This window comes from Euprymna scolopes, chromosome 30 (assembly GCF_053919585.1).
Source record: "Euprymna scolopes isolate OS-2025 chromosome 30, ASM5391958v1, whole genome shotgun sequence".
Lineage (NCBI taxonomy): Eukaryota > Metazoa > Mollusca > Cephalopoda > Sepiida > Sepiolidae > Euprymna > Euprymna scolopes.
In genome coordinates, this window is record NC_136511.1 from 19503435 (window position 1) to 19575523 (window position 72089).

A 72089-nucleotide genomic window follows, 5' to 3' on the forward strand; every position below is an offset into this window, starting at 1 on the left:
TGCTGGAAGTGCCGTTCTTTATTCGTAAACATTTCTTGGGAACATGGCATAGCGTATTCATGTAGCAAGTTGAGATAATTTAAAGAGTGTATACATTTTATTGGGACACCCTGCATATATATATATATTATACAGAGATAGAGAAAGATATAGATATAGATTTAGAGCAGCGTATATGAGCACAAAATACACGATATATCATGAAGTAAATTGCAGTGAAGACAGGATGTATGCAAATTACAAAAGGAAAATAAAAAAGATATAAATTATTAGAAGGAACTATTTTACCGGTTCCTTCTTTTTCGAATACTATCTTGCTTTTGAGCTTGGTAGCAGAATATAAAAATCATGCAGAATCATTTTGCCCGGAGAATATATTTTACCAGCCCCCCCCCCACCACATATATGTATCTATCTATTATATCTATAAAAGTGAACGTGTCTGTATGTCTGTGTGTGTGTGTGTCTGTGTACATTTCCCTACGCAATAACTCTGTCAATTTTTAGTCTACAGACTCCAAATTTGATATACAGGGTACTGAGATTTGGGAAAATCGATGTGATCGTTTTTTTGGCAGAAATTTGGCTGTTAAGGGGTCAAAGTTCAACGATTTGACCTTTGAGAAGTCTACTAACTCCTCCTCCGACAATTTTGGGTCTACACACTTAAAATTCTAGATATAAGTTCCTTGGACATGGATCTTACTTAATAACTTGATTTGAGCCTAAAACAATAAATTTTAAGGGGTCATAATAAGGGTAAAAGTTTAAAAATTGACCCTTTTTTTTTTTGCTCGACATGCACATCCAAATACTCGGGCAACGCCGGGCTTAAATGCTAGTATATTTATAAAATTGAAAGTGTCTGTCTGTCCGTCTGTCTGTCTGTCTGTCTGTGTGTCTGTATATCTGTGTGTCTGTGTGTGTACATTTTGCTACGCAATAACTCTGGCAATTTAAAGTCTACAGACTCGAAATTTGATATACAGGGTACTGAGATTTGGGAAAATCTTTGTGATCGGTTTTCGGCCAGAAATTTGGCGATTAAGAGGTATAAGTTCAACGATTTGACTTTTGAGAACTCTTCCAAACTCCTCCGATAATTTTCGGTCTGAACACTTGAAATTTTAGATATAGGTTCCTTGGAAATGTATCTAAATTAATAACTTGATTTGAGCTCAAAACAATAAATTTTAAGGGGTAATAACAGGGGTCAAATTTAAAAAAAATAGACCACTTTTTTTTTGCTCAACATACACTTCCAAATACCCGGGCAACGCTGGGCACTCATGCTAGTATATATATATATGTATATATATATATATATATATATATGTGTGTGTGTGTGTATGTATATATACAAATATATATATATTAATATATATACATACACACACACACTCACACACACACAAATGTATATATATATATATATATATATATATATATATATATATATATATATATATATATATAAACCACATTCACACTTCTTTCAGAAAGGAAACCATACCCGAATATCTTATAAATATAAAACTGCCTCATAAAAATAAACCAGACGTTCAGATTTATATCTATAATATAAAGCTGAATGTGTGTGTGTGTGTGTGTGTGTGTGTGTGTGTGTGTGTGTGGTCACGAATAGGCTCCTATATGGTTGACTATTTAAAAAAAAACTGATTACATATAATGATAGAGGATGTATGTATCGAGACACAGGAATGGGTATGATCTGGCAGAACGGTGGTTCATTAAAATTTTGGGGGTCTGCGTTCGCGCCTGGACCAGAAATTATGGAAATAAAAATTTAAAACTAAAAAAAGAACGTTTACAAATGTTTTTGATATAGATGTACATAAGAATACTTTGATAAGTATGTTTTAACTTAAATAGGGATGGCATAATAAAATTGTGGGGTCTGCATTTGCACTTGACCTCCATAGAATAGAAATAGGCACAAACTTTAATAAAGCCTTATCATATCTATCTGTTTGATAATTATGTTTCAGTTTGAAGAAATATGGTATAATAAAATTATGGGGTGTTCGTTCGCGTCTGACCTCCATAGAATGGAAATATGTCACAAAGTTTAACAAGGTTTGTTAATATAGATCCACAGAATATTGTGATAATGTTTCAGTGTGAACAGGTATGGTATAATAAATTATAAGGTTTATCTATTTTATTTTTACATTCATCATATTTTGCTTTGGTTTTGATACTCCCAAATTCGAAGCTATCTCTTTACAACCCTTCCTTTTCATAGCCTATCATACTTTCATAAATCAGAGTCCATTTTATGTAGGCTGTTTTTGAACCTAGTCAACGACGGGTATTTTGCTAGTTATATATATATATATATATATATATATATATATATATATATATATATATATATATGTATATATATATATATTTATATATATATATATATATTGTATATGTATATATTGCATATATTATATTAAATAATAATAATAATGATAGACACACACATATTTAAATGCCACTTATATACATATATACATGCATATCTACTGAACCGTTAAATATTTGTTTTGTTTATTTACTGTATTTTTATTTATATGTTTTGTTAGTAAATGCCTTATTTATTTTGTTAAAATCATACAAGGAGAAACGGTTGAGGATATATAGAATAGCTACCCAGGATTTACATTCATGTTTTGTCTCTTTGATTATTACATTTTCGATAATGGGGATTAAATTGTAGAATCCGTTTCTCTGCGTGATCGTATTTGAAATGAGTGCTGATTCTAGAAGTCTTCGTTTAACTCTATCTGGAACCAATTTGATAAATTTTTACATGTGCAAAACTGAACAAGTGACCATGTTCAGCACAGTGGGCGAAAAGTGCGTTCAAAGGGTTGCCGTTCCTTATGTTTCTTCTATGTTCGAATCTTATTTCTAACTTACGTTGTGTTTCTCTTATATGTCTGGTGGCAACTATTACAAGGGATAGAGTATTTGCCGGTGTTGCATGTGGAGATTTCGGAGGAGTGCCTAGTGGGGTTTTAATGTTTTATATATATAGTAATCCATATACAGTACTGTTTCGTTGTATCACAATCATCATTGCAGCAAGACTAGCACCTTTCTCTAGTCAGTAGATTGAACCTAAAACCATCGCGTTGATAGTCGGCAGTCCTACCCACCGGCCCATGGGCTCGGGGCTCGTAAATGATGTTAAAAATAAAATAAACATTCGCCCACCGCTTTTACAGTGCTCGAGCTGCCTATTTATTTACAAACAAACAAACAAACAAATAAACAAACGAATAGCGAGCCTCACTTTATAGTCAATGAAGTAGCAGATGAAAATCATTTACGACAGTGCTCTCTTCCCATAAAGGTGAGCTTAAAATATAGTCATTCACATACAGTAGTGTTTCGTTGTATTACAACTGATCAGTGCGGCTAGACTAGCACCTTTGCTTGCCGGGATTGAAACTACAACCAGGTCCAAGTAACGGGCATTTAAAATTTCAAGTGGTTAGATCCAAAATTGGCGAAGGAGTTTGGTACACTTTACAAAAGTCAAATCGTTGAACTTTGACCGCTTGACAGACAAATTTCTGGCCGAAAACCTATTAAGAAGATTTTTCCAAATCTCAATACACCTTATGTCAAATCTTGAGTCGCTAGACCCAAAATTGACAGAGTTATTTAGTAAGGAAATGTATACAGATATTTTCACTTATATATATATATATATATATATATATATATATATATATAAGCATTTCAGCAGTATGTTTAGTAAGGACAAACAAAAAAAAACGGTCAATTTTTTAAAATTTGACCCCTATTATGACCCGTTAACATTAATTGTTTTAGGCTCAAATTAAGTTATTAAGTTAGATCAATGTCCAAGGAACCTATATCTAAAATTTCAAGTGTTTGGACCCAGAATTGTCGGAGGAGTTTGGTAGAGTTCTTAAAGGTCAAATCGTTGAACTTTGACCCCTTAGAGCCAAATTTCTGTCCGAAAACCGATCACATCTATATTTGCAAATCTCCTTACTCTGTATATCAAATTTCGAGTCTGTAGACTGAAAATTGACAAAGTTATTGCGTAGGGAAATGTACACAGACCCACATACAGACACAAAGACACACACACACAGACACGTTCACTTTTATAGATATATAGATAGATTTGTTATTTATCGTCTTATATGTTTTATAACAATGACCCCCTCCACGTTACCCTTTTCCTCAACCGATTTATAGTGTTTCTCGTAAATGATGTGGCGATGAATCCTTTTCCATCATCCTCACGAAACTAACTTACCAAGCGAACTCCCCCGCATTCTCGCAGCATGACTTCCAGGCACCATCCATACCGTGGCCCTTCCATCCCTACGTATTAAAAAAATGTCATTGAATCAGCGCGGATGCATCCCTTTCACCCACCAAAAGACTAAAAAGGGCGGTTGCTGTCTAAAAGGGCGGGGGAGTGAGTTGTGTACCTCGCTCAGAATAATAACCGTGCATCTGACTGACAAAGAACAGAGGTATTCAATTGAAATACTAATAAGATTTCTATGTCGTCTTTATATATTTTATTCACACACACACACACACACACACACACACACACACACACACACACACACACACACACACACACACACACACACACACACACACACACACACCTATCTATCTATCTATCTATCCATCTATCTATCTATCTATCTATCCATCTATCTATCTATCTATCTATCCATCTATCTATCTATCTATCTATCTATCTATCTATCTATCTATCCATCTATCTATCTATCTATCTATCTATCTATCTATCTATCTATCTATCTCTCTCTCTCTATATATATATCAATATATATCAATATATATATCTATCTATCTATATATATATATCTCTTTTTATATCTATATCTATATATATATATATATTATATTTCTGTAAAAATGTATATTCTTATAATATATACCGATCCTTATTTAAGAAGCTCAATATAATTTTTGGCTCAAATCATATTATTCATTTAGATCCATGTCCAAGGAACCTATATCTAAAATTTCAAATGTGTAGACCCAAAATTATCGGAGGAGTTTGATAGAGTTTGTAAAGGTAAAATCATTGAACTTTGACCCCTTAACAGCGAAATCTCAGTACTCTGCATATAAAATTTCGAGCCTGTAGACTAAAAATTGACAGAGTTATTGCGTAGCGAAATGCACACTGACAGACAGATACACAGACACACAGCCAGACACACAGACACGTTCACTTTTATAGAAATACAAGCATTTCAGCCCGGCGTTGCCCGGATGTTCGATGTGTATGTTGAGCAAAAAAAAAAAGTGATAGTAGGAAGGCAGGCTCGAACCCGTACCGCAAAGGAAGAAAAGAACGGAAAAACAAACCTGATGTCTTTGCGGTAACGACTACCACCAAACCTGAAGTGACTTTTGTTTACATTAAGGCTACACAATCGAAAGGAGAGGATATCTTTCAAAAATATCGGCGAAAAAAAACGACTTCCCCTGTAGAAAAGTGCTTTGTTGAATGTGAATATGTCAATGTTTTTAGCCAATTTTTCAATATTTGTCGTCTGAAAGGTCGGACTTCAAAACGATACTGATCTTGATATAATCCGTCGCCTCTCTCGAAAGTTTTAGGCAGACATGTAAACATACATACATACATTTATATATTGGTAACTAAACATTTTCGACCCAAATCGATAAAAAGCTTGCGCTATCTCCGAATATCCTTTATGTGAAATTTCAAATATTTAGACCAGAAATTGTCTGAGTAATTAGGTAGAGACCGCAGAGGTCCAATTAAAATTTTTTTTTACCCCAATTATGTCCCTATAAAATGTATTGTTTTGGGCTCAAATTTAGTTATTACGTTAGATCCATGTTCAAGGAACCTATATCTAGAATTTCAGTGTTTCGACCGAAAATTGTCGGAGGAGTTTGGTAGAGTTCTCAAAGGTCAAATCATTGAACTTTGACCCCTTAATCACCAAATTTCTGGCCAAAAACCGATCACATCTATTTCCCCAAATATCAGTACCCTGTATATCAAATTTCGAGTCTGTAGTCTGTAGACTAAAATTTGACAGAGTTATTGCGTAGGGAAATGTACACAGCTAGGCAGATACACAGACACACAGACAGACACACAGACACAAATACGCGTTCACTTTTATATATATATATATGCATATATATATGTGCATGTATATATATATATGCATATATATATGCATATATATATGCATATCTATCTGTCTATATATATATATGCATATATATAGACATATATATATATATATATATATATATATATATATATATGCATATATATATAGACAGATAGATAAATTAAACAAAAAATATATACATATACATAAATATATATGGAAACAATTTTTTGTTTACTGTAAAGATTTTACGCAAATATTATGCAAGTATAACCTAATAGGGAATTAATTAAAATGAATGTTTAAAAGAATATGCAAATTAGATCTTTTGCAGATGAATTCAATTCCATGTCCATATATAAGAAAATTGTATTTTCTTTTTAAATAAATAGAAAAGAGGATTTTTAATATGAATATCAATGCACACAAAAGAGAAACGAATTCATAGGAGTATACATATATATATATATATATATATATATATATATATATATATATATACAGTATTTTTTCGATGTGTCACAGCTCATCAGTGCGGCTAGATAGCCAATTGCCTTAAGCCATGAACGAAACCCGATCATCCAAATGACTGTACTGTCAAGGCTTCTCACCATTGCGCTATACGGCTGCTACTGTAAGGGTAATGAATTAACGATGTTTTGACATCGTCCAAATGCCGCCGCTCGATTTGTTTACACAAAGAGCGTTGCTTAATACGCTATTGGCAGTTTGTCTATCACTTCCCACTATGCTCAACCCAAGATAGGGAGCATTATAGTAATTCACATCCAGTGCTGTTTCGCTGTTTAACAGTTCACCAGTGTGGCTAGACAGGCAACTGCCGCAAGCCAGGATCGACACCTGACCGCTCAAATGACAGTCAAGGCTTCTGACCATTGCCCTATACAGCTGTTGCTGTGAGGGTAATGAATTAACAATGTTTTGACATAGTCCAATATATATATACATATATATATATGTATATATATGTATAGTCATCCACATACAGTACTGTTTCGCTGTTTCACAACTCATCAGTGCGGCTAGACAAGCAACTACCTCGCCAGAATAGACACCCGAACGACAGTCGGAGTTTCTAACCGTTTCGCTATTCAGCTGCTACTATGCAGGCAGTGAATTAACAATGTTTTGACATTGTCCTAATGCATGAGCTCAATTTATTTACACAAAGATCGTCGCTTAATACGCTAATGGTGATTTGTAATCACTCCCCAATATGCTCAACCCAAGATAGTTTATAGTCATCCACACACAGTACATACAGTACCACACACACACACACACATACACACACACATACACACACACATACACACATATATATAAGCTTTCTTTATGTATGGTCACTTTTATAGATGGTACACACATGGAACTTTAGTCTTTACCATTACAATAACTTCTAGAAGGCCGATTGAAGTCTTCTTGAGTGAGCGTATCAGTAACCTTCGTCACGGACTCTTCTATCTCTCTGAAAACGACAGCTTTGGCTTAGGGAATAATCAAAAGTAACAGGGAGCAAAGTCTTTGTAAACTGCGACAAATTTCTCGAAAATCTTCCACATCTACTGTTCCTCGCGAATAACTGTTTGTACAGTTCTCACACTGACATCAAACTGTGCGCTTATAGACACACGATGGTACTTATCCATGAAATTCTCTATGGACACATGATTGTCCTTATACATGGCATTCTTTATTAGACCAATCAACTCTTATGTTCTGACATCGTTACTCATCCCACACCTCTCATCATCCCTCACAAAATCTCTGCCTTCCTTGAATCTCTTATGCCACATAGAAACTGGTGCTACAATTCATGCAAGATAGTCCGAAACCAGTCTGAACAATTTCATACTTTTCTGTTGCATTTTTTTCTAAATTCAAAACACAATTTTATTGCATATCTTCTATTTTTGAAATTCACCAGCTGTGACAACCAGGCTTTAGTAATGTGTATTCCATTTCTTGCTGCAGCTGTAAATGTGAACCTAGAGTCATTTTATAAGATCTGTAGCAATAACACACTGAATTTTGCAGCGACTTCGACAATTTTAAATGCCAGTATAATAAAGTATGGAGACTTATTGAACACACACATACACAGAGTAGTATTAAGCTACACAGAATATTCCGCGTTTCATCCATGCTAGGATTTATCAGGTTTATGAATCCTAGTGTGGATAAAACGCGTAATATTCTGTGTAGCTTAATCGCTATATATATTTTATAACTTAATACCTGGCTCTACCTACGTATTGAGCACTGTTGAAGTAAATACTTAACGTTTACGCATAAATCTATACATTCGTTTATTATGTGATTAAATGAAGTATATTTTATCATTATCTATTTTACGACTCCATTTTATCACCTCCTATACTTATTTTTAGATACCATCTTTTAAGTTACTGCGCTATTTTTATCCCAATTCAATTATTTCTAATTTAAAAAAAAAAAAAGATTCTTTCGTAATCTCGTGTCATTTTATTTATTTAATCTATCACCGCTATATTTCCAAACACAATTTTTAATCTCTACGATATTTTATCTTTTAGACGTAATCCACTACACTAGTTTACTCTAATTAGTTCTTCTCTCATAAAATGTATATACATGTATATATGACATCTAATTTACATAAGGAAAACACGCTGCTCTCCCCCATCATTATATATAGTCCCAATCCTCCGACTCTCTCGTCAATGACCATCCCTCTTGAAGAAGCCCGCATAAATCGGGCGAAACGTTGAGTATCTAGGTCCTTCCACCTCCATTTTATTTCAGATCGTCGGATTTAATCCAGCTCAACAATCATATATATATATATATATATATATATATATATATATATATATATATATACAGGGTGACCCCCCCCAAAAAAAAACAGAAGACATTCAATTTTTTTTCTGAGCATTTTACAGTCAACGGAAAAAAAGGCCAAAGGCCGTAGTGTTTTGATGTGATTTTTTGAGTATAATAAACTAGTTATGACCAAAGTTTCATTTCATTCAGACAAAATACTAAAAAAACGGGTCCTAATCAGAGTTGGGGCCCGTTTTTATTGGGTCACCCTACACACACACACACACACACACACACACACACACACACATATATATATATATATATATATATATATATATATATATATATATATACAGTAGAACCCCGGGATACGGTGGCCCTGGGATCCAAGTTTTTCATGTTAAGATGTGGAATACGTTGTTTTTCTGGCCCCTCATTACGGTATTTGCCCCGCCTTACAGTTTTATTTATAGTATTATTTTTATTATATATATGTGTATTATATACTGCACAGTACGTTGTTACTAATTTTTAATGCCGCATACCGCAATTCTACTGTAAAGGACGATTTCAAATCTTTTTTTTTTGCTGATTCCAAAACATTTAATGATTTCGATTCTTTATAAATCTCTAATGTAAATAAATGTTTAACAGTGCAGTTGTTATTTATTTACGTTTATCGTAAAAACACATGTAAAATGTGAGGATATTTTGTTTAGCATAAAAAAGTACAATTGTGGAAAATGATTTTAAGATGTAAATATAATTTTATTAAAAAATATAATTTTATTAAAAAATATAATTTTACTAAAAAATATAATTTTATAAAAAATATAATTTTATTAAAAAATATAATTTTACTAAAAAATATAATTTTACTAAAAATTATAATTTTATTAAAAAATATAATTTTATTAAAAAATATAATTTTACTAAAAAATATAATTTTACTAAAAAAATATTTTACTTAAAAAATATAATTTTATTAAAAAATATAATTTTACTAAAAAAATATAATTTTACTAAAAAATATAATTTTACTAAAAAAAGATATAATTTTACTAAAAGATATAATTTTACTAAAAAATATAATTTTACTAAAAAAATATAATTTTATTAAAAAATATAATTTTACTAAAACGTATAATTTTACTAAAAAAATATAATTTTACTAAAAAATAGTTTAAAATCGATGAATAATGCTTTCACCAAATCCAATTAAAAGAAAAGACAGAAGGTGTACCATTCTGATACCTATTCCCATACCCCCCCCCCAAAGTTCCGTTTTTTTCCGATTTCCGATTCCGATTAATCGTTCCAACACTAATACATGTATGTGTTTTGTTAGACGGCACTAACCCTGTTTGCGTTCAACGTTGTTCCTCTGAAGGAGAAAGTTCCATGGGAGTATGAAATTCACAAGCGGTCCCTAGTGGTATGTATATCCTCGTTAGGTTTTTGCAACTCTTGCAGGGAGGTGCCGACGTCCTCTTAATTCTCAAATTGGTCACCGATTTTAGTAATGACCTGCCTCAACATTGCTTAACTTCAGTGATCAGATGTGAACCGGTGTGTCCACGTGATTATGCCGTATAATATATTTGTATAATAGCAAACCGCTAAAATATATTTCAATTTACGCAGATTTCGTATTTATTATGATAGAATCATTTCTCCATTGATTAATATATTGTGCATGATATATATTAATCATTTTTAAACATCAGAAAAATAAATATTACTTAGTTGCTATCAGCTAGAATCGAAAGTAGAACACTAGCTTTGTGCACATATGACCTGAATACAAATGGATATAAAAACTTTAACACTTAACGCAATTTAACCTAAAAATATTTGCGCATGCGTAGTGGATACCCACTAAATTGATTTACGCCAGTTTAGTTTCAATTTTTTTAATTTTTGACTAGATAGCAGCGAATTTTACAGATTCAGTACACACAGAAACACACACGCACACATATGTACATATATATGTATATATATATGTGTATAATCATATATATATATATATATATATATATATATACTTGCAGAAGGGCCTGTCGTTGACTGGGTTCAAAAACAGTCTACAGAAAATGGACTGTGAGTGCTGAAAGTATGATAGACTATAAAAAGGAGGGGGTTGTTAAGAGATAGCTTTTGATACTCAAAAATTTTACCCTAAGCAAACTATGATGAAAGTAAAGATAATCTTCGCGAAAATATATTTTTTATATCAACTTTGTTTCCATTCGTAGCCAAGAATGACCAACAAAATGATGTTTCCTTACAAAGAGAAAGTGTTATATATATAATAATATAAATATACAAGAAATAAATGTTACCACAGTCAATAAAAGTTACTTTTATGGTAGAAAAGTTCATTGGTTTGTATTTTTAAGTAGTTTGTAAAATTTATTTTTTTAATTCACGAACCGGATTAAACAAACACCAAAATGTCAGCGACTTTGAAATGGAGAGCCTCGTTTTCAATTTGGAGGAGGGGCACCGTAGCATTCTGTGTTAACAATTTAAGAGAGTTCTGTCAACGTAAGGAATATATATAAACATATTTTAATGTTTTCCGTTATTTTGTGCTTGAGGAATATTCTATTATGGCATGTGTAGTTCATATAAAAATTCATTTAAATAGTTATCGCCTCAAATTTCGTTTTAATTTCGGTTCGCTGAAATTATTTCAAGTAAAGAGCATTAAAAACTATTTAAAAAAAACATGAACTGAACTTTTATTGACTATGGTAACATTCATTTCTTGTATATTAATTTTTTCGGGTAGTCATTTGTTGGCCTTTCTGCTAAACATTCTTACTAAATAATATCGACGAAATATCGAAAAACAAAGAAACAAAAACAGTTTTGAAAAATAACGAAGCTTAACTTCTTCAGTAAAATAATCCGAAACAGCAAAATAGGATATTAAAAAAGGTCGCGTTCAATGCTGCCAAGACTAAACTAGTTTCATTCAATAATTACAATAAACCCTCTCTACCACCCATAGCAATGGCCAACGACTCTTTATCTGAGAGTCCATCTTTCAAACTCCTTGGCCTAACGTTCACAGAAAACATGAGTTGGAACAATTACATTGAAGGCATTGCCAGGGCTGCTGCAAGAAAGGTAGGCTCTCTCTACCGTGCTAGAAAACTACTAACACCCGAAAGTATCCTGTACCTCTATAAGGCCACCATTCGCCCATGTATGGAGTATTGCTGCCGCATCTGGGCTGGTGCATCTGCTACTAGTCTCTCGCTCCTTGACAAGGTTCAAAAGAGAGTCGCAAACCTGATAGGCCCTGAACTGGCATCTAAGCTTCAGCCTCTGTCCCATCGACGAAATGTTGCATCCCTCTGCCTTTTGTACAAGTATTTTAGTGGTGAATGCTCTGACGAACTGCAATCACTTGTGCCCCCACGACGTGTGCACCCTCGACAAACCCGACAGGCTGCTAAATCCCACCCCCACACTGTAGAGATCCCTAGATGTAAAAGATCTTTTTACTCCAATAGTTTCTTCCCCAGAACCGCTAGACTCTGGAATTCCATTCTAGGTCCCTGCTTCCCCAACAGTACTGACGTGCAGAAGTTCAAGTGTAACGTGAACCGACACCTTGCTGCCCAAATCCCTAGATAGTACCCCAGTAGTTGTTGCTCCTGATAGTAGCCCCCTACACCAAAGTGGCAATTTGCCTTGTTTGGGGTGAAAATGTAATAAAAAAAAAAAGTAAACACGTAATTACTTTAGTTTTTTAAAGCAAAGAATAGATACAAAATGAATAAGAAACAAATTGCGCCCTTTTCAAGCAGAACGGCTTCGTTTCAGTTTTACAGTATTGAACGGTATAGTATTGCGCCGTCAGATTCAGGGTTGTACTATTGTAATGTAAAGAACATGCAGAAAGAGTTGTAATCAACTGAATTCCTTCTAGTACACTGACAAAAAAGCTTAAACAGATATATAAATAAAATAAAAAGGTTATGTAAATGTTTTTAAAAGACACTTAATCACGTGAGCAGAATTTTTTCCTTCTTTTGACACGATAACAAGTAATGTTCTTATGTTTTATTATTTATCTATTTATCTATTTTCGAAAGAGGGCCACGTGCAAGTGGAGAATGAAAAAAAAAGAGTTATGCAACATTTGTGTCGAGAATTGTCTAAAGTTCCGACTTTTTTTTTTGGCTTTCACTTTAATAAGAACGTGAATTTATTAGGTGAATTTATTCGACACCATATGATTCAACTAAAAAAAAACAAAAAAAACTAACGTGAATGAAGATTAAAGTTAAGGTGTTATTGTGGACCCTCACCCTGTTTAAAAAACTTTGTTATATTTTGTGACATATTTACATTCTATGGAGGCCAGGCGCGAACGAACATCCCATAATCTTATTATACCATATTTCTTTAAACTGAAATGCAGTTAGCAAAATGTTCAGCTGCGAATAGACGCTATTTTGCTTTTCAGCACAATTCCGAGAAAACATTTGGACTACAGTAACCAAAACACAATCAACACAACAACAAATAAGGCTGCCCGGTATACTTTTCGAAATATCAATAAGGAGCAGTATGCTTTCGCTATATGGGAATATCACTTTCTCCCATGGGTCTATTTTCTGCCCACCTGGATTTATAACCCCGAACGACATTGGACACCTTCCGATAATGGACTACCCAGGTTGTATCAACTTTTTCCGTATAATTTTCTCCATATAATTATCCACAACATCTCAAAAAACTATTTTCAATAATTGTGCTGAAAAGCAAAATAGCGTCCATTCACAGCTGAACATTTTGCTAACTGCATTTCATTTCCTCTGATGATATGAGCCATTGTTAAAAATCCATGGATTAAGGAAATAAAAATAACCCCTTCTATATATTCCGTTTGTCAAGCAATAAATTCTTAAATCGAATATATGTCTCTATATGTTTTTTTCAGTATTTAAAATTCAACCACGAAACTTATATATTGCTCTATTCTTAAATATTGAGCTTTTCCTTTTTTGCTAGGAACACCTTGAAAGTATTACTTCAATTAATATCTATTAGGATTTTTCATCTGAATTCTATCAGTGTTACACTGGCAATGTTCTTGGTGTTGCTAACTGTTTTATTTCGCTGATATATATATATATATATATATATATATATATATATATATATATTGGCAATGTTCTTGCTGTTGCTGAGGATTCATTGGTAGATAGAACACAATCTCTGGAATAGGAGTTGATTAGTCCCAACTGCTTCATCTTTTCTGGGCGAAGTGTAACTGCCTGATCCTTTTTCTAAGTATACTCGTGGACATTTTCTTCAATATTGAAGCTATGATTGCCTTTCCTATGAGGTTTGCTCCGTTCACATTCACCTTTTTGTCTCCAGTTACTCATCTTGAAATGCTCTGAATCGACGTATCTTCCGTAACGCAAGGAGTTTCCATGTATCACTCACATCTCTGTTCTAGCTGAAGTAGCATTCTGGTGCTGGTCACTAGTGTCATAACTAATGCCTGCTAGTTTTTGCATTGTTAACTTGATTTCAGCGCACGCTGTAAGTGATAGCGTTCATACCAATTGTTGAATTGCATCCATTCCTCTGCTATGAGTAAAACCTCTTCATACTCCTCATCATCACTTGCTCAATAGCCAGATCCGTCAATAAGCCAAGCCAGTAGCCATAAATCCGTCTAATCACATGAAAACCTTCATAAAATTTCTGGTACACTCCAGGATGGCATTTCGGCAGTCCCTCAATTTGCTACTAATACAAGTTGACTTTGCATGTAGGATGTGTTTTGCCACAGTGAATATTGGCAGCATTTTTCTCACAGCATCAAGATGCAATTCCTAGTTCTCGGTGCGCCTGCCTTGATAAACAATTGCAAGGTCTTCACCATATCAACGTATTGAATTCACAATTTTGCTGTTCGCTGGTCAACCATCGTATCCTTTACATGGTTGATTCTCTGGGAAATCCTGGTCACAGACTCTGATGAATAAAGATTATCCAATATCTCCACCCTATCAAGAAGACCTTTTAAAAGCCCATGAGATTACTTCAATTCTTCATTTTGAGGAAATAACTCTTCTGAATCAGTGTTGGGTTGATCATCCTCAGTAACATGTGAAACTGTCAAATCATAGATTTCGCTAAATTCAGAGCAGCATCAACTAAAAAGTGACACGAATGGCTTGTACGATTGCTTTGTCACTTAGCATGTGCTTGATTTTTTTCAGCGTACACAAGCTCAAAAAGTTCTTGCAATTCAGAACCTTTCATCAAATGACCAGATGATCCCCAGCAAGCTCATCTGTGTATGGAGCCCACCAAGTCGCAAGACAAATCATTTCAGGGGATGGAGACTTGACTATCATCGTTGTTTTATACCAAAGTGGCTGATCAAATGTTACAGCTGCCGTAATGTTGTTTTTCCTGGCTAAATCACTAATGTAACATAACGTTGAGTAGATGCAAGTTAGGTTATCAGGGTCCATATCGATCAATGGCAAAAAACTGGTTATCAGGGTCCATATCGATCAATGGCAAAAAAACTGGTTATCAAGGTCCATATCGATCAATGGCAAAAAACAGGTTATCAGGGTCCATATCGATCAATGGCAAAAAACTGGTTATCAGGATTCATATCGATCAATGCCAAAAAACTGGTTATCAGGGTCCATATCGATCAATGGCAAAAAACTGGTTATCAGGGTCCATATCGATCAATGGCAAAACCTGGTTATCAGGGTCCATATCGATCAATGGCAAAAAACTGGTTATCAGAGTCCATATCGATCAATGGCAAAAAACTGGTTATCAGGGTCCATATCGATCAATGACAAAAAACTGGTTGTCAGGGTCCATATCGATCAATGGCAAAAAACTGGTTATCAGGATTCATATCGATCAATGACAAAAAAATGGTTATCAGGGTCCATATCGATCAATGACAAAAAACTGGTTATCAGGTTCCATATCGATCAATGACAAAAAACTGGTTATCAGGGTTCATATCGATCAATGGCAAAAAACTGGTTATCAGGGTCCATATCGATCAATGACAAAAAACTGGTTATCAGGGTCCATATCGATCAATGGCAAAAAACTGGTTATCAGGGTCCATATCGATCAATGACAAAAAAATGGTTATCAGGGTTCATATCGATCAATGGCAAAAAACAGGTTATCAGGGTCCATATCGATCAATGGCAAATAACTGGTTATCAGGGTCCATATCGATCAATGGCAAAAAAACTGGTTATCAGGGTCCATATCGATCAATGGCAAAAAACTGGTTATCAGGGTCCATATCGATCAATGGCAAAAAACTGGTTATCAGGGTCCATATCGATCAATGACAAAAAACTGGTTTTCAGGGTCCATATCGATCAATGGCAAAAAAATGGTTATCAGGGTCCATATCGATCAATGGCAAAAAACTGGCTTATTTCCCAGGATATGATCCTTTGTACACTGACTGCACAAGGACTGATTATGCTGGTCTGGACGGATGTCAACATCAGCAGTGGATTAGACAACTTTCTAATGAAATGGGTTAAGGAATCTTAGGTGGTAGTGTAATAATCTTTAATGGTGTAAATTGGATGGAGTTTTATTATTTATGAGGACGACTCAACAAGTACTTGTTTTCATTTGACTTGAAAGCTACCACATTTTTTCCAACCGGGAAGAAGATCGGAAGTGGCTTACTCCCAAACTTTGTGGAACCTGATAAAACGTTTCTTTTTCTACTAAGAGTGAGATTTTTTCTTTTTCGTTTTTACTATATAAATTGTGTTCTCGCCTCCTGATTTAGTTTTTGGTTGTATAGCCCCATTCAGTTTATTTTACACTGTTTGCTATGCTCTCTGTTTTGTTTTTTTTCAATTGCCATATTGTCTTCTTGTTAAAATTTTGGCGTTTTTTTTCTTTTGACCGCTAAAAGCAGATTACGTCATTGGCTCTTTTTTAAAGGAAATCTGTTACTGCTGGGATTTGTTCAATTGCTTACCCTTTCCTTGTTATATGTCCTCTCTGTCTTAGTTACTCCCCTTTGATTATTATCTGTCTCTTACTGACGTAAGACTTGACGTGTTGTTATCGAGGGCGGAGATACTCTGCGTAAAAATGGCTTTCTCTTCTGCTACTACTGCTGTAGAAAAGGAGATTAGCTAGAGAAAAAATATTGAGGTTTGAATTTTTAGAGTCGCAGAAAGAGGTTTGGGGTATCTAGTTTGGCATTATAAGAAAATAAATTTGATGATTATTTGAAATCTGTGAATCTTTGGAAGAACAAATTCTCAACGTTTATTTAACAGAAGAGATTGATGGGACTACGATCGAATCTTGTAATGAACAATGTAACTTTTATGAAAACCACTCGTCGAGCTAAAACCACTATCAATAATTTCCCACACTCTTTATCTGTGCCTAAACCCAAATGTAAATACCATGAACAAAGCTTCTTTCTTAGAACTGCAAACCTGTGGAACTCTCTCCCGATGGCCTGCTTTCCAACTGACTACAATATGGTCGTCTTCATGTTCAACGTAAACAAGTTCTTGATGAACCGTCCCTCTAAGTAATCCAATTTACAAAATTCCTACTATTTATGTCTACCACGCTATAATCACATTGACTAATGTATATCCATTAACCCTTATTCTCGAGTGGCCTCTGGGCCTTGATTGGTGGTGATTACTGTATAAAAAAAAACAGCAAAAAACTAGTTCCTGATACAAGTGAAAGAAAAAAAATGCTTCACTTACGGTTTAGTTAAGGTTGATAATTCCATTAAACACCGGGAGTCTACTGGGAAAACCAAGGGTCCTAACTTGAGTCCTAAGATTGACTGCTTTAAGTTCAATGATAAGAATCTGAAAACTGATGAATTGTCCTTTCTAAATTTCAATAGGGAATTTCGAAATTGCGTAGCGGATCTTAACTGCGATGCTTTAAAGCTAGTCGTTTTGAAAAACCGCATAACTTTTTTTTCTTACATTTTCACCCCAAACAAGGCACATTGCTACTCTGATGTAAGGGACTACTATCATGAACATAAGCTACATGAGTACTTTCTAGGGAGTTAGGCAGCAAGATGTCTGTGCACATTAAACTTGCACTTCTGCATGTCAGTACAGTTAGAGAAGCAGATTCCGGAAGAGGGTTCCAAAGTCCAGCTGTTCTGGGGAAGAAACTACTGGAGTAGAAAGCTCTCTTACATCTAGGGATCTCCACTGTGTATGAGTGAGATTTAGCTGATTGTCGGCTTTGTCGGGAGTATTTACGTCGAGGGGGTACAAGTGCCTGCAGTTCATCAGAACATTCACCATTGAAATACTTGTAGAACTATCAGTGGGATGCAACGTTTCGTCAATGGGATGAAGGCTGACGCTTAGATGACAGTTAAGGACCTATCAATTTGGCGACTATCTTTTGAACCTTGTCTAGGAGCGAGAGGCTAGTAGCAGATGCACCAGCCCAAATATGACAACAATATTCCATACATGGGCGAATGGTGGCCTTATAAAGGTACAGGATACTTTCAGGCGTTAGTAGCTTTCTAGCACGGTAGAGAGAGCCTACCTTTTTCGCAGCGGTCCTGGCAATGCTCTCAATGTAATTGTTCTAACTCATGTTCCCTGTGAACGTTAGGCTGAGGAGTTTAAAATAAGTATTTTCAGGTAAGGATTTTTTTCCATTGCTATTGGTGGTAGAGAAGGTTTCTTGTAATTATTGAAGGAAACAAGTTTAGACTTGGCAGCATTAAATGTAACCATCCATTTTTGTCCCCATTCCACTACAGATTGGAGGTTTCCCTCTAGTGTTGCTGCCATTTCCTTAAATATGTGTTCATTTGTTTTCCTGTCGCGCCTCTGATAGAGCGTGGTATCATCAGCAAAAATACCCATCTCAGAGACAATTTTATCAGGGAGGTCATTTATGAATATGAGAAAAATGTTTTTTAGTCATGATGAGAAAAAATGTTTCTAGTCATGATGTGAAAAAATGTTTTTAGCTATGATGAGAAAAATGTTTTTTAGCTATGATGAGAAAAAATATTTTTTTAGTGATGATGAGAAAAAATGTTTTTTTAATCATGATGAGAAAAAAATGTTTTTTAGTCATGATGAGAAAAAATGTTTTTTAGTCATGATGAGACAAATGTTTTTTAGTCATGATGAGAAAAATGTTTTTAGCTATGATGAGAAAAAAATGTTTTTAGTCATGAGAAAAAATGATTTTAGTCATGATGTGAAAAAATGTTTTTAGTCATGATGAGAAAAATGTTTTTAGCTATGATGAGAAAAAATGTTTTTTAGTCATGAGAAAAAATGAGTTTAGTCATGATGTGAAAAAATTTTTTTAGTCATGACGAGAAAAATGTTTTTTAGTCATGATGAGAAAAAATGTTTTTTTTAGTCATGATGAGAAAAAAATGTTTTTTTAGTCATGATGAGAAAAAAATGTTTTTAGTCATGATGAGAAAAAAATGTTTTTTTTAGTCATGATGAGAAAAAATGTTTTTAGTCATGATGAGAAAAATGTTTTTTTAGTCATGATGAGAAAAAAATGTTTTTTTTAGTCATGATGAGAAAAAATGTTTTTAGTCATGATGAGAAAAAATGTTTTTTTTAGTCATGATGAGAAAAAATGTTTTTAGTCATGATGAGAAAAATGTTTTTTTAGTCATGATGAGAAAAATGTTTTTTTTAGTCATGATGAGAAAAATGTTTTTTTTAGTCATGATGAGAAAAAAATGTTTTTTTTAGTCATGATGAGAAAAAAATGTTTTTAGTCATGATGAGAAAAAAATGTTTTTTTTAGTCATGATGAGAAAAAATGTTTTTAGTCATGATGAGAAAAATGTTTTTTTTAGTCATGATGAGAAAAAATGTGTTTTTTAGTCATGATGAGAAAAAATGTTTTTAGTCATGATGAGAAAAATGTTTTTTTAGTCATGATGAGAAAAATGTTTTTTAGTCATGATGAGAAAAAAATGTTTTTTTTAGTCATGATGTGAAAAAAATTTTTTAGTCATGACGAGAAAAACGTTTTTAGTCATGATGAGAAAAAATGTTTTTTTTAGTCATGATGAGAAAAAAATGTTTTTTTTAGTCATGATGAGAAAAAAAATTTTTTAGTCATGACGAGAAAAACGTTTTTAGTCATGATGAGAAAAATGTTTTTTTAGTTATGATGAGAAAAAAATGTTTTTTTTAGTCATGATGAGAAAAAAATGTTTTTTTTAGTCATGATGAGAAAAAATGTTTTTAGTCATGATGAGAAAAATGTTTTTTTAGTCATGATGAGAAAAAATGTTTTTTTTAGTCATGATGAGAAAAAATGTTTTTAGTCATGATGAGAAAAATGTTTTTAGTCATGATGAGAAAAATGTTTTTTTTAGTCATGATGAGAAAAAAATGTTTTTTTAGTCATAATGAGAAAAAATGTTTTTTTTAGTCATGATGAGAAAAAAATGTTTTTTTTAGTCATGATGAGAAAAAATGTTTTTAGTCATGATGAGAGAAAAATGTTTTTAGTCATGATGAGAAAAATGTTTTTTTAGTCATGATGAGAAAAAAATGTTTTTTTTAGTCATGATGAGAAAAAATGATTTTAGTCATGATGTGAAAAAATATTTTTAGTCATGACGAGAAAAACGTTTTTAGTCATGATGAGAAAAAATGTTTTTTTAGTCATGATGAGAAAAAAATGTTTTTTTAGTCATGATGAGAAAAAAATGTTTTTTTTAGTCATGATGAGAAAAAATGTTTTTTAGTCATGATGAGAAAAATGTTTTTTTTAGTCATGATGAGAAAAAAATGTTTTTTTTAGTCATGATGAGAAAAAAATGTTTTTAGTCATGATGAGAAAAATGTTTTTTTTAGTCATGATGAGAAAAAAATGTTTTTTTTAGTCATGATGAGAAAAAATGTTTTTAGTCATGATGAGAAAAATGTTTTTAGTCATGATGAGAAAAATGTTTTTTTTAGTCATGATGAGAAAAAATTTTTTTTTTTAGTCTTGATGAGAAAAAATGTTTTTTTTAGTCATGATGAGAAAAAAATGTTTTTTTTTAGTCATGATGAGAAAAATGTTTTTTTTAGTCATGATGAGAAAAATGTTTTTTTTAGTCATGATGAGAAAAAATGTTTTTTTTAGTCATGATGAGAAAAAATGTTTTTTTTAGTCATGATGAGAAAAAAATGTTTTTTTTAGTCATGATGAGAAAAAATGTTTTTTTTAGTCATGATGAGAAAAAATGTTTTTAGTCATGATGAGAAAAATGTTTTTAGCTATGATGAGAAAAAATGTTTTTAGTCATGAGAAAAAATGATTTTAGTCATGATGAGAAAAATGTTTTTAGTCATGATATGAAAAAATGTTTTTAGCCATGATGAGAAAAATGTTTTTTAGTCATGATGAGAAAAATGTTTTTTAGTCATGATGAGAAACATGTTTTTTTTCACAAGAATGAATTTGTTACTTGTTGGATTTTCAATAGCGAGGGACATTGTAGAATTTTCTGCCCTAGTTCAGTTTGTTCTTCTACAACGGATAATTGTTCTTATTGCATCAGCCATAACCGGGCTGAAGTGCTACTGTTGTGTTATGCTTAGTTAATATCGCTTATACGAGAAGTGTTCTTAATGTAATGCCTTCTATTTTTATTCCGCCCAAATGGATCGAAGGGGTATTGCAAATTGACTTATGATGGCTGAACTCGTGTATTAATGAGCTGAAAGTTTTATCTCTGTTTCAGATATTGACGGTGTGGGACTCTAAAAAAGCAAGTCCTTGGATATACGTGCACCGTAAGCAGAAATGCGTTATTGAATTCCTGGCAAATTGTATTTCCAATGGTGGTGACTATGTAGAAAAAAGTTTGGAACACAAAAGGTCGTTGGTTTTAATGCAACCAACTCTGTCTTCGTAAAATCTTCGTTTACATCTCTATCGATATAGTGTGTTACAAACAAGTATCCTTCAATTGTTTTCTGGATACAGGTAGTGAGAGACTTCCGTTATCTCTTAACCTGTTGGATAAGTTTCTGGTTTGATTGTTCCTTTAAAAATCGTAAATTCTTGATTAAAATTTCTGGTTTGTATTACTGTACACATAGATTCGAAAAAGTTGTCAAAAAACAAATATATGACAAATAAATGTTATCAAAGGCAAGATAAGTTACTTTTCTACTTAACTGGATATATTTTTTGTGTTTTTATTCGGTGTAACATGTTTATTCAGCTCGAAAAACATGCAGTGTTTACTGATGCATTGGAAAATTCAAAATGGCAGCCGACTCTCTCTCGGAGAGGGTACGTTTGGGAAAAGGTATTATAAATAATAAACTAGACAAAATACTGTTAGAAATTCGCTCAATATATGTTACCGTGACATAAGTTGACATGTATTCGGTTGTTTTCTAACAGTATTTTGTCTAGTTTATTATTTATAATACCTTTTCCCAAACGTACCCTCTCCGAGAGAGAGTCGGCTGCCATTTTGAATTTTCCAATACATCGGTAAACACTGCATGTTTTTCGAGCTGAATAAACATGTTACACTGAATAAAAACACAAAAAATATATCCAGCTAGGTAGAAAAGTAACTTATCTTGCCTTTGATAACATTTATTTGTTCTATATTTGTTTTTTGACAACTTTTTCGAATCTATGTGTACAGTAATACAAACCCAAAATTTCTTGGGGAAAGAGCTAATTTTTTTCAAAAGAAATCGATCTTAACGTTAAGTTCCCTAATAGAATCAATTCTGTGTCTTTTTTGATTGATGAGAATTCAAATCTTACTTTACGTATTAATGGATTGACTTCTGTAATTGAAGATCTTATGAAACAAAATTGAGCTAGCTACTGATTATTCTGAGTTTAACGACGACACGTTTCCCGTCCATGGCCTATTGGGAGTTGATGTGATTAAATCACTAGGACTTATGAACTTAAGCAGATTTAGAGGGGATTCGTTTGGGAGTTCCCCCAGGGCAAGGTTTTGATCGGAAGTTTATCTGACATTGGGTCCCCTCAAACAGATAAATTAGTTTTTAATTATTCTCAGACTCTCGACAAATACTCTTACTATTATAAACTCCTATTTACTTTGTGTTGGACTCTAAATCGGAATACGTTGAAACTTGTAATGGTTACGAAAAGTTATCTATTGATAAAATCGTTGATTGCTTCTATAGTTTAGAAACGATTGGTTGTATAGTTTAAAGACGATGAGTATCGTAGAAAATGAGTTCAGTGACTAGGATAAGAAGAAAAGTCAAGCCTTTCGTTATTCTACTAGCTCTGTCGATAACTATTATCCTGTAATGTCTACTCTGAGACGAGGATAAACTAAGTACTGTACCCTCTAACTACCAGGTAGCTATGTCAGTGTTAGATTGTGTTTCTTGTAAATTATCTTAAAGTGATTTGTATCTTGAATATTGTCAGGTGTTTTGGAACAAGAGAAGGAAGGTATATTCGAGAGAATAAATGTCTAACTTAAGTAAGTATACTGGGATTCCGCATCGTCCGGTATTTAAACAAGACGTACATAACACAACAAAGAACCGTCATGTTTTGAATTGTCCTTTGAGAAGCGACGCGATGTCTCCTCTTAATGACTGTGCTTATACCAGAGTAAATTTGTACTCGGATATGCTCAAATTGATAATCAAGTACAGGACTAATCGGTTCGTCCTTTTGGCAGACATCCGAAAAGACTTTTTGATGATTAAGCTAAAAAAATGAATCCTATAAAAACTGTTCCTGTTTTTTATAGCGTGAAAATAGACTAGTATTGTTTGGGTATACGGCTCATATTTGGGTTTATATTAAGCCCAGTTATTTTAAATTACATTGTGAAGTACTATGGAGTAGCAATACTCTATGCATGGGCGAATGGTGATTTTGAAGAGATAAGAATTCTTCCAACTGTGAATAATTTTCTAGCATGATAAAGGGAGCCCACCTCTTCAAAAACTTTGCCAATATTGTTAATATATTTGTTCCAATTCATGTTGCCTGAGAATTATGAGAGTTATGAACGAAGAGATTTCAGTTTGTTGTTTTATTATTCATTACATTCAATGGTTGTAAACGATTCCTGTAATTATTTAAAAAGAAGAAGCTTAATCTTGACAATATTAATGTCTCCGTTATACTACAGACTGGAGGTCTTCATTTAAAGCTTTAGCAATTGCATTATGCATTATTAATCATTCGTTTTTCTGTTGTTCCTACCATAAAGCATTGTGTCATCAACAAATATACTCATCTCGAAGACAATTTTATCAGTTAGGTTATCTATGAATATCAGAAATAATAACGGCTCACATTATTGATGATTAATCGTGAAAGTTAAGAGTCAAATAAAACATACCTTGTTTGTTTTAAATAGAATTCGAACTGTAGAAGGCAATCGACGCCAAGAAAAAAAAATCCACCTGTGTTTTCGTTCAATATGCAGACATAAATTTTATTTACAGTATGATACGAAGTGAAAGATAATACACGTAATTACAACTTTGCATAGTAACGAGAAAAACAAATGGAAGTAACGTTACTGAAAAAGTAGTATAAATCTAGAGCCACCGTAAGGGAGACAATTCATACAACTTTTACATTAAAACATGATCTAAGCTAAAACCTATATTTATATTGATAATTCCAACATTTGTATCTTGTTGCTTTGACGCCCATTAAGGACAACCTGGATGATGGGAGAAATTGAAATCAGAGAAATAGCTGGAAATATACAGCGAATCACAATAATGAAAACAACTGAAATATTAAGGAAAACCTTTGAATGCGAAGGCTAATACACATCTGCTGCAAAGGCTCAAGACGAAGGGTTTCATGGAAACAAGGACAATGAAGCTGCATATCTAAATGTCCGCTATCCAATCCCCTATAGCCACATCATCGCCCGCCTCCCCCAAAGAACAGTGCTAAATAGCCAAGAAGGGTCAAGGGGAATGGAAAAACCAAGAAGAGAGTGCTGACTAGACTTCTGCTGGACAAGTACGAAAAGAATTGGGAACTTGAAGAGGCTTATTGCCAGTCAAATACCAGTGACGGCCAATGGTCGCTGCCAGCGAGAAATCAATGGAAATCTGCTGCTGCGATAATGCAAATTTATTTGTAAATGTTATAAGAAAAGGTGGAGAGTACTTGAATTGTTTTTTTTTACATGAAGGTCACCACTTATCAAGGCCCGGTAGCCACTCGCGGATAAGGGTTATTGCGTGTACAGTAATCAAGTATCAGAAAGATATGATTGTTTTAAGCATTCGTCCAGTAATACCATATTATTTCATTTAATTGAGAAGACCTTTGTGGCAAACCTTGACAAACGCCTTAGATAAATCTAGGACTATTGCTCTAGTAGCCTTATCGTCTAAGGCGAGAATAGAATCGCCAACCTCGACAACATTATTAGTTAAAGCTGATTGTAACTCAGCACTTTTATCCGTTTCACCATGTGTCCATGCGAATAATGATTATATATACGGTTCAGTTCGAAATACCGAGTTCTACGCGAAAATTACAGCGTTCAATGCTTAGATTCCCGAATTCGACCAAATGCATTGTGAGAAAGAAACACGCAAGACGAGATAAAATGTCTTAATCGTTACTATCATATAAAATCGTATATGTGTGTCTGTCTGTTTGTCTGTGAGTTTGTTCCCTATGGACTCCAAAACGGTTGGGCGGATTTTTTTATGAAATTTCACAGGAAGGTACTTTATGTGCCTAGTAGCGTTCATTTATAAGCTTTGCATCGGAATGTCTTCGATAATTATCGATATTCGATAATCGAATAAATCCGATGAAAGAAGAAACAGGTGATTTTGACCAAAGTTAACAGCACAGGTACATTTGAGACATCTTTAATCAAACAAGCTGATATAAAATCGACAGTGGGGTTTCTGATAAAACAGGGGTGCGATCGAAGTGAAGGTTACTGTTTAAAACACAACTGAACAATAATACTTGACATGTTCATTTTAAACTTAAATTCAAGTCAATATATATAAAAAATAATTTTATAAAATCAAAAGTAGGTTCTCTACAGTGCAATGTATGCTACAATGTATTGTAGACTAAGTCATTCTGGGGAGGCGGGTGAAGCTTCATCCCGGTTCATATCAATAGGTTCCCAACTAGACCAACCAATCAATGAATTTGATTGAAAAATCAATGATTTTATGAAACCGTGAAACATTCTGTTATGGCGTTACATGGTAACAAAACGAAAGAACACAGGATATTTAGGAACGAACATGTATTCACATATATTACAGGCAAAATCAGGTTAAGCAATACCATTCCTCAAACTGTAGGGCGTTTGCACACAACCTCCTTGGCCGCGTGCCAATCTCTGACTGCGGACACCGGTACTCGTTACCGGAAGTGACGTCACCAGAGAAAGTGACGTCATGATAATCCATTAGTCCCATGGAGGGGCGTCTCCAACACATTCGTTGACGATCATTCAATTCTGGACGCAGTTGGGTCTCCTTTCTAGTAATGCATATAGTTAAAATAATCCAACTTTATATTGTCATACGATCTATCAATCGATCTACTAAAAACATGTTCACATTCTCTCCCCCAAAATATGATATCATGGGATCGCTAATAAAATTCATATTCCTTTTGCCAACCCGACCGTATTTGCTACAAAGAAACTTTACCTAAATTTCACTCAAGGATATCTAACAGTTTTTATTTAATCGACGATCAGTAATATGGGAGTAATTTGGTAATCGTCTCATCAGTAGTAAAGGCTGTTACATAACTAGGGTGGTGTTTGAATGGAAAAAGGTTTTAGTGACATCTAAGGAGCCAGAAGTTATACCAGACAGCATGTAACAGAGTCGCTAATACTGTTAGCAACAGCAGAGTATGACAGCTAACATATGTAAATGACCAAGCCGGCTGTGTGATGTGACGTTACAGCAGAGACAAAAAGAAAACTTGTAAAGCACCCCTTATTGTACATACATACTTACTGTGACATAAATCTGTTTTAATATTTAGTTTTGTGCTTGTATTACGTTTGTTTATTGCCCGTTTATTCACACTTTACAGATGTCTGCGCTACGACGATGCTTCTGTTCAGTCTCGAAAGACAAAGGATACTCCTTGTAAGGGCAGTTGCGCATATAATTGTGTGGCAGAGATTGCGCAATTCACATACACACCTCTCCTGAATTAACACTGATTGAGTCCAGTGGCAAGGACACGTTCAGAACGACTGAAAACAATGCCGATATACCAGAGAGCACATACAGCACCTGGAAGTCCCAAAATGGTCACTCATTTAGTACTGACCAGGTTCAACGTTGCTTAACTTCGGTGATCCAGCGGGAACCGGTGTGTCAACGTGATTATGCCGAGATCTGCAGAAAGGGCTCACCGTCGATGAATCATGAAACTAGCTTAGTTTGTTTGAAAAATGGAAAAATAAAAAGCGATGATCAACGCTGTGCAAGGGAACGTGTTACAGAATTGTGGCGCTGGGGATCCATTGGGTGATGGGAGAAAGATTAGAAAGTGAGATGGTAATTTAAAGTTTCAGCACTGATATTTGATTTTTCTCCACGTTAAAAAACGATCCTGGTGTCTAAGTCTGTCCCGTGGAGAGGCATTGTAAATAGGTTCTTATATAAATACAAAGTTGAGTTTTTTTGCCGCACTGACATTTATATAAAAAGGTCTACATTTTCTACTTAAAAGTTATGTAAACGATCTTTATAATATACTCAGTCATGGATATGCGAGCGCCTAAATAAATTTCAGCTAATAACACCTGAGTTATTTTTTTTTTTACTTTTGAAACATTACAATGCATTAGGTACAATATAATAACAAGAAGAATATTTGTTCTATAAGAATAAATACGAAATCTGCATGAATTTAAATATCATGTATTTGCGTATTTTACGATATACGTGTGTGTAACTGACCAGCTGGCACTTGTATCAGCAGAAGTAGCTAACATATACTAATGATCAAGCCGGCTGCACGATGTGACGTCACAGCAGAGATAAAAGGTCACACTTGGATGGAGAAGCGGTGTTTAGAGATGCACGTGTTCGAGATGTGATCAAAGAAGCAGAGGTATTTAATGCATTTTCAGAGAAAGAAAGGTCACCGAGAGAGTGTTCGGAGAAGCACATGTGATAGACGTGTCGAAGAAGCAGTGTTCGAGACGAAAAGTCACACGTAGCCGGAGAAGGAGAAATGAACTGCTTAAATATATATAAAAAAATGTGTTGTTGGAAATATCAGATATAAAGGTTTTTTTTTATTAAAAACAAAGTTAGTCGAGTTTCTCCCGTTCCTCTCTTTCTTTTTATAACGACTTTTTTATACACGATGGTCACCACTTATCAAGGCCCGGAAGCCACTCAGGGGTAAGGGTTATTGCAAGTACAGTACGTTAGTGTGGAGAGTTGATGAAGTGTTTACTTAAGGGGGCGGTTCATTAGGAATTTGTTAACGTTGGACTTGAAGACATCCAAGTTGTAGTCAGGTGGGAAACAGGCAGACGGACTACGCTATGTGTGTGCGGACATGGGAACAACAAATTATTATGTTTTTTTTTTCGTGAGCATAAAAAACGTCACCTGTAAAAATAACACGAGTGGATGAATACGAATAATGGCATAATTTAAAATATAGATAAATATATCAAACCTGTTTATCAAAATGTACATAAAACGAAAAGTTTAAGAAAATAATAATTTCTACTTTTTTAGGTGATTACGCTGGTATCAGCAGAAATAGCTAACGTATGCATATGACCAAGCCGGTTGAACAGCTATGCAATATAACGTCACCCGTGGACAGAGAAAAACATTCGGAGATGCACGTGTTCCACACGTGGTTGTAAAGGACAAGAAAGCACGTGTTCGAACCATGGCGGGAAATAACAATGAACGATACGTGGTGAGGAGGGCGTTTTAAAAAACGTAACCGACTAGATAAAAGAAATGAACTGTTTAGAACCAGATGGAATACTTTGTTGAAAATACCAAGAATTAAAGTCTCGGACCAAGTAAAAATAGGGACCCTGTAGCAGAAAGCAACGACGAGTGCACATTTCAAGTGACACCGGTTGTTTGACTTTGACATTAGCACAACCACATGACGTTGGTTGTTTGTAAAGACGTCAAATATCAGACGTGGTCGAATGTTCGCGAGCAAGATTTTTAGAAATTATATTTACAAAACGTTTTAAGATTAAAAAGAAAAATATATATTTTCAAAACATTTTTTAAATCTATAATATGAATCTCACCTGACTGTTTAAATGCATGTATGTGTATATGTATGCCTAAAACTTTCGGCAAAAGCGACGGATTTTCACAAATCGATATCATTTCGAAGCTCGAATCTTTCGGACGAAAAATATCGAAAAATTGGCTAAAATCATTAATTCCTTCACCCTCAACTGGGCACTTTTCTACTGGGAGGGGGTGTTTTTTTTTTCGCCAATATTTCCAAAAGTCATTCCCTCTTTTCGATTGACTAGCCCTAATTTAAACATCGTCAGTTCCGGTTTGGCGATGGACTCAACAGCAAAGACGTCACTTTTTTTTCACGTTCTTTTCTCCTTCGCGGTAAGGGCTCGAGCCTGTCTGCCTAATAATTTTTTTCTTTTTTGCTCAACACACACCTCCAAGCACCCGGGCAACGCCGGGCAACGCCGGGCACCCAGGCTAGTATTAAATATTGACAAAACTTTTAAGGATTAAAAACAAAACTTTTTTTCTGTTTACACAGAACTTTTTAATGTAAATAACAAAACGATGGAAGGTGGGCTCTCTCTAGAATGTTACTCACACCTGAAAGTATCCTGTATCTCTACAAAACAAGAATTCGCCCATGTATGGACTATTTTTGTCGCATTGACAATGCTTATTTGAAGAAGATCGGAGATTACATCGGTCAAAATTTTCTGATAATAACAGCTGACGTAAGGAAGCGATTTGGCCTTTGGGATTGAAAAAAATTCCCGAGTACGACATTAAAGATTTTCAGGTTCCACAAGATGCGCTTGAAGAATTTAGGTTGGGTTGTTTTGATTTACGGCATATCAACCCTTTTCGGGTATTTAATACCGGATCCAGCTATTTTGGAAATAGTATTTATGTTGCATTTATTTTGTTGACGGTTTTTATTCTTCAAGCTTTTTGCATCTCTAATCGCTTGTTCGTAGTGTTTGGTTTGGTTGTTTTCTTGTGGATTTTATTGTTTTTGTTCCTTGCCCTGAAGAACATTATTGACTTATGTAATAGGAGAAGCAAAACGGGTTACAGTATTAATGTTTGATACATTTTAAGTTAGGAAACCAGTCAGGAAGTGAGGGAGATAGGAAGAGAAAGGTTAAATAGGAAGAAGGAAGAGGGGGGAAAAGTGGTTTGTTTTTGGTTTTGCAGAACATAATTAAGTTTTGCAAAAGGAAGTAGAAAAATTAAAATAAAAAGCATCAATGTTAGGTGTATTTCGTTTCAGGAACCGAATATCTTCAGACACCCTTATTTGGTAGCATCGAGAAGAATTTAGGAGGGTACATCGGCCGAAACGCTGCTAGAGTAATATCTAGTAGTCTAAGACTTAAAATAATACAATTATTTTATATTTCTTAAAGATACATTAAAGAAACGCGACCCATAAATCCGTCCATTTTTCTCTGCTTAACAATGCCCCAATTCCGCCCCCATAACTATGTTTATAACAACGAGTCGCCACCCCAACAACGATATTCCCAACGATAACTACAATCTATTGACTTATTTGCCAGTTAGGCGGACAATTAAAAAAAAGGCTATAGAAATTCACACCTTCCAATAGCGTTGACATACCCACTATTCTGCGCCTTTGTGATCAGAGATGTCCTTGCGTCAAAGCTTGTATCCGGTGCCTTGGTCATTGTCCGTTGTCCAGTGATAGAGGCGCCGGCACTGGTCAAGGCAGGTGTCAGATTCGCCGATAAGATCGGCGCCTGTAAAGCTGCGCCGGCCCATACGAAGAGTCGATCGTTATCTATCGTAACAGAAAGGAAAAATCGTATATATATATATATATATATATATATATATATATATATATATATATATATATAAAGATAGATAGATATGAAAAAAAACGAATATACAGATATACACACATATATATGTATACATATTTTATGTATACATATACATATATATATATATATATATATATATATATATATATATACATACACATATATATGCGTGTGTGTTGGTGTGTGTGTGTGTGTGTGTGTGTGTGTGTGTGTGTGTAAGGATAAACGGAAAATTGTTTATATATTCATCAAAACGTCGTCTTCATTTCCAAACTTTCTGAAGAGGACTGAGGAAGTTATGATATTTATTTATCGATTTAAGGCGACGGGGCTGAACATGTGAGTAGAGTTAGGTAGTCATTTTGATTTATGAAAATCGTACCAGACAAGGCATAAAGCCACTTGACGTAAGGAGCTGTAAATACTACTTCAAGGTCAAAAATAAGTGTTAGATGGAACATATAATTATTTCTGTCTTTGTCAGAAAAATCGTTCCTGGAACGAGAGAACTAAAAAAATAACTTTTATGTATCTATTTTTTCTAAGTTAACCAGCGATGAAAGATGACATGCTGTTTTCCTCTCATTTTTATTTCCCGATCCCACCGTTGTGTAGCAAGGAGACTCATGTTGGGTGCATTTACAATGGATATATGTAATACAGGGATTACGATAGTGATGACAATTCTGATAGAAAGACATTTATATATTACATCATGATGACGACCGTGACAATTCCTGAAGCTTTCATATTAATGCGGACTGGGATATATATATGCAAAAACAGTTCTTATACACATATAGAGAGGAGGAGTAGATGCTTCACTTATGATGGAGGTGGGGACGCATAATACTTGGAAGGGATTATACAAGAGTTACAAGATGATGGTAAACACATTTACCTTTTCTAGTTGTGATGAATGGCGACACGAGACAAACAGTTAAAAATTATTAATGGTGATTGATTTATTAATCTGATCGGCCAATTGATGACGGTAGGAATTCAAACTTGGATCTGAATAGCCTAATCTTATACCCTTCGCCTCTAAGGGGCTCATACGCCAACTGACTATCTCTCATCAACTCTCGACTGATCTACTGACAACTAACTTGTAACTTCAAACCCTTATATTGAGAAAACTCCTTTGTTTATGACGTCAGAAGTGTGTTTTTCAAACGTGACTAATTTTCACGTGGCTTTACATATGTTTGTCCAAACACACTTCTGACAAACAAAATAATCCTCAATAATAATTCTAACCTAGTTTTATACAATATAATTTAACTAGCATTGTGCATTCATTTAACTGACATTTTTAATCCCTAGATTTCTAAAAAATGGACAATTTACTCTATTTTCGATATAAACAATATTTAATTATTTCTAAAAGAATTACAATAGATTTTTTTAACATTTCATCTGTCCATTACCTTTAACACTTGCCTACAGGGTTCGATTCTAGCCTTATCCTAATATCATTTTCACTTATCTAGTCTGTCTTCTTACTTACATGATAGGGGACAGCCCTTGATGTAACACCACTTGACTGGAGATCAACCTTTCTTTGGACTACTGCACTGTCCGATAAAATAATTTTCATTATTTCAGCTGCTTTGAAAACTTTCCAACCGGGCTATCAACATTACCTTGGATTTGATTTTGATTTCATTTTCTCTAAAGAATTATTTTCGCCTGTCGGATTACCTTGAGAGAATCTTCATACATACTGAAATAATATGCGCGGTTTGTTTTTAGTTTTTTCTTACATATCCAACATTTACCACTTGTTTTTCTATGCAATTTATGATTATAATCAATTGCGGTTTCACTTAATGCCATAACCAGAAAATTCTAGCATTGCTACAAATATAATTTGCTGATTTCTTTCTGTCCTCTGATGAGAAGAATAGCAAGAATAGCAAGAATAGCATTATTTGAAACTCCATGGAATAAGGACTTTGTAATTTGTTTTAGAGTTATCAGTCGAACAATAATATTTGATTGTAAATTTCAACATACAGTTTTAATTTTCTTTCTTTTATAATAAGCTCTACTACCTTTTGGGTATTGAGCTTTTTTATTCGGTTGGGATTAAATTATCTATATATAAATACTGGTATTATTGAAGTTTACCATTGCGTATATCAGGTAAACACTATATTCTTTTGATTTCATTACTTATATATATATACTGTGAAAGCAAAATCAAGACTTCAAAAAAGGGTGTTGATGGCAACAAAAAGTGTATTTCATTTTATGTTACAATTGTTTCCATGTCCAGTCGAACAATTTCAAACATTGTATCGTTTGAAAATTTTCTAAAGCCAGCATTTCTTCAGACTTTATGAATAAACACACTTTTGACTATAGAGCATTTTTTGAAGAGAAAAAAAAAAGAAAAATTCCTTTAACGGAAAGAGCATGTGAGAAACATTTACCTTTGTTATAGATATGGATATATATATATATATATATATATACTATTTCCATATATATTTATGTATGCATATATATATATATTTGTTTAAAAGATTTTGCCTACCAAACTCCTCCTACTGGCATGTCTACATGCATGAAAATTTACATATAAGGTATTTGACCCACACGCGAAACTTTGTATCGGAGAAAACCGGTACAAAACTATGAAAATTTTTTAAAATGAAATTTGTCAGGTGAAGTTCGAACGACGGCATTACGAATATGTATACGTAACGTAATAGCTATTAATTAATGATTTAATTTTAGCTTTGCTTGATTTTAATTTTTAGCTTTGCAGCCAATATGTTTTTATAGCTCAGTCATTAATGGCACGTGACAACATAAATCGTAAGCTAAATGTTTCGGTTCCGATGCTCAATGGTGGCATTGGATTCATTCTTAAAAACAAACTTTAAAAAAATCATTACTTTATATATATATATATATCCAATAAAATCTATAATATAAATCTCATCTGTCTATTTAAATGTATATATGTATCTATGTTTGCATGTCTCGTAAACACTTTTGACAGGGGCAACGGACTTTCACAAGATCAGTATCGTTTTGAAGATCGACCCTCCGGACGATAAATATATAAAATTGGTCAAAAACATTAATTCCTTTACTCTCACTTTCTACAGAGCGGGGTCGGTTTTTTTTGGCCGATATTTTCGAAAGTAATCCCCTCTTTTCGATTATCTAGCCGTAATTTAAACCTATGTCAACTCCGGTTTGGGGATGGTCGCAACAGCTAACGCGTCACGTTTTCTTTTTCACTCTCTTTTCCTCCTTCGCGCCTGCCTGCCTACTACCACGTTTTTTTGCTCCCAATTTTCTATTTCTTTTTTGTTATTTGCTCAACCAACACCTACATCTCCACTTTTTTTCCGCCTTCGCGTCACGCGTTCAAACTTGCCTGCTTCCTACAACTTTTTTTCTCAACACAAACCTCCAAACACCCGGGCAACGCTTGATAGCCCAGGCTAGTCTCTAATATAAATCTCACCTGTCTAAATATACGTATGAATGTATGTAAGTATGTATGTTTGCATGTCTCGCAAAAATTTTGAACAGTGGCAATGGTCTTGCACGAGATCGGTATTATTTTGAAGCTAGCACCTTCGGACTACAAATATCGAAAAATAGGCTAAAAACAATAATTTCTTCACCTATAACTGGGCACTGTTCTGCGGGGCGGTATCGCTTTCTTCGCCGATATTTTCGAAATTCATCGGTTCTTTGCGATTGTCAACCCATATTTGAACCTACATCACTTCCGGTTTACTGGTGGGTGCAGCAGATAACGCATCACGTTTTTTTTTTACTTTCTTTTCCTTCTTCGCGGAACGGTTTCGAGCCTGCCTGCCCACTAGAAAGATTTTACTCAATATAAACGATCCTTGGTGTATGATGAATATTGTCTTTTATGTTCAGTGTTATGTGACAAGTAGTTTAAGTATTTATCGGTTAAACAGATGCATGTACTGTTTTATTTTTATAGGCTTGGAAATTGAAGATTATATACACTCGTGAGCAAAAAAACAAAAACAAAAAAACAACAAAAAAACAACAAAAAAAACAAAAAAAAATGGATCAAACAAATTTTATGCATTTTATTGCATTAAAAGCTATATTGAACACAGAATAATTGAACAAGGAAACTTAAACGAGACTAATAACACAGAACAAGACATTTACTTTAATAAATGCTTAGGATGGAATTGCATTCTCTTTTGATTTCTTTAAAAAATCAATCCTTTTAGAATTGGAACACCGCGAAAAGGAGATGCTATTTCATTCGCTTTGCACAGCTTCCCACAGTTTGTCATTGTTCGAAAAAGTTCTTCTGGCCAATGCATGAAATATTATGGACCAAATATTCTTGATTCGTTTTAAATAGGGGCTTTGACCTGGCAAAAATATCACATCAGTTGAGTTATCTGAAAACCAGTTTCTCGTCACTTTAGCAGTGTGTGCAGGGGCATTATCATGTTGAAAAATAGTGTTCTGGGATATTCCCAGCTTCTGGATACTTAGTAACAGTCCTGTTTCTAATCTTCGAATGTATTCCTTTGCATTGATTGACTTCTCACATCTAATAAGTTCCCCAACTCCTGCTGCAGTAAAAGTTCCCCATACCATTATCTCTCCATTCCCGTGTTTAACTGTCATTTTTATGCAACTTGGCGAAAATCTTTCTCCAGTTCTTCGATTGCATCATTCGGTTGCATCGGGAGCATGACTAACAAGACAAAATCTTGATACATCTAACCAGAAAACATTCCGGAACCAGTCTTTATCCTTCTTGCCATATCAGAAAAATCTCTTTCTATCATTGATGTGCGTCTTAAATAAAAATGGCTTCTTTGCACACCTTTTAGAGGAAAATCCCATTTCTTTCATTCATCTAGATATTGTATATCAAGAAAGAGAATTTCCAGCCCTCGTTTGGAATTTTTTTTGCTATCGTCAACATAAGTTTTCTTTCGATCCGCGAAAGCAGTTAATTTCAGCATGTGGTCGTCCTTCAAAGTTGATGCTTTAGGGCGACCAAATTTAGATTTTCCTTTTACCAAGCATTCGATTTCGAACCTTTGACCAATTCGTTTTACTACAGAAAATGATGGTTTCACATGTTCTTTCCTGCGATTCGGTTTGTTATATTCTCGCCATGATGCGGTCTTACAACTATTAGAATAAATTGCTCCACTTATCATTATATGCTATAATAATAATGATCTGCAAAATAGAAATTTTCAGTTTAAATTAACAAAAATCCATAGAAAAATGAGAAAAAAACGATTTTTCTCTTCTTTCTTGGTCAATTTTTTTTTTGCTCAGGAGTATATATATATATATATATATATATATATATATATATATATATATACATATATATATATATATATATACATATATATATATATATATATATATATATACATACAGACATATATATATGCATACAGACATATATATATATATATATATATATATATATATATATATATACAGACAGACCTGTATATATATAAATACATACAGATATATATATATATATAAATATATATATAAATACATATAGATATATGTATATATATAAACAAATTTACAGAGTCGACCTTGTAAATTTGTTTTTTTGTGTTGAGTGTATATATATATATATATATATATATATATATATATATATATATGTATATATGTGATGATTGATGATTGCAACGTCTTGTCAGACGAGTGCCACTCCCTCAGACATTTAAAATCCATGAGCCCAAATGCCTGAGGGAGTATCTATACAAAGATGATGATACAGAGTCTTAGCTTTGTACGACAGCTAAGTCTCTCTCTCGGTTCAAAATGTTGAGATCCAGCAACAAGCAAGAGCAATATAGCCAGCAACAAATTAAACTGCAGACCGATTACTAGTCTCCCGCTTCATGGTTTTTTAAATCAGCGATTTGCTTCTCCTAGAAAGGTTGCCTTCACCACGGCTTACGGGAGCCCTCTCCACCCCAATACACATACACACACACACACACACACACACACACACACACACACACACACACACACACACACACACACACACAAATATACACGGTGCTAGTTGGCCGTTGACCCAGAAAAAGAGTTCATTCGCCCTTTGGAAGGTCTTGTTTTTAATCCTCCAGGGAGACTAGCCGCCCTCCTCACCAAACATGTCTGGTGGGGAACCAGTTTAGTCGCCGGTGACCCGACCATATGGCAGGTAGTACTGGGTTACATGGTACCAGTAGCATATAACATGACCTGACACATATGTATATATATACGAGGAACCAGTTAATAAAAAATGTTAAAAAACACTTTGAAATGAGTTAAAAACATATTTAATCTGAAAAGGAAACACGAGATAAGTGGATAGTCCTTAATCAGCGGAGTTTCGAAGAAACACTTTCCTTGTATCTATATATCTATAAAAGTGAACGTGTCTGTCTGTCTGTGTGTGTGTGTCTGTGTGTCTGTCTGTCTGTCTGTGTACATTTCCCTACGCAATAACTCTGTCAATTTTTAGTCTATAGACTCGAAATTTGAAATACCGGGTACTGAGATTTGGGAAAATCGATGTGACGGGTGTCAGCCAGAAATTTGGCTGTTAAGGGCTCAAATTTCAACGATTTGACCTTTAAGAACTCTACCAAACTCCTCCGACAATTTTGTGTCTAGACACTTGAAATTTTAGATAAAGGTTCCTTGAACCTGGATCTAACTTAATAAAGTGATTTGAGCCCGAAACAATAAATTTTAAGGGGTCATAATAGGGGTCAAATTTTAAAAATTGACCTTTTTTCTGCTCAATATACACCTCCAAATACCCGGGCAACGTCGGGATTAAATGCTAGTATATTTATAAAATTGAAAGTGTCTGTCTGTCTGTGTGTCTGTGTATCTATGTGTCTGTGTGTGTGTACCTTTCGCTACGCAATAACTCTGGCAATTTAAAGTCTACAGACTCGAAATTTGATATACATGGTACTGTTTTTTTTTTTTTGCTTTTTTTGCACAGCATACACCTCCAAACACCCGAGCAACGCCGGGCACCCCTGCTAGTATATATATATATATATATATATATATATATATAATATTAGACATTAAGAGGAGATCATAAATATATAAATACCCGTTCACATACACCTTTTTACGATAAAGCTAGAACCCAGAATTAGATAGAATCGAGCAATTGCATCGACAACGGACAACGCCAAATCCAAAGTTGGTTTCGATGTACTGCATCTCATCAGTGACGTGCTCCGACATAGGCGCGAACCCAGGTCGTCGCACTCATGAAGTTTGCAATACTAACGACCTAACCATATGGGTCACGGCGCAATCTATTGGCTGTGCCTCGATTTTTAAATTCTTATATTTTTATCCAGTTCTACATTCTACGATGTGACAAGCAACGCGTCATCTACAACTAAGATAGTCACTGCTGGTATGCAGGTGGTAGATATCACATCTACAAACATTAACTATAACTATCTATTAACAGTACTGCATCACTACTTGGCTCGCAAAGGCGTGCTAAGTGTTTCTTTTTCACCATATAATTGATATATAATAAAGTGGGGTCTGCGTTCGCGCCTGGTTTCCATAGAATGGAAATAGGCACAAACTTCAATAAAGACCTTTCATATATATCTGCGTAAGTATACTTTGATAATTATGTTTCAGTTTGAAGAAATATGGTATAATAAAATTACGGGGTGTTCGTTCGTGCCTGACCTCCATAGAATGGAAATATGTCACAAAGTTTAACAAGGTTTTCTAATATAGATCCACAGAATATTGTGATAATTGTTTCAGTGTGAACAGGTATGGTATAATAAATTATGGGGTCTATCTATCTTATTTTTACTTTCATCATATTTTGCTTTGGGTTTGATACCATCAAATTCGAAGCTATATCTTTACAACCCTTCCTTTTCATAACCTATCATACTTTAATAAATCAGAGCCCATTTTCTGTAGGATGTTTTTGAACCCAGTCAACGACGGGTACTTTTGCTAGTATATATATATATATATATATATATATATATATATATATATATATATATGTTGTCTTGTTTTGGTTTTAGCGATATGTTTTGAATGAATTCAATTATTTACGAAAGTGCATTTTTACCTAAATGCGAGTTGGGAATAATTTTCCCTTTTTAACCAATTTGGTACGCCCACATGGAGAGCGATATATATATATATATATATATATATATATATATATATATGTATATATTATTTTTAAAATGTAATTATCCACTGACGCGTGTTTCGCCGTCTACGACTCATCAGAGTGGCTGTATCTAGCGAGATTCGAAATCGGGACCCAACGGTAATGAGCCTAAACCCTTACCGCTGGACCATCTAGCCAACTCGTCCTCTCTGATGAGTCGTAGACGACGAAACACGTGTCAGTGGATAATTACATTTTAAAAATAATAATAATAATAATAATAATAATAATAATAATATATATATATATATATATATATATTTTTTCAAAATACCTGAATCATTACTTGGCTCGCAAAGGCGTGCTAGGTGTTTCTTTTTAAGCATATAATTGATACACCATTTCAACACTGAAAAATTTCTTCTCGTTTTTCTGTGCTTTCTTTCTTATTTGTCGTTTTTGTGGGTAGAATATCTCACTATCTATCAAATGTCCACCAAGCGAACAATATACGCTGAGATGTAACCAAATGACGATAGTCCGTGTTACTTTTCCTGCCATTTCTTTTTTTTTTTCATGCTAAATCATCACAACTTATTTCATTACACAACCGTGCGAGAATTTAACCTTTTCACCCGGCAAAATATTCTTTTGAAAATATCTAAGGCACTTTAGAATTTTTCAAAATCATTCATGCAAATCGTTTGACTTTCGCAAGAAGAAATACCTTTATTGATCTAAGGGTTACAGAAACCTTCTCTATTTCGTGTACCTTCCACTTGATTCCCACTTCCATTAGAGATTAACTTGCGAATCTTCAACAATTTGAAGACATATTTAAATTTGTTACAATATGCTTGTAAATCGTTTTAATTTCGAAAGAACAAACTCGTTCCTTGGATTTTAGACTAAGGGAACAATCTCTATTTAATTTACTCTTATATTTACTCCTATCTGTATTTAATTTACTCCTATATTTACTCCTATCTTTATTTAATTTACTCCTATATTTACTCCTATCTTTATTTAATTTACTCCTATCTTTATTTAATTTACTCCTATCTTTATTTTATTTACTCCTACATTTACTCCTATATTTACTCCTATCTTTATTTAATTTACTCCTATATTTACTCCTATCTGTATTTAATTTACTCCTATATTTACTCCTATCTTTATTTAATTTACTCCTATCTTAATTTAATTTACTCCTACATTTACTGCTATCTTTATTTAATTAACTCCTATATTTACTCCTATGTTTATTTAATTTACTCCTATATTAACTCCTATCTTTATTTAATTTACTCCTATATTTACTCCTATCTGTATTTAATTTACTCCTATATTTACTCCTATCTGTATTTAATTTACTCCTATATTTACTCCTATCTCTATTTAATTTGCTCCTATATTTACTCCTATCTCTATTTAATTTACTTATATTTACTCCTATCTCTATTAAATTTACTCCTATATTTACTCCTATATTTACTCCTATATTTACTCCTATCTGTATTTAATTTACTCCTATATTTACTCCTATCTCTATTTAATTTGCTCCTATATTTACTCCTATCTCTATTTAATTTACTCCTATATTTACTCCTATCTGTATTTAATTTACTCCTATATTTACTCCTATCTCTATTTTATTTACTCCTATATTTACTCCTATATTTACTCCTATATTTACTCCTATCTCTATTAAATTTACTCCTATATTTACTCCTATATTTACTCCTATCTGTATTTAATTTACTCCTATATTTACTCCTATCTCTATTTAATTTACTCCTATATTTACTCCTATCTGTATTTAATTTACTCCTATATTTACTCCTATCTCTATTTGATTTACTCCTATATTTACTCCTATATTTACTCCTATCTATATTTAATTTACTCCTATATTTACTCCTATCTGTATTTAACTTACTCCTATATTTACTCCTATATTTACTCCTATATTTATGTAATTTACTCCTATATTTTCTGCTATCTTTATTTAATTTACTCCTATATTTACTCCTACATTTACTCCTATATTTATGTAATTTACTCCTATATTTAATCTTATCTTTATTTAATTTACTCCTATCTTTATTTAATTTACTCCTATCTTTACTCCTATATTTACTCCTATATTTACTCCTATATTTACTCCTATCTGTATTTAATTTTCTCCTATATTTACTCCTATCTCTATTTGATTTACTCCTATATTTACTCCTATCTATATTTAATTTACTCCTATATTTACTCCTAACTATATTTAATTTACTCCTATATTTACTCCTATCTTTATTTAATTTACTCCTATATTTACTCCTATCTATATTTAATTTACTCCTATATCTACTCCTATCTATATTTAATTTACTCCTATCTTTACTCCTATCTGTATTTAATTTACTCCTATATTTACTCCTATCTTTATTTAATTTACTCCTATATTTACTCCTATATTTACTCCTATATTTACTCCTTTCTGTATTTAATATACTCTTATATTTACTCCTGTCTTTATTTAATTTACTCCTATATTTACTCCTATCTTTATTTAATTTACTCCTAAATAATTCCCACTATCACGTGGTGTTTGTTTGTCCTAAACGATCAGAAGATACTTTTAATTCATTAAGTGAAAAGTACTCACGCAAATGTTTTTACTTGAACAAGCATGATTTTTTTCTTAGATATGAGACAATATGTACTACCTATGTTCCATTTGCTTCCACTTACTTTCCTCTTCCATTTAGAGATCAAGTTGCTGGTTTCTGGTCCTAAAAACACCAAAAGTACTCTTAAATTTGTGAAAAGTGGTCATAAAAAGTATTTTATTTCCACAGGCATGAAGTGTTTCCTTTGATTTCAGTCCGTGTTGACTTCATCTATTTCACTGACTCCACTTCCACGTAGAGATAAACTTGCTGATTTATGGTCCGAACAAAGCTAGAGGCACTTTTAAATTTGTGAAAAGCACTCAAATTTTTTTCTTTAGAAAATTTGATTCATTGCTTAAAGTATGGGCTATAGAGACTCAGTTACTCCTACTTTTCTTCCACTTCCATTAAGAGATTGACTTGGTAGTTTTCGATCATAAACGATCCGAAGACATGTTTCAATTTGTAAAAGAAAAACTCATGCAGGACGTTTTACTTTTAAAAGGAAGTTGGAATTATTTGATTAGGTTTCGGGTTATGGAGTCTATCATTTTCTCAAGTGCACTTCCTAATTTTGTATGGAGTTCACCTTGCTACTTTTTCTGGCATAAACAATCTGAAGATAGTTTTAACTTTATAAAACCACGGATTTTTATTACCTGTTAATTTTTCAGTCCACTTTGTAATGATGCTTGTTTTCTTGATTGTTATATACAACGTACGGTCCACTTCGCTTGAACAATCCTTACCAAACATTGACAGAAGATATGTAGATTCAGCCACTCTGATGAGTCGTGGGCGACGAAACACGTGTCCGTGGATAATTATATTTTAAAAATAATATATATGCCGCTCCCCATTAAAAGGAGGTACCAGATTGGTCAATGGGAAAATTATTCCCAACAAGCATTTAAGTTAAAATGCACTTTCGTATAAATACTTGAATTCATTCAAGAAAGTATCGCTAACAAAACAAATAAAAACATATATATATATATACTTGATGTAATGGAATATCTTAACATCCATTCATAAATGAAATGAACTATGGATATATTGGCCCTCTCACGTGACTGAGGCAGAAGGAAAAAAGACAAGAAGAAAACAAGAAATATGTCGAGTAACTCTTATGTCACATGTATTCCCTTGTAAATAAACCCATTTGTCTTTCACCCATAAGCCCGCGTGTCTTGCTGTATTCTTATTTAAGATAAGGATATAACAATATTGACGATTGATGGTAACCGTGTAGTTCAGAGCCTTGCTAATGAAGCCAGACATGACTTCTATTGTCTGGGTTCGTATTTCTCGACACCCTGCACTGATGATTCCCGAAAGGGTGAAACACTAGTGTCTATAGTTATTTAATAATTATTATAGTAAATGATAATGTCAGCCCCTTTTTTTTAACGTTGAGCACTTTCAGTCGTAATAAAATTGATCAACTTAGCTCTTATACTTGCAGATCGTCATATAATAATTAGATCACTCTGACTGACGTTAAAAGCATTTAATAAGAATAAATGTTTAAATTTCAACTTTATCTCTCGAGGTTGACGGTAGCAGGGGGTTCACGTCCTTGCTAATGAAGCCAGACATGCCTTCTGTTGCCAGGGTTTGAATCTTTCGACTGGCGTTAATCTTGACACTCTGAACTGATGATTCCTGAAAGGACGAAACACTAGTATCTGTAGGTATTTAATAATTATTATAGTAAATAATGATGATATATATATTACTATAAATAATTACTTTATAGGCTTACACGCAGTAGTGTTTCATTCTTACACACTCATCCGTGTAAGAGATTACGGTCAACATTACTAGAATTATTTGAACCTTGCAACGAAGCAACCTCAGCCCAATCATTCATCGCTAGGTAATTAAAGGAATTTTTTAACCATTAATCAAGCTGAACGCTCAATACAGACGCTGTAGAAGTAATCAAGAAACAGGAATTTACGATCTTGCACACAGGCATAGATTACCCACTTTTTCAGTTTCCCAGACAGTTTTCAATTTTAAGAATGTATTTACTTCTTCAAGGGACGACAATAATCCATGACTGGATAGAGGTCCTAATTAATTCGAAATTGTATTTTTCGGTCGCCCACACACAGGATTGAACCTTCAACCTTCAGAATAATATCACATTTTTACAATTGATTTTTCCAAGTACGCTAACCACTGCGCCACGGATCCTCCGTGTGGTCGACTGAAAAATACAATTGCGAAATACTTAGGACCTCTATCCAGTCATGCCTGACGGAACAAGAACACACTACCTCCGTGAAGTAAATAAAGGGTTCCGCTCGTAATACCGTCCAAATTCCCGAGTTCGACAGAAACATTCCCGAGTTTGACAATATACTCCTGAAGAAGGTCGGAGGTTACATCGACCGAACGGTTGTGAAAATCACACTCAAGATGAGAACTATCTCGATGAATCCAAATAATACGAATATATATATATATATATATATATATATGTGTGTGTGTGTGTGTGTGTGTGTGTGTGTGTGATGTATATAGTAAGTCGATCCTGTTTGCATTCCATTAGTCCGTGTGGAAGGCATATTGTCAGTCTAGTCTTTCCATCACTCTATATCAAGTATCTGTTCGAGGTCAACAAAAACTGTGTGCGAGTGAAACTAGAATGGTCATAGTTTCGTGCTACATCATCGCAAATGAGCTCAGTAGAGACCTTAACTGGAATAGTGCCATCATCGTATTTCATTACAATGGTCTCGCAACAACCGTCCCATTCGAGTAGGATTACCAGTGGCTGCTAAACGAATATTTGCATGTGAAAACTGGAGATTTGAATCCCGACAGTAAAAAAATATTGTCAACATATTTATAAAAGTAAAATTGTTTGTGTGTGTATATTTTTTCCTACCAAACTACTCTGTCAATTTTCAGTCTACAGACTCGAGATTTAACAGAAGGAGTATTGAGATTTGGGAAAGTTTTTTTTAATCGATTTTCGGCCAGAACTCGGGAATTTGGACGGAATTTCGAGCGGAACCCTTTACTTATTCACGGGCGTAGCGTGCTCTTGTTCCGTTAGCCATGACTGGATAGAGGTTCTAAAGGGGTCAATCTTCAACGATTTGACCGTTGAAAACCATAACCCAAACTCCTCCGGCAATTTAGGTCTATACCCTTGCAATTTTAGATGTAGATTACTTGGACATGGATCAAACTTTTTAATTTGATTTTAAATCAAAACAATAAATGTTAAGAGGTCAAAAATTAGGGTTAAAGTTAAAAAAAATATTTGACTTCTGCGGCCTCTACCAAATTCTTCAGCCAATTTTTGTTTTAAACATTTGAAATTTTACGTGTATTCAGACATAGCACAAGCTTTTTAATCGGTTTTTGGCCGAAATTTTGGTTGCCAAGGTGTCAAAGTTCAAAAGTCTTGAGGTCTTTCCGGTCTTTAGCAAACTATACAGCCATTTTTAGGTCTAAACTTTTGAAATTTTATATAAAGGGTATTCAGACATTAGCAAGTATTTTAATCAGTTTTGGGTAGAAAGATTTGCTGTCAAGAGGTCAAAGTGGAAAGAGTTAACCTTTGCTGACTCTACCAAACTCCTCCTGCTAATTTGTCTAAACGGTTGAAATTTTAAATGTAGGTTTCCATGGACATGAGTCAAACTTTTTAATATATATATATATATATATATATATATATATATATATATATATATATAAATGTTAAGTGTATTTCATCTCGGGAAGCAAATATCTTCAGACAACCTGATCTGAGCACCGCGTATCTTTGGGATCACTTTGTAGATAGAATAGAGCAAAAAGGTAGAACGGGGATAGTCTCCAAGAGAGAAAGAGAGTAAATATAGACACGATAAGAAAAATGATTACGGGTGCAGGATGAAAAAAAATAAGATTAATTTGTAAAAAAAATATAATCAAAACACTTAAACAACAACAAAAAAAGAGTGGTGTTTTGATTACAAACAACTATGTCGGGTAAATGTGGTATTGTGGTTTAACGACACGAATTGAAGACCTGGGTGTCACAAGTTCGAATCCAGTTCATTCCATAGCAATGACATTCACTTAGGATGTTGGCAAACTTCACGCGGTCCCTCCCGTAATTCTTGATGTCTTTCTAGAAATAATGCTAACTAGAAAAAATATCGAGGAAAACTAATGCAACAATAGAATCTTCGAATTAATACAATATGATGACAAACGACTATATAACTATTACCATACTATTATATGGGTAATGACGTTAACATTGCTCAGTGCTTTTATTGTTTTGCATTATTTTCTTTTATATATACAGTGATGATCATATTTATTGGCACGGTAAAATAAAAGTTAAATTTTGTCTAATAAATTCTAAAAAAGGGATTAAATTAAAGAAAATAACAAAGTATATTATGTATTTTTAACTGGCCTTTCCGATGCACCAATCGGATTTTAGAAAAAATAAATAACAAAGGAACAACAAACATAATTGCAAAAAACCCTTGTTCAAAATTATTGGCACGATTTATTTAATAATCAATTGTATAGCCTTTGGCCTTGATTACCTTCCTCAGTCGCTTTTCATAGTTTACAACCAAGTTGTTGCACTCTTCAGTAGTAATTTTAGCCCACTCTTCCTGACAATAATCCTCCAATTGAATAAGATTCTTAGGCTTCCTTTGCATTACCCTCAATTTTAATGTTCTCCATAAATTTTTAATTGGATTAAGGTCTGGGCTTTGTGATGGCCACTCCAAAACATTAATATGATTGTCCTCAAGCCATTTCTTAGTCAGTTTAGCCGAATGCTTTGGGTCATTATCTTGCATGAACCACCAACGACGACCAAGTGAGAGCTCTTTAGCAGAGTCTTTCAGGTTTTCATCCAATAGTTTAGCATAATCTTCCTTTTTTATGCTACCTGTGACATTAACAAGTCGCCCTGGTCCAGAGGCAGCAAAGGATCCCCAAAACATCAAACTGCCTCCACCGTGCTTCACTGTGGGTATGGTGTTCTTAGGCAGGAAAGCTTCGCCAGATTTTCTGTAAATATAAGACACTTTATTATGGCCAAATAACTCTATTTTCGTTTCGTCAGTCCATAGAACACGTTCCCAGAATGCAACATCTTTATCAATATGACGTTTTGCAAAGGCTAGCCTTGCTTTCAGGTGCATAGGCTTCAATAAGGGAGTCTTTCTCGGACGACATGCTTTTAAACCAGCTCTCTTCAAAACTCTACCAACTGTATGTCGAGATACATTCACTCCAGAGGTGCTCTGTTCATCAACAATCTCCCCAACAGAGATCCTTGGGTTTTGTTTTACTTGTCGAACAATTTTCCGTTCATCTCTTGGGGAAAGAATCCTTTTTCTCCCTCTACCCTCTAAACTCATAACGTGGCCTTGCGATTTGAACTTGTTTATTATGGCTCTAACAGTGGATTTGGGAAGGTTTAGCTTCTTTGAAATCTTATCATAGCCTTCCCCATTGGTATGGCATGCTACAACAAGCTTCCTGACGTCTTCGCTGTGTTCCTTAGTTTTAACCATGGCGATTGAAAATTGTAATTTAGTCACTTATAATAGTTTAAATAAATCGCTATCTAAAAATTATCTGAAAAAAATTATTCACTGAATTAGCGTTAAACAAGCATAATATGGCTATAAAAAAGTTCAGAAAGCACGTAAACCGGAAATTGATTGATATTATACTGATACTAAAAGAAAAACAAAGCCGTGCCAATAATTTTGAACAAGGGTTTTTTGCAATTATGTTTGTTGTTCCTTTGTTATTTATTTTTTCTAAAATCCGATTGGTGCATCGGAAAGGCCAGTTAAAAATACATAATATACTTTGTTATTTTCTTTAATTTAATCCCTTTTTTAGAATTTATTAGACAAAATTTAACTTTTATTTTACCGTGCCAATAAATATGATCATCACTGTATGTATATATATAGTAAGTTATGAAAATATCTATGGCAATTAAGCTACTATTAAAAATATATACGGCAATTAAGCTTATGCCTGGAGAATTCTCACAAGAATGAAACGCGGAATATTCTGTGTAACTTACTACCTAGATCTACGTATGTATTGAGCACTGTTGAAGTAAATACTGAAAACTTTACGCATAAAACTATATCTTCGTATATTAATTTATGTGATTAAATGAAGTAATCATATATATATATATATATATATATATATATATATATATATATATATATATATAGCATGGGTTCCCGGCGTTGCCCGGGTATTTGGAGGTGTATGTTGAGCAAAAAAAAAAGTAATTTTTTTAACTTTGACTCCTATTATGACCCCATAAAATTTATTGCTTTGGGCTAACTTCAAGTTATTAAGTTAGATCCATGTCGAAGGAACCTATATCTAAGATTTCAAGTGTTTAGACCCCAAATTGTCGGAGAAGTTTGGTAGAGTTCTCAAAGGTCAAATCGTTGAACTTTGACCCCTTAATCGCAAAATTTCTGGCCGAAAACCGATCACATCGATTTTCCCAAATCTCAGTACCCTGTATATCAAATTTTGAGTCTGTAGACTAAAAATTAAGAGTTATTGCGTAGGGAAATGTACAAAGACAAACAGACACTTTCACTTATATATATATATATATATATATATATATATGTGTGTGTGTGTGTGTGTGTGTGTGTGTGTGTGTGTGTGCGTGTGGATATAGGCTTTTATCCAATCTTTTTAGTTTTTCAATCTACGCGCTAAATCGCAAAATTTATGACTAATTATAAATTTTATTTTGCTAAAATATTTCCTCTGATGAAATGAGCTATTTGTTAAAAATCCATGGATTAAGGAAAACACTTTAAAATTTTGTAATTCTTATCAAATAATAAATTTGTCAAAAATTCTTTTATTTACTGAATTTAACTCAAAATTTTTATTTATAATATTGCTCTACCTCGTATATTGAGCTTTTCATCTGATTGGGATTACCTTATAAATATTAGTACTAATATTTATATGGACTTTATTTTACAGAATTATACAATCTGTAATCAGAAAGCCTTTCAAACTTTCAGCTAATTTTGTATATATATACACACACACATATATATATATATATATATATATATATATATATATATATATATATATATACTAGCAAAAGTACGCGTCGTTGACTGGGTTCAAAAACAGCCTACAGAAAATGGACTCTGATTTATTAAAGTATGATAGGTTATGAAAAGGAAGAGTTGTAAATTTGGGTTGAGTTTGGGGGTATCAAACCCAAAGCAAAATATGATGAAAGTAAGAATAAGATAGATAAACCCCATAATTTATTATACCATACCTGTTCACACTGAAACACTTAACACAATATTCTATGGATCTATATTAAAAACATTGTTAAACTTTGTGACATATTTCCATTCTATGGAGGTGCGAACGAACACCCCATAATTTTATTATACCATATTTCTTCAAACTGAAACATAATTATCAAAGTATACTTACGCAGATAGTTATGAAAAGTCTTTATTAAAGTTTGTGCCTATTTCCATTCTATGGAGGCCAGGTGCGAACGCAGACCTCACAATTTTATTGTACCATCCCTATTTAAGTTAAAACACACTTATCAAAGTATTATTATGTATTTATTCTCATTTATATACAAAAACACTTGTACACGTTTCTTTTTGATTTTTAAATTTTTTGTTTCGATACTGTGTGTACCAGGCGCGAACGCAGAGCCAACAATTTTAATGAACCACCGTTCTTCCAGATCAAATATACCCATTCCTGTGTCTCGATACATCTTCTATCATTATATGTAATCAGTTTTTTAAAATAGTCAACCATATAGGAGCCTATTCGTGACCAGATACACACACACACACATTCAGCTTTATATTATAGATATATGTTAGTGTACCTATTTACAATGCCTCCCCACGCGACAGTGTTAGATACCAGGGTCGTTTTTTAACGTGGAGAAAAGGTACAAAAATAAAAACATTGTCTCAGTCGTGAAGGACTGAACCTCCAACGAAAGAGAACAAGAAATTGAAGTGCAGCATCTGAAGAACAGATGGTATTTATTTGCTCCCCCACCGAGCAAATTAGGCACAAGGCCGATTTTTAATGTGAGGAGTGAAGGAGAAATGGGGACCAACTCCCTGGGGAGTAGGGGAGTTGGATAGTGACAATTGGTATGAAGGGTTGCCCCTACATTGACCAAGGTCTTATATGTGGGGTTTCCCCCACATATGGTCTTTGTTTGCAGTATCTGCCGGAACAGATGTTATTTATTTGCTCTCCCACCGAGCAAATTAGGCACAAGGCCGATTTTTAATGTGAGGAGTGAAGGGGAAATGGGGACCAACTCCCCGGGGAGTAGGGGAGCTGGATAGTGACAATTGGTATGAAGGGTTTCCCCTACATTGACCAAGGTCTGATATGTGGGGTTACCCCCACATATGGTCTTTGCTTGCAGTATCTGCCGAAACAGATGGTATTTATTTGCTCCCCCACCGAGCAAATTAGGCACAAGGCCAATTTTTAATGTGAGGAGTGAAGGGAGGGGGAAGGGGAAAAGGGGACCAGCTCCCGAGAGGTGCGAAATGGGAGCTGGTTAAAGGTCAGGCATGTGGGGTTGCCGCCACATCTGTCTTTGCTAGTCATAGCTGCAGTATCTGCCGGAACAGATGGTATTTATTTGCTCCCCCACCGAGCAAATTAGGCACAAGGCCAATTTTTTAATGTGAGGAGTGAAGGGAGGGGGAAGAGAAAAAGGGGTCCAGCTCCCGAGAGGTGGGAAGTGGGAGCTGGTTAAAGGTCAGGCATGTGGGGTTGCCCCCACATCTGGTCTTTGCTAGTCATAGCTAGTCCTAGCTAGTCATAGCTTGTAGTATCTGCCGGAACAGATGGTATTTATTTGCTCCCCCACTGAGCAAATTAGGCACAAGGCCGTTTTTAATGTGAGGTAAAAACCAGCTCCTCTAAAAGTAGGCAAAAAGGGGGCACTCTGGTTACCAAAAATAATAATTGTCCCAGTATAGAGGGTTTCCCCTCCATTGACTGGTACAAATTATCTTAAGTGCAGCATCTGCCGGAACAGATGGTATTTATTTGCTCCCCCACCGAGCAAATTAGGCACAAGGCCAATTTTTAATGTGAGCAGTGAAGGGAGGGGGAAGGGAAAAAGGGGACCAGCTCCCGAGAGGTGGGAAATGGGAGCTGGTTAATGGTCAGGCATGTGGGGTTGCCCCCACATCTGGTCTTTGCTAGTCATAGCCAGTCATAGCTTGCAGTATCTGCCGGAACAGATGGTGTTTATTTGCTCCCCCACCGAGCAAATTAGGCACAAGGCCGATTTTTAATGTGAGGAGTGAAGGGAGGGGGAAGGGAAAAAGGGGACCAGCTCCCGAGAGGTGGGAAATGGGAGCTGGTTAATGGTCAGGCATGTGGGGTTGCCCCCACATCTAATCTTTGCTAGTCATAGCTAGTCATAGCTTGCAGTATCTGCCGGAACAGATGGTATTTATTTGCTCCCCCACTGAGCAAATTAGGCACAAGGCCGTTTTTAATGTGAGGTAAAAACCAGCTCCCCTAAAAGGGGTCACTCTGGTTACCAAAAATAATAATTGTCCCAGTATAGAGGGTTTCCCCTCCATTGACTGGTACAAATTATCTTAAGTGCAGTATCTGCCGGAACAGATGGTATTTATTTGCTCCCCCACCGAGCAAATTAGGCACAAGGCCGATTTTTAATGTGAGGAGTGAAGGGGAAATGGGGACCAACTCCCCGGGAAGTAGGGGAGCTGGATAGTGACAATTGGTATGAAGGGTTGCCCCTACATTGACCAAGGTCTTATATGTGGGGTTGCCCCCACATATGGTCTTTGCTTGCAGTATCTGCCGGAACAGATGGTATTTATTTGCTCCCCCACCGAGCAAATTAGGCACAAGGCCAATTTTTAATGTGAGGAGTGAAGGGAGGGGGAAGGGAAAAAGGGGACCAGCTCCCGAGAGGTGGGAAATGGGAGCTGGTTAAAGGTCAGGCATGTGGGGTTGCCCCCACATCTAGTCTTTGCTAGTCATAGCTAGTCATAGCTAGTCATAGCTTGCACTATCTGCCGGAACAGATGGTATTTATTTGCTCCCCCACTGAGCAAATTAGGCACAAGGCCGTTTTTAATGTGAGGTAAAAACCAGCTCCCCTAAAAGGGGTCACTCTGGTTACCAAAAATAATAATTGTCCCAGTATAGAGGGTTTCCCCTCCATTGACTGGTACAAATTATCTTAAGTGCAGTATCTGCCGGAACAGATGGTATTTATTTGCTCCCCCACTGAGCAAATTAGGCACAAGGCCAATTTTTTATGTGAGGAGTGAAGGGAGGGGGAAGGGAAAAAGGGGACCAGCTCCCGAGAGGTGGGAAATGGGAGCTGGTTAATGGTCAGGCATGTGTGGTTGCCCCCACATCTGGTCTTTGCTAGTCATAGCTAGTCCTAGCTAGTCATAGATTGCAGTATCTGCCGGAACAGATGGTATTTATTTGCTCCCCCACTGAGCAAATTAGGCACAAGGCCGTTTTTAATGTGAGGTAAAAACCAGCTCCCCTAAAAGGGGTCACTCTGGTTACCAAAAATAATAATTGTCCCAGTATAGAGGGTTTCCCCTCCATTGACTGGTACAAATTATCTTAAGTGCAGCATCTGCCGGAACAGATGGTATTTATTTGCTCCCCCACCGAGCAAATTAGGCACAAGGCCGATTTTTAATGTGAGGAGTGAAGGGAGGGGGAAGGGAAAAAGGGGACCAGCTCCCGAGAGGTGGGAAATGGGAGCTGGTTAATGGTCAGGCATGTGGGGTTGCCCCCACATCCGGTCTTTGCTAGTCATAGCCAGTCATAGCCTGCAGCATCTGCCGGAACAGATACTACACTTTGATCTTGACATGTTAGTGTAAGCCTACGTCAAAAATAACAGAAACGATTATGTGTTGTTAGTGCTTACCGTCACTATTCTTGGTTGCTGAAAATTTCAAACTACAATATTATTGGCGACCGACGGATAACGCTGTATAGTTATGCGTGGTCGCATCATAAATTAAAAAAAAAAAACGATTTACGGGTTTTTACCTCCATGAAGTAAAAAAAGTAGATCTGCTATATCACACGCAGCCACGTGCGATTTTTAGATCACGGACCTAAATGATGTTTCAAATATTATTAGGTTCTTTCAGCTATCGCACGTGACATTGACGTAAACAGACGTTGGTGTTTAGGGGTCTGACGCGTTCGCTCCTCCGGCCACAAGTCGTGGTCAGACGGAAAGGAATTTAGCATAGAAGGCGAGCAAAAAACAAACCAAAAATGATGAAGAAAGCAAGTTTAGATGGCGCCGGTCTTTTAAGCGTTGGGTGATCGATTTCACTTGACGAATTTTTTTTTTTTTTTTTTTTTTTTTGATGGATTCCTTTTTTGACCTTTCTATAAGATTGGCGGGGGTACAATGTGTTACCCAGTGCAAAATTGTAATATATTTCTACTAAAATATTTATCTCTATATTTTTCTTCTTCCTTTTCCCACGTTTTACCAATTTATATCGCAAACTCCCTCTTTCTTTTCAGCCCAGATCATCCCTGTCTAGCTGGGTATACACACACACACACACACACACACACACACACACACACACACACACACACACACACACACACACACACACACACACACACACACGCACGCACGCACGCGCGCGCGGTAACTTGATTTCATATTGGGAAATTGTTCATTATTTTCTTTTCAATAACTCTACTATTATGTAAAAAAAAAAATTGTGTGCGTGAGTTCTTTTTCTATTGATTCAGAAACGACGTCCGATTTTTTAAAAATTTCACATGGAGGTATTTTCTTGATCTGGGAATGTTCTTGCGTAGGTTTTGCATCGGAATGCTTCCGATGATTCGAAAATCCTTAATCGAAACTATCCGGTTAATGAAAATTCGATTTTGACTAATACTATTACTTGCTTGATCTGGGAATGTTCTTACGTAGGTTTTGTATCGTAATGCTTCCGATGATTCGGAAATCAATAATCGAAACAATCCGGTTAATGAAATTTCGATTTTGACTAATATTATAACTTTATACAACCTAATATTACAAGTGCATTTGAAAAGTTTTATCACATGACAAGCAGATATGCCGAGCCTATAAAACAACCGTAGATTCTTTTGTATGACATGGGCGCGTTCAAAATGAGTGTTTCATTTTAAAGCACAACTGAGCCATGATACTTGACTTTTGTACGTTTAACTTTAATAAAAATTAATTATGTAAAAAGTAATTTCGTAAAATCAACAATAAGCTCTTTGATATGATAGGGGCGCGTTCAAATGAACCATGATACTTGAATTTGGATTTTAAACTTTAAATTTAGCCATTAATTACAGATATTTTTAAAAATCAACAGAAGATTCTCTACTGTGTAATGTAGACCACAAGTCACTCAGGGAGGCATTGAAAGCTTCATCTCAGTACACCGCGATGCGGGGGTTTCCAACTAGAGCAAGTAATCTATCGATTTGAATGAAAAAAATGGGCGATTTCACTGATTTCGATGGCAATAACAATTAGGAACGAAATAACATCACTAATATTGCCCACACATATAAAACCTACCATGACAGATACCTTATGCACCTACCTGCAGTATATAATAAAAGCTATACTCCTCCTATATCACAGAGATCAATTTAATTCCCCCAAACAGCCTCACTATTTTATTTCGCTCCTAATGTAAACATCGCTAGACGTCACAACCATATTATGTTAAGCATATTCTCTACTCTTCTGATGAGAAGCATTAGGCTTCGAAATATCATGGTATAAAGTGTTTTTGCTTATCCTATAGCACTAATTGATGCATACCTACACATATATTGACTACAATATGGTTGTCTTCAAGTCTAACGTAAACAAGTTTTTGATGAGCCATTCCATATAAGTTAACAAATTTACCGAATCTCCATTACTAACGATTACTATATTGTCCAATTTCTACTGTACACTCTTTAACCCTTATCCTCAAATGGCCTCTTGGCCTTGATAACTGGTGATTCCTATGTAAAAAAACCTTTATTGAATAAATGAATAATCTCTCTCTCTCTCTGTCTCTGTCTGTCTGTCTGTCTGTCTGTCTCTCCCTCTCTCTCATATATATATATATATATATATATATATATATATATATATATATATATATATATATATATATATATATATATTAGTATATAGTTTTATATGGTCATTTTTTTCTTTATTGATTTCTATTACCAATGGATTTCGGATTTTTCCTGTTTTGGATTTTACCGTCTTTCTCATTTGATTTTTAGCATATCTTTTTTCTCCATTTTTCTTGCTTTCTATATCTCGTTGAATCCCTATAAACTGTCACTGTTAAATAACGTTTTGGATGCAAATATGATTAATTTCATATTGTTTTTTTTTCTTTTACTGCATTAACCTGCAAAATGTATTTGTATATTTTGCAAACTTCTCCCGCTGAAACTCCATGGAATAAGGTTTTTATTGTTTATTTGCACTTCTTTTAGAATAATTAAAATTTGGTATACCTTCCTTAGGTCTTGGATATGATCTTAAACTATATCCGATAGTGAGCCTCCAGCTTGCGGGCTTTAGGGAGTACGGAGCCACCATTTAATTGTCATTGCTCCCAGGTCCACTCTGACCCGGAGTGGTAGTACCTGTTAGGGTCCCAACTATTGGTTAAATAAATACCTACTTGGGGAAAAAATATTCTATTAAAAATATTTTCTTCAAAATCACTGGTTTCGGCATTAAATGACCTGAAAAGGGTTGATATGCCGTAAAACAATAAAAACACTACATTTTTTGTTTGCTCAAAACACACATCCAAACACCCGGGCAACGCCTGGCTAAAATGCTAGTATATCTATAAAAGTGAAAGTCTCTGTCTGTGTGTCTGTCTATGTACATTTCCCTACACAATAACTCTGTCAATTTTCAGTCTACAGACTCGGAGTTTGATATACAGGGTACTGAGATTTGGAAAAATCTTTATAATCTGTTTTCGCACAGAAATTTGGCTGTTAAGGGGTCAAAGTTCAACGATTTGACCTTTGAGAAATTTACCGAACTCCTCCGTCAATTTTGGGTCTAAACCCTTGAAATTTTAGATATATGTTCCTTGGACATGGATCTGACTTAATAACTTGATTTGAGCCCAAAACAAATGTTTAGGAGTCATAATAGGAGTCAAAGTTTTTAAAAAATATTGACCTCTGCGGTCTCTACCAAATTACTCAGACAATTTCTGGTCTAAACATTTGAAATTTTACATAAAGAGTATTCAGAGATAGGACAAGCTTTTTAATCGGTTTAGGTCGAAAATTTGAGCTACCAATATATAAATGTATGTATGTATGGCAAAAACTTTCGACAGAGGCGACGGATTTTCACAAGATCGTTTTGAACCTTCAGACGACAAATATCGAAAAATTGGCTAAAAACATTAATTTCTTCACCCTAAACTGGGCACTTTTCTACAAGAAGGGGTCGCTTTTTTCACCGATATTTTCAAAAGTCATCCCCTCTTTTGGACTGTCTAGACTTAATTTAAACCTACTTTACTTTCGGTTTGGCGGTGGTCGTAATAGCAAAGACGTAAGTTTTTTTCCGTTCTTTTCCTCCTTCGCGGTACGGGTTCGAGCCTGCCTTCCTACTACTACATTTTTTTTTGTTTTGCTCAGGGCACACCTCCAAACACCTGGGCAACGCCGGGCACCCATGCTAGTATAAAATAAAAATCTTGTTATTTAAAATTTATCCAAATTTTCAAAAACAAAAAAAAAAAACGTGTACGCATTATAGGATCATGTGTTTTTATTAATTCGGTTAAGTTTTATCTAATTAAGTTTGTAAGTAAAACCCAACGGATACACACAAGCCTTCCGATAGACTTACAAACTTAATATATTTAATAAAAGCACGTGATCCTATAAGGTACCAGTGCATATTGTAGGTAAATAGCAAGATAATAATGGCCCACCTGATTATCATTTTTTTTTCGCGCATGTAAATGCATGAGAAGTGACGTCACCGGAAGGGGGGATAAAGGACTATGAAAAAGTGAAAGACAATGGTCACGTGGTAGAGGAGATAAAATCCGAGATCTCGCGAAAGACGTGGAGAACGTTCTAGATTACGTGGGTTATGTCGCAGCTGTAACGATCAGGAAATAAATATCGTTACAGAAGAAGCGAGTTGGAGTTATTTCCTATTCTTTGTCTTGGTCTCCTTTGCGATTGAAACGGTACACAACGTGTTTTGATCCGCGATAAACATTACAATATAACCCTCCCCCATTACATACCGAGTGTTTCCTCAACTAATGAACTACTTAATTAAATTATTTTAATTATATATCGATTTCTCAGACTGCAGCCTGGTTGCTGTGGGTCCTGCCTTCGCTGACGGGTCGGTCGGTTTCCATAAATTAATCCCCCTCGCACACATAGTGGATTTCTACACGTTCTTTCGTTTGGGTGGTCGCAGTAATTATTACTGATTTTTATCTAATAAAAGAAAAAACTAACATCCTCGTTTATCTCTACGTTTTTTTATAAACATTGATAAACACAACGTGCGACCCTGTGATATCGTTTTCTCACACCCGTGTTGTATGTTTTCTTTCGTGGAAAACAGCTAACAAAATAGCTATTTGCTTGAGTCAGTAAGAGACTTACCCATTTAAAGTCGTGTTCGTTCTGTAGACTTATCTTCACACCGATAAGTAAAGAAAGGCAACGTCAAGTAAAAGTAAATAAGACCGTGCTTTATACTTCGATGATATTTTGAAGATCCAATGTACTCATTCTATATTAGCTATCTATATATAAAAGTGAAATCCGATTTAAATCAGGAAAATTTTACATCAAGAGTATTCAGACACGCAGCAAGCTTTTAAATCAGTAAAATATACATGCAGTACGCTTTTAAATAAAAAAATATACATGTAGCATGGTCCAACATCTGAAACATATGTAACCAAATAGATAAAACCGTAATAATAAAAAAAAATAAAACATATATATATATACATATGTTTTATTTTTTATTACGGTTTTATGTTCAGTGCATGGTGTCACGATTAATACCAGTCGAACGATTCGAACCCCGCATCACGAGACATCTTTGGCTAATAGATAAAACCGTAATAAAAAAATAAAACATATATATATATATATATATATATATATATATATATATGTCTTATTTTTTTATTACGGTTTTATCTAAATAATAAGTAATAAAAAAATAAAACATATATATATATATATATATATATATATATATGTTATATGTTTTATCTTTTTTATTACGGTTTTATCTATAAGCCAAAGATGTCTCGTGATGCGGGGTTCGAATCGTCCGACTGGTATTAATCGTGACACCCTGCACTGAAGATTCCCGAAAGGATGAAACACTAGTGTCTGTAGGTATTTAATAATTATTATAGTAAAAAAATAATTATGACAGCCCCTTTAAGAAATTCGTTTCTTATCGTTGAGCACTTTCAGTTGAATTAAAAGTCGGTCAACTTAGCTCTTATGCATAGATCATCGTATAACGATTAGATCACTCTCTGACTGACGTAAATGAACATTTAAAATTAAAATGTTTAAATTCGACGTTATTTCACGCGGTTAATGGTAGCCGAATGGATTAGGTCTTCGCTAAACCGAGCCAGAGATGTCTCGTGATGCGGGGTTCGAATCGTTCGACTGGTATTAATCGTGACACCCTGCACTGAAGATTCCCGAAAGGATGAAACACTAGTGTCTGGAGATATTTGATAATTATTATAGTAAAAAAATAATTATATATATATATATATTGAAACCGACGGTAACAATGACTTGTCCTATCTAAAAGAGAACGTCTTTCTAAGGATATTTTTACAGTTCTTGTACCACCAAACAATGAGACAAAATAAATATATAATTCTTAATTCTCAAGGGATAATTACTTTCAATTGTATTCTTTGTTTAAATAATTAATTTTTTTTGTTTTTAAAAATTATATTTTTCTGTATGAAATTTTAATATAAATCTATAATTTAACAAGTGAAATCTCGCTGGAAAGTTTACAGAAGCACAAAAATTAGGATCCCGTGGTTTCTGGAAAATCTACAACAGTGTAGTAAATAATGGGAAATCAACAGTTCCCCCAACTATCCAACAATCACGAGTTTTTTTGTTTTTTTTTTGCACAAAAACAGAAGGCTAAGACTGGCTAGTCAGTTTGCCTCAAACTCCACATTGGACTAAGCAAACCACCCTCTTCCTGATTTTTCTTTACAAACAGACGCCACACTAGATGATCTGAAATGTATCCTTTCTCACGTGCAAGATATCATAAAAAGCCTAGGCATCTCAAAAGCATGTGGATCGGACCTCATCCGTTGAGGTTGCTCATGTCCTATCCAACTTTGAAACAAATGCCTTCACAAATCTTGCTTCCTGACTGCTAGAAAACTGCTTCAGTGGTAGCAGTTTACAAGAATTCTGGTGAAAGAACTGACCTAATAAATTATCGCCCCATTAGCCTTTTCCCGCTTTTCGCCAAAATATTTGACTCCATAATTAATCAATCGGCTGCTAAACTTCTGATAGACCAACAATATGGATTTAGGCAAGCCCGTTCTATAGCATATATCCTAACTGTAATCTCTGAACGTATATACCATACACTGAACAAAACAGAGGCGGGGAGAGCGATAGCCCCAAATACATTTAAGGCGTTGACGGAGTATGCCACGATGGTCTTCTCAGGAAAATCAGATCAGACGGTATCACTGGACTAATATTTAACATCATTAAATCATTCTTCTTAAACAAGAGAAGAATCCAGGTTGGTCTTGACGGCCGTATATCAAAACAATATGACATAAATGCGGGTGTACCTCAGGGATCTATCCATGGGCGAATATTTATAAATAATCTCCCTGATAAAATTGTCTCTGAGATGGGTATATTTGCTTTTTTTTGTCATTTATTTGTATATGCTCTGTAGTTATATTTATCATACATTAAGCTTCATAAATAAATTTGAATAAGCTTATTTTCTCCATATATATATATATATATATATATATATATATATATACATACATACATCTGCATATATATGTATATATATATACATATCCGTATATATATATATATATATATATAACATATATGTATATATATATACATATCCATATATATAATTATATATATATATATATATATATATATATGTATAACATATATATAATGTTTATATATATATATATATATATATATATATATTTAATCCAGCTCAACAATCATATATATATATATATATATATATATATATATATATATATATATATATATATACATGAGAGCAAGAAAGAGATGGAGAGATACTGAGATAAGGTATCCATATAAAAGTGATTTTATTCCCAATTGTCATGTGTCCACACGTGATTGGCTTAGATTTATACCAGTTTAGAAGCGCAGATTTCAAATAATCATAAAAAAAGAAATCATCGGCAGATCTTGGCGCGTGTGTGCGAAAGTGAGTATAATTGGTATTCGCGTTTGAAATCCGAGCAATGTGATTAACGGAGCAGAGCTACGCCGCCATATGCAATGGCGTCAGGCCGGGAGATTCGGGGATAGGGGACCTAGCCTTTTTATTTTTGTCTTTATTCTGATACAATAAAACATAACTGCTTACTATGTGTGTGTCTATATATATATATATATATATATATATATATATATATATATTGAGCAAAATAATCTTGCCCGTTTATTCGGCAAAGTTAACCGTCTGATAACCTCAGCGATTGGGGACAAATGACATACTATTTAATCTGTATATTTCCGATCGTCAGTAAGAGATATATAGCATCATACGCGGATAGATAAAACACACACCTATCAACCATCACAGGCACACACGCATCTAATAACTCTCACAGACATACATATACACGTATCAACCATCACATACACACACACACACACACACACACACACACACACACACGTAAAACTAGTATTAGGAAGATTACTCGAATTGGAATGGGGAATCGAAAAAATCTGGAGATTTTGTGGTATCAGAATCGGTCGTAGAATCGGAAAAAAAATTGTGCCTAAAAATAGCAAGTATATAAAAAAATATAGTCGTCCACATACAGCACTGTGCAGTTCGGCTAGACAAGCGACTACCTCAAGCCAGGATCGAAGCCGAACCGCCCATATGCCTGTCCGATCTTCTAACCGTTGCGCTATTCGACTGCTGCTATGCGGGCAGTGAATTAACAATGTTTTGACATCGTCCAAATACCTAAGCTCGACTTGTTTACACAAAGAGCATCGCTTCATATGCTAATGGTTATTTGTATATCACTTCCAAATATTTTTTTTATACATGGTAATCACCACTTATCAAGGTCCGGAAGCCGTTCGGGGATAAGGGTTATTGTGTGTACAGTAATCAATGGGATAGTATCGTAGTAATCGTTAGTAATAGAGATTTGATAAAGTGTCCTACTTAAGGGGGCGGTTTATCAGGAATTTGTTTATGTTGGACTTGAAGGCATCCAAGTTCTAGTCAGATGAGAAATATGCAAACAGAAAGTTCCACAGGCGTGCACTTCTAAGAAAGAAACGTTGTTCATGGAATCTGCGTTTTGATTTAGGCACAGATAAAGTGTGGGGAAATTTATTGAAAGTGGTTTCAGCTAGACAGGTGTTTATCGTGAAAGATTGGCGAAGAGGACCAGAGATTGAAGCTCAGACGAGCACTTGCTATGGAAATAACGATAAAACAAAAACAGGCCCGCAACGTCTCTTCTGTGGAAGAGAGGTTGATGGGAAGAGAAAAGGGCATCCCCACTATGCTCAACCCAAGAGAGGGAGCATTATAGTCATCTACATACAGTACTGATTCGCTGTTTCACAGCTCATCAGTGCGGCTATAATATATATATATATATATATATATATATATATATATATATATATATATATCTCAAATTTTAGTGATTCAATAATTTAAAATTTATGACGTGAAATGGTTAAATTTCAAATCAAGAAAATTTTTTATTATTATATATAAGACAAGGAATACATTTCAATCAGTATATCTCCTTAACCTATAGATTTTCAATGTCTACCATCCCTTCTGAGGAGAAAATCTTAGCAAATATTATAATGGTTTACACATAATTTGCTAAAAAAACAATTAACATAGAAAATTATAATTAAAAGTCCTTAAAGTTTTTAAATATTATAGAGTAATGGAAATTAAGGAAAATGATATTGTGTCTTATATCCAAGTAGCATGGTAAAATCCGAAGTGAAAATCCTTGGTAGAAGTGATCTGTATTTTGATAACTATCCGAAGTGGGCATAATTCCCTGGTTTCTCCTTTGTTTAGTTGATGAGTCCGGTAAATAAATTATTATGTAAGTCCGTTGAAGCTCTTGATATATTTAATATTTTTATATAATTATAATATATGAGTTTCAAAGTTCACTCCAAATAATTTCAATTTGTGAATGAAATAAAACGGTTTCTGTAGACAGGCAAAGCAAATAATAATGCAAAGAAACGAAATCAACTAAATAAATAAATAAATAAATAAATAAATGAAAGAAAAGAAAAGAATTTTGCGTTTTCATTTTTTTTATTTTTCATTTTTTATAGTTAATTTTTCAACAGTTTATTTATTTATTCTTTTATTTATTTAGTTAATTTTTCAATTTTCATTTTTCATTTCATTTCTTTTCTTTGCATTTTGCTTTGCTTTGCCTGTCTTAACGCCGAAGGGAAAAGTAAATCGTAAGCTAAACGTTTTGGTTTCAATTATTTTTAAAACACTTCTTAAATCATTTCTATGTATTAGGTTCAACATAATCTTTATCTATCTATATCCCTATAAATTCGTTTTTCTTTTGTGTGTATTGATATTCATATTAAAAACCCTCTTTTCTATTTATTTAAAAAGAAAATACAATTTTCTTATATGGGTTGTGGAATTGCATTCACAAGCAAAAGATCTAGCTAATTTGCATATTCTTTTAAACATTAATTTAAATTAATTCCCTATTAGTTTTTTTCGGTTTTCTAATGGGATGATCATCTTTAGTTAACTATTACGTGTAATTCATGCAGATATTCTACATGATTTATACTTGCATAATATTTGCGTAAAAGTTTACAGTAAACACAAAATTATTTCCATATATATTTATGTATACGTATATATTTTTGTTTAACAAACTTTGCCTACAAAAATCCTAGAGTTTTTTGTCTACAGACATGAAACTTCATATATAAGGTATTTGAAGCCATGCGAAACTTTATATTTGGGGGTTAGCCCGAAAAAATCGGTTCAAAGGTGTGAAAATTAAAGAAAAAATAACAATTGCCAGGTGAAGGTCGAACGCCGGCATTACGAATGCATAACGTAGTAGGTATTAGTTCATGTTTCAATTTTTAGCCTTGCAGTAAACGTGTTTTCAAAGCTCAGCCATTAACGCCAGAGTCAAATAAATCATGAACTGAACGTTTTCGTTTCGATTCTCGGTGGTGGTGCATGAGTCTTTTTTTTAAATACTTTTTAGATCATTACTATATATTGCATCCAATCTATCTATCGATCTATCTATTTATGTATATATAAAAGTGAAAATGTTTGCCTGTCTGTTCTCTATGGTAGTTAAGGAAGACTATTATACAGAAAGGCATTGCTTTACATATTTACACTTTTTAATATATACATGTGCACATAACCCTATGAACAGCACATAGGGCCCGAGCAAAGCCGGGCAAAACTGCTAGTATATGTGAAAGTGTGTGTGTGTGTGTGTGTCTTTGTACATTTCCCTACGCAGTAACTCTGTCAATTTTCAGTCTACTGACTCGAAATTTGATATACTGGGTACGGAGATTTGGGAAAATCTTTGTCATCCGTCTGCAGCAAGACATTTGGCTGTTGAGGCGTAAAAATCAACGGTTTGACCTTTGAGAACTCTACCGAACTCCTCCGCCAATTTTGGGTATAAACAATTGAAATATTAGGTATAGGTTCCTTTGATATGGATCTAACTTCATAACTTGATTTGAGCCCAAGACCATAAATGTTACGGGTTCATAATAGGGGTCACAGTAATAAAAAAAAAAAAAAAAAAAAAATGACCCCTGCGATCTCTACCAACTTACTCAGACAATTTCTGGTCTAAACATTTGTAAATTTTACAGAAAGGATATTCAGATGTAGGGCAAGCTTTTTAATCGGTTTGGCTCGAAAATTTGAGCTACCAATATATAAATGTATGTATGTCTGTTTGCATGTCTGCCTAAAACTTTCGACAGAGGCGACGGATTTTCACAAGATCAGTATCGTTTTGAAGTTCGCCATTTCAGACGACACATATCGAAAAATTGGCTAAAAACATTAATTTCTTCACCTTCAACTAGGCACTTTTCTACAGGAAGGGGTCGCTTTTTTCGCCGATATTTTCGAAATTCATCGCCTCTTATCGATTGTCTAGTCTTAATTCAAACCTGCGTCACTTCCGGTTTGGCTGTGGTCGTAACAGCAAAGACGTAAGTTTTTTTCCCGTTCTTTTCCTTCTGCGCGGTATGGATTCGAGCCTACTACCACCTTTTTTTTTTGCTGAACATACACCTTCAAACAACCGGGCAACGCCGGGCTGCAATGCTAGTATAATAATTAATACGAACTCTTCATTAATCAAAATATCATTTTTAAGCGAATTTTACGACAGGACAATGCCGTGTGACCTGCTAGTATACTAAAAATAGTGGAGTCAAATCGAAGTAATGCTAAAGATAATAAAATTGTGGTGGATATTTATCTCCTTCCAGCAGACGGTCGAAGGGTTAAAGCTAACATACAACTACTGAAGTAGACGCAAAGCAAGAAATGTTACGGCAATAGCAGAAATAGATGACAAACACAGACGATCGGTTAAAGAAGAGGAATATCGTGTTTTATTTTCACCAAGCAACTAAAAGGTAAATATCAGGATCAGCCGAAACGAGAACGGACATCTTGCTTGTTGAGATTCTTGTGTCACTGAGGTTAAGATGTATCTCAGATTCATCCATATCGTATTACAGGTTTGTAGGCGTTAGCAGTGAAAAGAGTTGCTTCGGTACTGCTGCGAAAGCTGCTAATTCTCTCGGCGACTGGAAATACCGACTAGACGAGGTGAAGTCAGGATGGGGGTGGTCGTAACTCCCAAATCAAGGATGAAAATTTGCAGTGAAATCACTAACTTCATGGATCGTCGTGACAGAGACAAGCGATGGTCCCGAAAAACAAACAAATGGCTGCAATTAATTTTTGGCGGTGTTACCTACAGGCAAAAATGTCTTGGGTGTTTATTTTCCGTATATATTTTATTCTCCTTTCAAAAAATATAAAGTCTATTGTTTTTTGTTTTTTTTTTGTAGCGAAAATTGATTTTTATTGTAATTTATTTGGTTGTCGAAGAAAAAGTTGTTGCTATTTTTAGCACTCGTTTCATGTTCGGTTTTTGCTGATGGGGATTCGAGTTTGTTCATGTAATGAGGCCGGTGATTTGAAACCGCGACACCTGAAAAAAATCTGGGTAAAATAGCCCCTTTCTCATAGGAAGAGGGAAAAGACTTGGAGGGTAGACATGTTAGACACAAGGCCATACCTCAGTCAGCAGGGAATAAGCCATCTGAACAGTAGCACAGACTCTGATGACTTTGGGACCGAGTAGAAACCGTTTTTTTACAAAGGAGTCATTACTTATCAATGGCCCGGACGCCACTCGAGGATAAGGTTTAATGATTATACTGTCTACATTGGGATAATAACGTAGTGATGGTTAGTGGTGGAAATTTTGTAAATTGGATTACTTAAAGGGACGACTTATCAAGAACTTGTTCACATTGGACTTGAAGATGACCATATTGTAGTCAGCTAGAAAGCAGGAAAACGGAAGACAATTCCACAGGCGTGCAGTTCCAAAAAAGAAGCTTTGTTTATGGAATCTACGTTTAGGTTTAGGCACAGATAAATAGTGGGGGAAATATTTGATAGTGGTTTCCGCTAGACAAACTAAGGCAAAAGAATCCCAACCTTACTAAATTAAACCACAAAATAAAATAAACCAAAAGCTGTAAAATTAAAAACAAAAATCATAACAAGCCAATACCAAAACGTAATCAAACATTATAACGAATAACAATTGAATCCAAGTTAAGTCAGATCAAATAAAATCAGACCAGGCCAAACTGCTACGAATACAAACCAGACAACTGAAATATAAGAATGATATTGTAGTTTAGTTGATGTCCTAGTGTGAAAGGAGTTGTATATATATATAAATGCAGTTCGACTGATACAAGTTTGTATATAAAAGAATAATGACAATATTAAAAAGAATTTTCAATAATTTTCAATTTTATTACGTTTAGTTACCAACACAATGTACTAGACTGTAAGTGTTGAAAGTCTTGCATACGTTTGTTTTTCCTTTCTGCCCTGAAGAAGAGATTCTAATCTCGAAAATTAGAGATATCAAAACCTATCATGTACAGCACATTATGTTGGTAAATAAACTAAATATAATAGCTTGCGAGCCTGTCTGTTTTATCGTTATTTCCATGGCATGTGCTCGTCTGAGATCCAATCTCTGGTCCCCCCTCGCCAGTCTTTCACGAAAAACACCCGTCTAGCTGAAACTACTGTCATTAATTTTCCCCACTCTTTATCTGTACCTAAATCAAAACGTAGATTCCATGAGCAGAGCTTCTTTCTCAGAAGTGCACGACTGTGGAACTTTCTTCCGTTTGCCTGTTTCCCACCTGACTCCAACTTGGATGTCTTCAAGTCCAACATAAACAAATTCCTGACAAACCGCACCCTTAAGTAAGACACTCTATCAAATCTCCAATACTAATGATTACTACGATACAATCCCATTGATTACTGTACACGCAATAACCCGTATCCCCGAGTGGTTTCCGGGCCTTGATAAGTGCTGACCTTTATGTAAAAAAACCCAACTATTTTTCAATTTTGATTCCCTAGCAGTCCTTTTTTCCGGATGAAAACGGATTAGAAAGTTTGGATTATCCTATATTCCACATTTCACTCCGTATATCAAAGATACGTTGAGTATATAGGTTTAGAAGTTTTTTCACACACCCATTCTCATTTATATATATATACTAGCAGTTCAGCCCGGCTTCGCTCGGGCCCTGTGTACTGTTCATAACTTTCCCTACGTGTGAAGACAATTTATGTAAAATTTCAAAGTTTAGACCAAAATGTGTCTGAGTAATTTCGTAGGACCGCTGAGGTAACTTTTTTTTTATTATTTGGCTCCAATTTTTACCGCAGAAAATTTACTTTGTGGGGATCAACTCGACTTATAATGTTAGAGCTATGTCCAAGTAACCTATATTTAAAATTTCAAGTGTTTAAACACAAAATTAGAAGAGGAGTTTGGTAGAGTTTTCAAATGTCAAATCATTGGACTTTGACCCCTTGACAGCCAAATTTCTGGCCGAAAACCGATTAAAAATATTTGTCCAAATCCCAATACCCCTTATGTTAAATCTCGAGTCTCTAGACCAAAAATTGACAGAGTTATTTGGTAGGGAAATGTAGACAGACAGACATACGTTTTCACTCTTATAGATATATAGATAGATAGAGGATATATGATACAGAATTAAAATTACACCGACGTAACTAAATGTAACTTTAAATCACTGTTTTCTTTACAAATACATATTGTATTTTGTCGACTAATCCGACTAAAAGCAAACTATAACCTCTTTCCTTTAGGTTAATCCCGATGCCGGAAATTCTCTATTTTCAATGCCTCCCCACGGGACAGAGTTAGACACCAGGGTCGTTTTTTAATGTGGAGAAAAGGGACAAAAATAAAAATTGTCTCAGTTGTGAAGGATTTCTCCTCCACCGACAGAGAACAAGAAATTGAAGTGCGGCATCTGAAGAACAGATACTACCCTTTGATCTTGTCCCGGATTTCTCTCACATCACTTAACTTTGGATTTCCTTCCTTGTTTACCTACATTAAGATGAATAACTGAAATGTTAACAGAAATCTCGCAGCTCAAATCCCTACATAAGCAGAGTCTCTAATTCAGAGTAAGTTCATATGTCTCCGTGTCAATCTTCCCTTGTTGTAGGTGAATCTGATTTACAAAAAAAAGAAGGAAAATGCAAACTGCGTGGTTGTTGAAATTGGGTTCGAATAACGCACGTTACTTTCAGGTTGGGTGCAAACCGTCCGAAGGGAACGAGTAAATCTTCGCCGGCAATTACCTGTCCGCCTCCGGCCCCGCTCGTAAGCGATACGACGACCACTCGTTGCTGTCACCGTCCGTGGGATATCGCGTCGTGAGTTCACCACACAAATCTGGACCGATTAAATGTCACATTATCGTCTCCATCTTGCCGTAAAAACGGGCGAAAGGCTGATTCCAAGGTGGCCGATTGATTGCAAGACACAAAAGAGACCCTTAGCTGATTCACGAATCGCTAAGCAGATAATATCAACCATCTATACATACAAACACATAAATACAATTATACATGCATATACACATATATATATATATATATATATATATATATATATATATATATATATATATATATATATAGATTAAACTAACTATATGTATATATATACATATACATATATATATATATATGTATATATATATATATATATATATATATATATATATATATATATATAGGGTAAGGTAGGCATTATATTTTATTGCATGTGTACATAACTTTTTATTTCAACCCTGTCATAATCCATTATTATTGACTCTTGACATACAACTATCACAGGTATATCGAATTTTACAGGTAATTACTAAGCATTTACAAATATTAGATTATAAATCCATCCGCGTACACACACAAACTAACACACACACACACACACACACACACACATATATATATATATATATATATATATATATATATATATAAACGTAAACGTAGTTTTGGACATTTAGACTAAGATAAAAAAAATACTGTTATTTGGAAGTCTGACAAGATTAAAACAGAATTGATCTATGAAAAACGTCTATTTTATTTAAGGCAATATATATATACATATATATATATATATATATATATATGTATATACATATATATATATATTGCCTTAAATAAAATAGACGTTTTTCATAGATCAATTCTGTTTTTCATCTTGTCAGACTTCCAAATAACAGTATTTTTTTTACCTTAGTCTAAATGTCCAAAACTACTTTTCACACATACACATATACACACACACGTATATATATATATATATATATATATATATATATATATATATATATATATATATATATATATATATATATATACAGTCCTGAAGGTTTCGAATGAAGCAGATTTTCCATTATATTTTCCCTTTTGGCAATGGTTTCAACCATTTGTTTGATTAAAAATTCGATAATATGCCTAAACGCTTACTTTCTGAAGTGGTCTTATGATTTTGTCCAGTACTGTATCAAATACTTTTGTATGCAAAATCCGATCCCGCATTTTGCTAATTTCTACCCTCTGATGAGAAGGAAAGTATTTCCTTGAAACTCCGCGGATTAAGGACTATCCACTTATCAAGTGTCTCCTTTTCAGATTAAATATATTAATATATTTTTAACTCTTTTTAAAAGTGTTTTTAACATGTTTTATTAACTGTTTGCTCGTACATATATATATATATATAAATATATATATATATATATATATATATATATATATATATATATATATATATATATATTTATTCATATTCCAGGTAGAAAGATATCTAAAATTTAGAATAAATCGAAAATAAGAATAAACTGAATTTCAACAAAGGTCGTTGATAGACAAAGAGGGGAAATTACTGATTGGGAATTTTTGATTGATTGCTAAGAGAACAAATTATATTTTATTATTCTTTATGTAAATACAGTCATATTTTGCTACGATGTGCAGACCGTTTCAATCATAATAGATCTTACCAGGCAAGAAAATAAAAAAAAACTTAAATCTGCTTGCCTAATGTGGTCAATTATGATTGAAACGGTCTGCATATCGTAGCAAGGTATGACTGTATTTACATGACTAATAATAATAACAATAATATGAAGAAGATATACATTTTTTATTGCATTTTCACCCCCAAAAAAGCACATCGCCACTTTGGTGTAGGGGGCTACTATCACGGACATAAGCTACTGGGGTGCTATGTAGGGAGTTGGGCAGCAAGATGTCGGTTCACGTTGCACATGAACTTTTGCATGTCAGTACAGTTGGGAAGCAGGGTCCCGGAAGGGAATTCCAAAGTCTAGCGGTTCTGGGGAAGAAACTACTGGAGTAGAAGGCTCTCTTACATCTAGGGATCTCTACTGTGAAGGGGTGGGATTTAGCTGCTTGTCGGGTCTGTCGGGCGTATTTACGTCAAGGGGGTACAAGTGCTTGCAGTTCGTCAGAGCATTCACCGTTAAAGTACTTGTAGAACAGGCAGAGGGATGCAAGATTTCGATGGGACAGAAACTGAAGCTTAAATGACAGTTCAGGACCTATCAGGTTGGTGACTCTCTTTTGAACCTTGACTAGGAGCGAGAGACTAGTAGCAGATGCACCAACCAAAACGTGACAACAATACTCCATACATGGGCGAATGGTGGCCTTATAGAGGTACAGGATACTTTCGGGCGTTAGTAGCTTTCTAGCAGGGTAGAGAGAACCAACCTTCTTCGCAGCGGTATATATATATAATATATATATATATATATATATATATATATATATATATATATATATATATATATATTAGTGTATTTAGGCAGTATTCCTTCATTCAGGCAAACATTATTAAAAACAACAGAGATACCTTGCTTAATGATTCTTGTTTTCATTTTTTTGATCTTTCGTAAGATTTTTTTAACTTCACGATGGAAGGTATTTACAAATGTTCCATGGTTCACACGAACGCTTTCGATTCTTTCTTGAATCATCATCAGGTGGAGATAAAGTATTAAAAATAGAAATGAAATATATGAGTTACGAATGATAAAAACAGTCAATGAAAAGTCGATTAAAATATACATTTACGAGTGATAAAAAACTCGATTAAAAATTAGGATGATAAAAGGCAATGTTAGTAATATACAACGGAATTCTTTCAGTTTATTATTCTTAAAGGGTCACGTAGGGATTCCAGGGCACTTCTGTAGACTATTAAGCTTGAGGGGTTTTCTGAAAATATAACCTTCTCAGAGATTCAGACCACTTTTATTTTAAAGTTTATTTATTAATTTCATTTTTAGACATTCAAGAGAGTATTTTATGGAAATCGCTCGAGACAGCGAATGAAGCCACTTGATGTAAGGAAGGAACAAGAGCGAAAGGAGATACATATTGAAAAGACCAAGACTGTAGGGAGAAGAACAAACTGAGCATGAAGAGAGTCCCACCAATTTGTAAAGAATTTGGAAAAAGCTACTGGAATAAGAAGCTGTATTACAATGACGTATTAAAACAGGGAAGTGATGGAGATCACTAGACCAACGAGTCAAACGAGCTTGGACAAAGGAAGCGAGGAGTAGATCTAACAATTCTGAGGAACATGACGTAATAATAAATTAATTTATTTATTGCGGACTATAATTCTCATCATTATTAGTTGTTGTTTCACATTTTCAGCAATCGAAACGTCGTGAAACAACAACTAATAAAGATAAAGATAATAGTCCACAATAAATAAATTAATATATATATAATACTCATCTCAATAATGATTCCAATTAAAATAATATATATACCATTCGGTACGGACTCGACCATGGAAGATCAGATAATAAATAAACGTGGATTTATAAGATTAAAGAATCCAACCTTTATCGTCCCC